This window comes from Falco punctatus (assembly GCF_963210335.1).
Source record: "Falco punctatus genome assembly, chromosome: 14".
NCBI classification, from domain to species: domain Eukaryota; kingdom Metazoa; phylum Chordata; class Aves; order Falconiformes; family Falconidae; genus Falco; species Falco punctatus.
The window spans coordinates 244,480-315,542 of record NC_137594.1 but is presented as its reverse complement, the minus strand read 5'-3'; the positions used below and the strand labels follow the sequence as shown (position 1 = coordinate 315,542).

The 71,063-nt window shown below is 46.4% G+C and overlaps 1 protein-coding gene across 1 annotated transcript; it reads left to right on the top strand.

Moving 5' to 3' along the window:
- Positions 1-31,803: 31,803 nt before the first annotated feature.
- On the top strand, positions 31,804-49,558 carry LOC308072976 (radial spoke head protein 9 homolog). The gene is given in 3 exon segments (XM_080410619.1): positions 31,804-32,199; positions 32,202-32,282; positions 48,987-49,558. Coding segments are annotated over 3 exon segments (375 nt in total). The 5' UTR covers positions 31,804-32,066; the 3' UTR covers positions 49,148-49,558.
- The last annotated feature ends 21,505 nt before the right edge of the window (positions 49,559-71,063 follow it).

Here is a 71,063-nt window from a genome sequence, read left to right as displayed (position 1 = left end):
GAAATTGGTCTTACAGTATATAAGTACAGCTGCACTTCAATGAATAGCATAATGCAGCTAAGACATGTGCAAAAACATGACTAAATTACAAAATGTGTGGGTGATAAAAAGAGAAACATGGAAAAAGTAAGCGCAGGATATAAGTTTAACCTGCAGATCACTTATCTAAAGTCTGGCTAACCTCACCTGGCTAAACTGGGTGGTGGTGGTGGATATTCCAACCTCAGGGCCTGGGTAAATTTTACAGTTTTCAAAGGTGGCTTCAAGGCAATAGCAGAAGAAAACCTCGTTGTTATTTAGTGCAGGTTCAGAGCCAGATGAAGCCCATCTTCAAGCAGATCTAATCTTATCACCACTGTGCAATGATCTTAATCTATAGAGGGTTACTAATAACATAGCCTCCACTACTGATCCTTCATTAAGCTGTTATGCACACTGTTGTCTTAATAGAGTAACCTCTTAAAGCCCCCCATTCTCTCTGTGCATTTCAGAGTGAGACCTGCTCAAGCCACAGAGACCCCCTCACCTTCAATGGTGGTTTGGAAATGGGGATATTTGTTCAGGATTTCCACTTGCTTGCGTCGGTCAAACTGGTTCCTCCAGTAGGCCACCACCTTCTGCAGGTAGCTGGAGGTGAAGCCGTAGCGGAAGGCAGCCCCTTCCAGCTGCGGTGTGTAGCGGGCCTGCTCCAGGCGGCGATGCAGGTCCTGCGGACAGGAGCTCTTGCAAGGCTGGCCAGATGCCTGCATGTGCCCTATGCTAAGGCAGGCATGAACAGGCTCTCCTGGCTCCACCGGCTTCTGTGTCTCTCTCTGGGACACCACAAGCCCTCCTGAAGCAGTGCCATACTCTGTATAACTTCCTGAATCATTTATATGGAGAATATATTTCTCTACAGGTTAGCAGTTCCCCTAGGGCACCCAGGAGTAGTGGGTTCTACGCTTGCCTTACTGCTAACTCGCTTTAGGGTTTTTGGCACTAGGAACTTGCCAGCACTGCCAGCTGAGAGAAGAATAAGCAGTGCTACCGACTGCTAGTTGGCCAGATAATTAGTAACAGGCTTGTAGGGACAGAAGGAAGGACCCCATCCTTCTTCACCCTTCCAACCCTGTCCTCTGCGGAAGCCCCTCAGTCCTGCCCTACTGGTGCCTTTGCTATCCCGGTGCCCTCCCACCCCATTCCACCACTGCAGACCTGCTGTCAAATTCTGCTGCTCAAAGCATGGCCTTTCTGCAGGAGCAGCCCCAGGTTGCATTGAGAGTCTGTGGTCTCAGAAAGCGTAAAGACATTGCAGTGAATCTGAGCTCAAATCCCATTCATAAAGGGCAGTGAGCCAGAGCATCATCTAACGGACCTGCGCTGGCTATTGCCCCCAAGGCATCACCTCAAAGCAGTAAGGTGGGTGATGAACTGGCTCCACCTCGCAGCTTTCTGCCCCTCCTTACCTCCCAGGCACGGGCACCTCAATTTCTTTGTCAGATGTTTCAGTCTTGAAGGGACAGATACTTTCATCTTCTTTCCCTTTTAGAGGTCTTTCATCTGAGCCCCACCGTCCATTGCCCATTTCAATAGTCTTGATCTTGTGTCTAGACCTCAGCCAGTAAACCAGCATCCCTCCAACGCCCAGAGCGGCCACAGGGACCAGGACTGCATTCCTCTGAGAACATTCAAATGACCTGGGGAGGCATAAAATTGTTTGCGCCCAACAGAAGTGTCAAGGGTAAAGGGACTATGCTGAGGCTTGTAGTCACATTGGTTGGACGTGAGTAACAAACCCCATGCAGTCAGCAGGGGCTGGGTGTTTCTGTTATTTTTGAAGATCGCAGGCAGGATTTGTGGCAGGGTTACATCTACCAGTGTTTCTTAGGGACCTTAAGCCTTTGCTGATCAGGACTTGTTAATCACAAGGCTTCTCTGTCCCTCTCCTTATGAACCAGGTGTGCCCTGGGAGACAAGGATCAGTAGGATCTGGATCTATCTGTTTTAAGGCAGGTACTGAAGTGAATGGGATAGTAGCACCTGGACAGCTTCAGGAATAAAAACTGCACAGAGTGGGCTGAGGAGCAGAGACAAGAGTTTTCAGCTGCTGGAGACAGCTGGATGTGCTAGACATGCCCCTTGACTGTGCTACATACATAGCTCCCCTACAGATTCAGTCATCTTTTAGGGCAACGCTAGCCCTCCACCATAGCTGTCCATAGGTAAAGGTCTCAACTTGTCTGTCTGGTGCCTCTTTTTCTTACCTAGACAGCAAAGTTTCAGACTTTCTTGAGGTGTGGGAGCTAAGGCGCCAGAGCTGGATTTAACAGACAGACAGCAATGTTTTAAAACCGTTCAAACCCTTCAGCAATCAGTCCTAAATGTAGTGTCCCTTCCCATCCCCCTGACCTGTGCCTCAAGCTCTCCAGCTTCCCTTGGGGATTAGCAGAGCTGTCTGGGGCTATTGCAGGGGGCTCAAAGAAGACTGAATGAAGATTTTTTGTCATACAGGGTATGGAAGGGACTATGCTGTGCCCCAACCCAGGTGCTAATAAAAAGTGAACTCCTCAGCACAGAGCAGCTATTTCACTTACCTGATCCAGGACAAGGTGCCATCCCTAGAAAATGGGGGTGGGGGTGGGGTGGGAAAGATTCTTGGTCTGATAGTGTTGTCTGAATGGTACCATCCCTTGGGGATGGTGTAAGGAACATCCCCTGCCAGCACCATTTACCGCGCAGCCATGGGATCACAAGCTGTTCAGCTGGCTGGCAACAGAGACAGTGTTTCTGGGCTGTGTTTTAGCTGGATAGTTTGTCACCATAATATTCCCGCCTTCAGCACAATTTAGATAAAAGGCACTGAACAACTGGGTAGGTGTCCTTGCGGTGTTTCATCCTACAGAGGGCTGTGTTACTTCAGCCAAGTAAATAGTTTATTTTGGCAGCTGTGTAGCGATAGGTGCCCAGCCTTGGCAGGGGACTTCCAAGCTCAAGGGTTACTCTGGTGCCAGCCACGTGGTACTCATCCTGCCCAGGGCTGGCATGAGGAGCAGCTTGTGGGACCCTTCCCTGTTCAGGTTCAGTGAGCTGCTGTACCTTTGCTACTTCCAACTACTCCTGACTGGATACCAAGCTTTTAGGTCTCATCTGCCCGCAAGAAAAAGAAAACATCCTCTTTGGTTCTCTTTTAGCCTGGTAGATTCTCTTGCAAGAAAAGCAGAATCTAAAATCTACCAAAAACTTAGAAGCAACAGAGAAAGTCTTGTTACTCTGCAGCTAGATGAGGGAACTGTTTGGTGTCATAATTACGATGCCTTGAGACAAAAAAAAATTAAAAAGGACAGGAAACTCCATGAAAAACCAAGTCCACTGGGTGTTTCCTGTTGCCTGGTACCCTTTCCCACTGCTACCTGTGATGCAGAACACAGTGCCTGTACTGGACACCCCAGCAGTAGTGAAGGCAATTGGGTAATTGATCTCTGAGACAGTCTATGTGATTTTTAAGGAAGTATCTCCTGAAACCACTCCCAGACAAAGAAGACCAAGAGCTCCTAAGAGTAAACAGTGTCAGCCTCCACCTCCCTGGAGGCTGAGTAGCTTATGCAACAAGTAGTAACAACCCCCTGCACTTACATCCTGGAGTTTAGTGAGTCAGAGGCACGAAACCAGTTATCACGGCAACAGCACAAACTCGGCACTGCTAACAAAGCAAGCATGTCCCAGAAACAGCTCTCTGAGTGGCACAGAACAAGGCTCAGTCTTATAAAACCTCCTCCCTACCCATGCTCAGGAAAGCTCAGCTGCATGCTCCCACCCACCGATGGCCTGGTGGACCCCACCGGGCCTTTCTCCTGCCCCAACCCTGGGGACCCCTGTTTAGAGTCCCTCCTCCCTGTGCCAAAGAGATCTCACCAGGCGTTTGGAAGCATCTCCTGCCACATGTCCGCTCCTCCTCGCCTAGCCACAGCTCCCAGCGAAACAACCCAGGTGTCTCCTCTGCTGGCTTTCTCTTCCGCAGCGACACTCTCCTGGTGACAATGCAAGCTACATCAACCGTCAGTGCCACCTATTGCCTAAACGTGCGCTTGCAAATCAAGTTCAGCAAGAGACAAATGCCAGGTCCTGCACGGGGAGGGAACAGCTCCGTGCATCAGCACAGGCTGGACGCCAGATGCATAGAAAGCAGCTCTGCAGAGCCTGGCCTGAGGTCCTCAGCTGAGCCTGAGTCAACAAGGTGCAGCAAAGGCCGGTGCGTACAGGGCTAGATAGCAAGCGTGTTAGCCAGCAGGCTGAGCGAGGTGATCCTTCGCTCTCTTCAGCACTTGTGGGGCCACATCTGGAGTGCCATGTCCAGTGCTGGCCTTGCTGGCAGAGGAAGGGCTGGAGTGAGGCTGCCCACCCTCGGTGGTCAGGGCCACCAGGCTGCTGGGGGGCTGGAGCCATGTGGTGTACCAGGAGAGACAGAGAGACCTGGGCTTGTTCAGCCTGGAGGAGAGAAGGCAAAGGGTGGGGTCTTACTGCTGTCTGCATCTACCTAGTGGAGAGTGTAGGAAAAATGGACCAAGAACAAAAGGCAATGGACGCAAATTGCAAGAAGGGAAATTCTGGTTAGATGTGAGGAAAAATTAGTTCACCATGGAGGTATTCAGACACTGGGACAGGGGCCCAGAGAGGATGTGGGATCTCCATCCTTAGAGGCAATCAAAATTTGACAGGAACAAGGCACTGAGCAACCTGATCTACCTGAACCTGCTCTGAGCAGAAGCTGCGATGAGCTGACCTCCATGTGCCCCTTCTGACCTGTGCATCGTGTGGCTCTATTCCATGTGCACCTGTGATCGGCAGCAGCCCAAACAAAAAAGGAAAAGTTGCTTTTCATTTTCCACAGAAATCAATGCTTTGTTTTAGCTCATTTTTAGACTTCATTTCCTTCATGGTTAGTAAAATCTTACTAGGTAAAGGCTTCTCTTTCCTAAATTGTGTCCTTGCTGTGCTTCAGTCCAGGAATAACTACATCTTACTGTGAGAGAAAATGATTCCTATCTCCATGCAACGCTCTAAGCGAAGTACCATCACCAGTGAGCTCTGTGATGGTTAGGTCTCATACCGTGACTTCATATGCAGCCACTGTGCCATCAACAAAGAGTCATCAGGAAGAAAAGCTTGTAAATCCTTCATTTGGTCAAAGTTCAGTTTATTGCTACACTACAGCTATTTCTGGTTACATCCGTCTGGGATTACTTAGCTTTAAGGTTCTATTTCCCAAACAAAACCAGCTCTTTTGAGGCCTCTTGGAAGATGATATCGCTGATTGCAGATAGTCAGAAGACAAGAGAATTATTAGCAACAAGGGGAAAGAACTACAACCCATGTGGAAGGTAGCTGAGGACCCTGTAAAGAGCCAGGTTGAGGTACTGCAGGCTGTGATGTCGTCAGTAGACAAAAGAGACCTCGAGGAAATTCTGTTTCTTACTTAGCACTGGGAAAAAGCATAAAGGCTGGTGGAGGAAGGACTGGCTTAAACAGCTGTGAGTGAATTCATCTATACCAGGAATGTGGGAGAAGAGCCAGCAGAGCTAGTTACAGCTACAAAGAAAAGACAGAAGTTGCTGCTTTCTGTATAAAAAGCTTGGGAAAGTCAGAATGGCTTTTACTTAAGATACAAGGTGACACACCAAGGCCACTAATACCCTGGGGCTAAAAGGCAACACCTCACCACCACCTTCACCCCCGATAAATCTGGAACAGCTGGGATGCCAGGATCCCATCTACTGAAATGCAGGGGATGTGCAGGAGTTTTGTGTGAGTGCTGGTGAGCAGAGATCAAAGGGTTCCCAGAGGAAATTCCGTCCTGGGATGCAGCAGCAGTGGAAAGCAAGGGTTTTTTCCCCTCCTCTCTTACAACCTCTCGAGGCCAAAATGCACAAATTCAGGCAGAAACTGCTTGCTGGAGACAGCAAGGCTGCCTCCCACGAGATTTTGATGCATGTCTCATAAATGGAAAGGGGAATCCCACAGGAAAGGACCTGCAAAAATGTCTCAGAGCATCTCCCTGCATTGGGGCAGGATCCCTTATTCTTAATGACAGACGTCTTAGCAAACCCATTTTTAAAAAGCCCCTTCGGAGCACTATTAGAAAAAAATCTGCCTCTGTCCCAGTGCTGTGCTTTTGCTGGTTCAGCTGCTACTCTGGCATGGGAAAAAAAAACAAAACAAACCAACCCAAAAGGAGAGAGAATAAAATTTGATACACTGAATCTCACTATTGCACCTCTGTCTAAACTTCCAAATGTCTAAAATTCCCACAGTCCCTGTGCGACAGGCATCATTTTATAAAGGGATTTCATATGTTCCCATTGCACAAATCGCATACTAACAGAAAGCTTGTTTCCTATGCTTTTCTCTTGCTCTTGTCACTGATCTGCAGGATCACCCCTGCAGCAATGATAGAAAATACAGACATGGAAATGTTACCGTAATGTATTTTTTCAGCTGGTTTAACAGCTGGATACGAGCAGGAGGAGCCAAACACAACACAACCTGCCAGCTCTCCCAGACCCGTTCGCTACTGCTGGTACAGTGTGACCTGCTGCTGGAGAAAGCACCCAAAGGCCAAGCAGTAGTTCTGCAAACACTGGGTGCCCTCTTGTGGGAAAGAGGAGCTCGCAGCACCAGTAATAACACTTTTTTTTGTGTATTTGGGCTTTTTTCTATTTTGGACTTTATGTGTTTCTCGTTGCCAGTTTCACGTAATCATAATCCAAGCCTCATCAATGCCATTAATACTGAAACCCGAAACACAGGGAGGAAAGCTGGTGACTTCTCATTATGAAATGGGCTATTGAACAGGGGTAAGAATGGAGCACAAAACCTTTGAATGCAGCTCTTTTATAGCTTGAGATGCTGTGGCAACTTGGAAATGATTATTCTGACCTTTAGAGCCGTTGCAAGGCCCTTGCTGGGATTTATGGCCCCAACTGTAATGCACTGCCCTTCACAGAATCATAGATTCATGGAATTGTTGAGGTTGGAAAAGACCTTTTAAGATCATCAAGCCATCATCTTACAGCATGAAGGCATTGCTGCGTAATTTTCCTTTTGCATGCACAAGATCAGGTTCAGTGTCTTAAGCATTACTAGAAAGCAAATGGTGCTCATTAACAGGGGATCTTTGTGAATATGATCTCCTGACTTATACCAGGGACCAGCTCTCTTCTTTTTTTCTGGTCGGTGGCCACTACCAGTGAGCTGCTGGCCAGTGATGTTGCAGGGCAGGACAACTGGAAGCTTCAGATCTCTCCTGTGCTCTTCCAGGTTCCCGAATTTGAACGTTATGTTCTTCCTTTGCTTTTAAGGAAGGTCCTAAGGCTAACAAGGATTTCATGTGTTATGCTGGATCTTTGCTCCTACAGGCCAAAGACACTGAACGCTGTATTTCCCTGCATGACTTCTGAAGGAAAATGGTCCCCGTGGTCCAACAGGTCCAAGCTGGGACTGTCCATGCACATGCAACTCTTTCCAACTGGTATTGTATGAAAAAAGCCATGCCCAGAGATGGGATTAGATGGGGAAAACTGGAGACCTTACCACGTGTGGCTGTGTCCTTGGGGTTAAGGGAAAGCCCCCAGCACATCACCCTACTTGCAATGGACAAGCAAAGTTTTCACCTTTCCAGTGAGGTCTCAGGACATTCAGCTGGTTGGTGGGAGATTTGTTTGGTACCAAAGTCGACTCTGGCACTGAATGGCAGGCTCTGTGCTCAGCCTCAGTGATCACGTCCCTGGAGGAAACACTGAGCTCCTAAGCACCTCCAAGCTGTTAATTCCTCAATCTTACTAACAAGAGCCAGCTCAAACATCTGAGAGCAGACGGCAGCAACACCTTGCTCCTGCCCTCACCGGTAGCCAGTCCATGAGGCCTCTGTGCTGCTCCATGGTATATTACATAAAAGTCGGATTGCAGGAGCAATGAACAGCTTGGGAGAGCCCAGGACAATCTCTCCAACCTCTTCCTCCCCCTCCACAAATGCTCCTTTCTTGCGCAGAAAGCCCATTCTCATTTCTGAATATACCTTCCCCCTAACATCTCTTTAGTCCTCTGCTCTGCACTGTATGCTGAAGAGAAGTTACTGTTTTCCCAGCTGGAAATGGCCCCTTCTCTGTCTCCCTTATTATCGGAAGACCTCACAAATGTTTCACTGCTACCTCCGGCAAGGACTGGCCCCTTCTGTTGCTAATTAGGGAGCTAAGAGGTTCCTCCAGGCACTTCCCAGTGAAACTGAGCCCATTAAATGAATGGCAGGCAACATCTCTGGGGGTGGGGAGCAAAATTACACAACCGCTGCTTGGAAATAGGCAGTTTGTTACGCGTGCTGGTTTTAGAGACTCAGCGACATTAAAAACAAAAACAACTTTCAAATCCAAACCAGTGTATTTAGGTCACTGGTACCCCAGGGATAATCTTGGGGATATTGGTGATGGGAGGCAGGCAGCAGGCTCTGGAAGCTTGTGCTCAGAGCCTGGATGCACAAAATGTGATAGCTCCTGCATGTGTGCCAGGCCATGGACTGAAAGTCGGGTGTACAAGACCTTTCTGTGCTCTAGGATATGGGTACTGCTGTGCTGCATGCTAGGAGTGTTAATCCTGGAACGTAATGTGAAGGATAGCCCTTTTGGGCTTGGACACACTGTGGAGTTTTGGTAGGTGAGTGTGGTGGAGGCTTGCAGGCTTGGCTTAGCTAACCCAGGTGCCCAGCAGACGTGAGGAATTTCTTATACAGAAGGGAACTGCATACAATCAGTACAGATAGAACTTTCAACTCTGCTCAGTTATCCCATTTTTGTTGTTTTACAATCTTAGGATTGCATTGCATATCTCCTGCAACCATTGCTCCAAGCCATGTAAAATTATCATCTTGCAAAGAAAGCAAGAATCATTTTTTTAAAAAAAGGATGCAGCTGACCAAAGGTACTTGAGAGAGGGACTAGTCTTAAGATTTGTAGGACAATATAGATATAAATGTCTTATGGAAAAGAATATGCTGGGTGATTTGTCATTAATGTAGTGAAGAAGCATTGGTGGCAGAAACAAAGGCCTTATCTTCAACAAAGGGCTGCATATAAATTAGTATGTGTAGAGGGTCTATACTCAATGATTTATTTAGTTTAACAAAAAATCTCTAAAAAAGCAGTTAACAGCAAGTATATGGCTGAGGCAGAAAGAAATGCTAGAGAACGATCTCCATCCTTCTCAATAACAATGATTGCTGCTGAGGATCCTGTAACAGCAGCTATTACGACAGGCCAGATCCCAAGCTGCTTTTCTCCATCCTTACCCTGGAAAACTCCTGTTCTTGCTTTCGGTGGGCATGAGTGCTCAGTGGCTGCGAGGGGTAGCTGTGTTGCAGAGTGGGGCGGGTTGTCTCTGTCCCACCGCTCTGCTGGAGCTCTGCACAGCCACCTTCCTGAAACTAGCTCTTACAACGAAGGGCTTCGGAGGGAAAGGGCGAAGCCCAAATCTAAGCATGGGTTTTGCAGTGCCATCAGCTGAGCATTAGGCGCTCACGGAGCTCCCACAGTCGGTATGGCAGGCAGCTGAAGGGCTGCTGGAGTGTGTGAGCTCCCCTTTGCAGGCCTGAAGAAACATGCAAGAAGAGATCTGTTTTTGAGACGTTGGTCTCATGATGTATTCAGTTCACTGGAAATTTTGGAGAGTTTTCTGCAATGATCCTGTGCGTTATTACCTCCCTTTTGGGGAACTGTGTTAGCTGTTTGGAAGTATTTGTGGCCTTCTTCCCAAATTATTTATTTCTCTATGGTTTTTCCTACTGTCCATAATTAGTTGTTATACCTACATTGTATAACAACAACAACAACAGTAATATGAGGAGACTCATCAGGTCCAGAGGCATTAAGAGAATGAAGACTGAATCAGCTGAACTTCTGACATAAGGATATGATTTTCATTTTTCATTAAAAACATCTAGTCTGGAAAACGAGGGACGTTTGAGTATAATGTAATAACAGCCCTGCAGATATCTCACCTAAAGAAAGCAGCACTATGGACCTTGAGCATTATATCAGGACCCACAAATACAATTGGGAAAATAATTAGGTATTGTATTTTAAGATATTGGTCTGAATATGGTAAACAAGATTCTATCAACAAATCTGTAAGTGTAATTTTTTTTTTCTCCTCCAGCTTTTCAGCATTCTTGGAAAGACTTCTCTAAGCAAAATCCCAGATACGTAACTGACTGGCCCTTCCCAAAGGTACAAGGATAAAGCCCTTTGCAAGTGGCTGTTAAGAAAGCTGGGCAGCAACAGCTGCAGGATTAATCCTTGCCTAAGATTAATAAGCAGTTCCACAAGCAGTGTAACTAATGAAGCCTTGTTTCCTACATGTATTTGCAAAATACAGCTACTATTTGCAAATACAAAGAATTTATATTTTGCAAGTACAAACACAAAAACTTTCTAACAATTGAATTGTTCTAAGATTTTGTTTCCTTTAGGTATGTTTATAAAATCACCCCTGCACTTCCAAAGAAATCACTTTTCATGAAATGTGTAGAAACACCTTTCAGAACTAATTTTGAAATGTCTGCTTGCCGAAGTTGGTGAAATCAGCAAACAGATCAAAAAGTTACTGAGAGGACACATCTATAGACATACCCAGTGATTGCACCAGCACTGGTTCTGCAGGAAGCAAGGAACAAAAATGAAGTTGTGAAAGAAAACATAGGAGAAAGCACCTATTTTTTAGCAGTGTTGCAGTGAGAGGAGTTGCAAGGCTCACAAAAGGAACATCCCCCATGATCAGTGCTGAGACATATGGTAGCCAAGAATGATCGAGTCCAGCTCATTTGGTTTTAATGGTGAAATCTTCAGCGCCATTGACGAGACCACCGCTTGCTTTTGCACCGCATCCAGAGGATGAAGTGTTTAGTGAGGCAGCCAAATCTATGTAAGATAGAGAACGACTGGGAAAAACTTCAAAAGGCCCTAGTAAAGGCTGCTGCTCTGAAATCTAATTCATGTTTTGGCATTTGCCTTCAGTGGGAGCAGGAATGAACCAAAAGTTGGGTAAGTGGCACAAAGTGATTGCAGATGGATCTCTCTTTGTGCCAATATAAGTTAAGGGAAGCTGGAAAAAATATTTCACTGACCTAATATTTAAATGAAATATTCTGAGTTAGAGCTGATTTCAGGGAAAAACTCCAGGCACCTCTGTTGGACAGCACAGTGCTGAGAGAGAAAACTCAGTGCAGAGCAAAGCAAAGCCAAAATAAGATGTCGTGTATTAAATAGGTCAGGAATGTATATATCACCGTAACAATTCCAAAATAAATCAGCTATGCATCCCCACTTTGAAATCAGTGTTAAGTAGGGTCACTTCCATAACAAAAGGGCAGAGAGGAATAGAAAAGGCAGAAAAAAACCTGGCACCATAATCACTGGGACAGTGGAGGCTGTAACAGGAGAAGGGAATGAGTGAGCAGGACAGTTTAGCTTTATGAAGAGTTGAGTCGGGAGAGACTAACATAATGAATATCTAATTTGACCTTTAATAAAGTCTCTTGTCACCTGCTGAACACCCTTCATGACTTGACATGGATTATAATCTGGGAGTTACACAACACCTGATGTAATAAAGAAGGGAAATGTAATTTTATGATGCATAGAATTCTGAGATAAAAAGAATTGCTGAAAAATGTCACCAAGGCAAGTAGCTGTAATCATAAAATTAGTATTAATAAAGTTGGTGATGGTGAAAATCCGTCAGTTCTTGTGCCTCTTGTTTTAGGATTTCCATTCAGGTTTGTGTGGCTCACTGAAGCTGAGATTATTCCTGCTGCTCTTTAAGCACAGCAGCATCCACATGGTGAAATACACTTTAAACACGGAGAGTTAGAGCTCAGGATGGAGAGCCAGAAAAAGCCAGTGTAATCCTGGTTTCTGGCACAAAGGCATCACTTAAAAGAGTGCAGAGTTATCCATTCCACAGCTCTCATGCGGTTGCAAATCTCTGTCCTGAAGACACTGGATGGTTTCTTTAAAGCTGCATCTTCTCTCTGGAGTAACCACCTGAGGGCAACATCACAGACGCAACGGGACACACAGGGTTCCTGTGCCTGGAATATTGCGCTCACTTTGAGTAACCCCATTACCAGAAAAATTGTGATGACTGGGAAACAGCTCAAAGAACAGCAACAAAGATGATTAGGAGGCTGGAGCTACTATGCAGAAAAAATGTTACAAAAGCAAAATCTAGTTTGCCTAAGGGATGACTGACTAGGAGCAGGATCCTGGGCTTCAAATGTTTGAAGAGTGAAGAGAAATTATTTAGTGTAATAAAGGGAGATAGAACTACCAGTAACTGGTGGAAATGAGGCAAGGAAAATGTGCCTGCTCTTCCTCTTACATTTTTCCTACCTGTGAGATACTGGGTTGTGAATTGGAAGTATTCATATTCTGACTCTCTAATGAAAGATCAGGGTGAGGACAGTGCGGGCCAGGAGCACAGACCCTTGGTCATGGAGATCAGCTCACAGCCTACGTGACAGTCAGGAGATGACTAGTGAGTAAAGCAGACCACTGTTGGGTGGGCAGGAAGATAGGGATACCACGAAGTAAGAAATGATTTACAAAAGAGAAGTCATTCCTTCAAGAAAGTCCCAAGAAATCCAAGCTGTTCTCCCCCATCCACAACTTTCAAAATACATATGGCCCCAAGAAGGATCTTTCTTCGTTGCCAGCCTGCGACGTATTTGTGGGGGTGCTCTAGAGCAATACTGATTTCAGGACAGGGATACTTCACCTTCTCATGCCTTTCCAAGGAGGCAGGTGTTGGGGCCCTTGATCAGGCATGACAGTGGTTGGAGGCAGCCAGTGGGACACATCACCATATGCTCTGATTCTGGACAATTATTTTTCTGGTGGAGAGGGTAGTGGAGGCATCCTGCCCTGTGCAAACGCTGAGCTGGTGCTTAGAACACGGAGTGGAAGGGAGCGCTGAATTTATAGTACCGATGTGAAATGCCACCTACGTGTGCAGAGAGGTCTAGAGAGGAGACAGAGAAGTCCTGCCTGCCCTGCAGTCCAGGTTTGGCTTCTTCACTGCATGGGTTTGTGTACCATAGCACAACACTGGCAGAGCCTCATGGCAGTGGCTGATGAGGTGTCCAGGTGAACCAGGAGCAAGCTGTGGGCTGGAAGGGCTTTGCTGGAGGGACCCAAGGGGACTGGGAACTGGGCACTGTGCAGCGTGCACACAGCTGAGCACCTCCAATGGTCCACAGGATGGCCATGACGGAAGTCGTCCAGCCTGGTCCCTCCTCGGGGCAAGCAGCCCTCCCCAGCTGCCTGACCAGGTGGGAGGGAGGCACAAGGAGTCACAGCAAGGGGCTGAGAGGGATAAGGCAGGGTGAGCTGGATGCACTGGGCAAGCTAGCAGAGCTGTGACACTGCAAGCCCTGGTGCTGCCTGAGCCTCTTCAAAGAGCGGATTTAGCAACCTGAGAACATACATGGTCGGCAGGATCATGCTGTGCCAGGGCTGAAGGCAGAGCTAAGCTGCAGAGCTAAAGCTGTGGCACTTGGGCATAGGTTAGTATCCGTTCTTTGCTCGGGAAGGGAAAAGCTTAACGCGGTGTTCAGGGGGAGGGGAGGCTCTGGGTGTTCCTGTAAGCACAACGCGAGGAAATGGTGCTAAGACAGAGGCATGACCCATCATTTGGTAGGAGGTGCCAGCCTGCCCAGGTTAGCAGTGCTCAGTAAAGCAAGTGTGACAAACCAGGGCAGTACAGGGGTGGCACCTCCTGTCTGCTCGTCCAAGCCCAGCCCGTACTTCTGCCATATCCTTCTCCCTTGTGGCACCAAGTGGGTGTTTTTGTGCAGGTTTTGCAGTTACTAACTCTTACCGCACCAGCTTTCCTGCTCTGTTCCCCTCTCAGTATCCCTTGCTGGTGAGGTCTGAGGGACACTGGTATAGCTGAGAGACATCTCTTCCCCTACTTTTCGCTCTGCCAGCTGTCAATCACCCACCTGGCACTCAAATTCAAACCTCCCCATATCAGGCTCTCCTTTTCTTCCCTTTCTGTCCCTCCATCTACCTCCTTTAGCCAGTGATGGGACCACACCAGGCCCTGGAACATGCCAGCATGAAAATGAGCTTTTTGTGCAGAGCTCCCTGCGTGGGTTTGGGTTTCATTTGCTCAAAAAGCACAGAGCCAAAAACTTCAGGGTGATCTGGGGCCACTGGAGAGCCCTGGAAAAGGAGCAGTTCTGGACCTGTCCAGCATGTGGAGTGCCCTGTTATACATCAGGACTTTGCAGAAGGATCCACAAGATGTTTCTTATTTAAAATGCAATTGGAGAAGGGAATGCTACACCAGCAGACTCATCTAGCTCCAAGTCATTGGGATGCCAGCTGCAGTGTGGTCTAACAAGCTTGCTCAAGCCCCTGACTAGACTTGACTGGCCTTCCTGAAGTCTGTCTTGCTGTTACTTCATCCTTGTTAAGAGTTTAAATACAGTTGCTACGCTGCAGTTAAACACTGATGCTGTGGTAGGCATGCCCTAAGTGTGATGGAGCCTGAAAATTTGGGAAGCAAACCAAGCTCAAGTAACTACTCCAAACGGAAAGCAATAAAAGACAGCAACTCCTCCTTCCCTTCACAGATCCCCTACTTAAGAAAGAAAATCCTAATTCTTCTAACAGTTCCATTATAGGACTGAACTGCACCAATGATGACAGGCCTTTAAAAAAAAAAAAAAAAAAGATTGGCAAATCTATTGTCTCCTCTTAGAAGGCTTATTTGTAAATATGGCTAGCCAGATCCTTTTCCTACAGTCTGCAGCAATATTTTTCCCTGAGATCGAGGAGTTAACACTCAAATACATCAGCCTATCTCAGACCCTGGAGGCAGACTAATGCACCATCTCTGCTAGAGCATTATCCCTACCATCCACTGTTTTCAGGTTCCTGTTAAAGATTAATGATCAAAGAGCAAACAGCTTTTGCTTTGACTAATTCTGATTCAAGCCTGGATCTCTGTTTAAGCAAAAGCAAACCAAGCGAGTGTTCATTTGTTTTGAGAACCACTGGTTCCCAGGAAAGAGGACAAATTTCTCTTTCTGTCTTCTGGGTAGTTGGTGCGGGCAGCTCTGTGCCTCAAAGGCTTTCCTGCCTCCATGGCACAGCAGCTGGGAGCCGGCGGAACCCGTAAGACAGGTCCCTATCCTGCAAAGTGAGAAGATGTTAGGAAAAAAAAAAAGTGATTTTCCAATAGAGGGCACTAACTCATGGCTTTTGTGGCAACATAAAGCCCTATCTGTTCTTTACCAGCACCCTCTGCAGGCTCCCAAACGGGGTATGTCTGAGTTGAGGGTGAGAAGGGGAAAGGAGACCAGTACTGAAGTGCTTATGGCGCCGTGTTGGTTTCTAGTATCTTCTACTCATAGGTTCCTGTTGCAAAGCAACATACAAAGGGTATCTGGCAATGCATTCAAGTACCTGACCTGTGCAGTGACATGAAGAGGGAGATACAAACTATTTTGTTATGGAAGGCATGGCAGAGGCTTCCCTAGCTGGAGGGGAAGTCACTGCTAGGAGACTTTTGTTTTTTCCTGGCAGTTCCTTCCTGGCTTTGTAGGGTCCTTGCCCATAGGCTGTTTTCCTGGGAGAAGCAGTCAGTGAGGTTTGTTTGATTTCATCATATCCTGTTTTCACTGGCTTCTGGAAAATAAAGCTGTTGTGAGGCTGAAAGAAAAAAAAGGATCGCGTCCTTGAACAATGACCTGTGGAACAGCAATAGCTTCCACACCTGTATGTGCTCCCCAGCCATAACAACCCCCCCGCTGCACAGACCCTGAGGGAGGAGGTGTGAGAAAGTCCAGAATCCTCCCTCTAGCACAGAGATGGGGACAGGAAAAGGTGTCCAAATATCCACTGGTGCATCACCAACAGGTCACGGCCATTGCTGGCTCCTGCCTCTTGGACGCATGAGCAGGTGCCGTGGTTTAACCTCTGCTGGCAGCTCAGCCCCACACAGCTGCTCGCTCACTCTCCCGGCATCAGGATGGGAGAGAGAACTGGAAGAGTAAAAGTGAGAAAACTCGTGGCCTGATATAAAGACAGCTTAACAGGTGAAGCAAAAGCCACACACGCAGGCAAAGCAAGCCAAGGAATTCATTCACCAGTTCCCACCGCAGGCAGGTGTTCGGCCATCCCCAGGAAAGCTGGGCTCCATCACCCGTAACGGCTACTTGGGAAGATAAATGCCATAACTCCAAACATCCCCCCTTCCTTCTTCTTCCCCCAGCTTTACATGCTGAGCATGATGTCACACGGTATGGAGTATCCCTTTGGCCAGTTGGGGTCAACTGTCCTGCCTGCGTCCCCCCCCAGCTTCTTGTGCACTCCCAGCCTGCTCGCTGGTGGAGCAGTGTGAGGAGCGGAACAGCCCCTGGCGCTGTGTACGCCCTGCTCAGCAGTAACGAACACACCTCTGTATTGTCAACACCGTTTTCAGCACAAATACAAAACATAGCCCATGCTAGCTACTATGAAGAAAATTAACCCTATCCCAGCCAGAATCAGCACAGGAGGGCAGCAGCACAGCTTTCCAGGTGTTTTTTCACTCTTTTACTTTAGCTGCAGAGTGCTGTTGTCCCACACTACCCCTTTTTGACTTCAAGAGGAGGAGAATGCGTCCACCAAAGCAAAGACACTTGCCAGTGTGAAATTATGTTGGTCTAGGAAATCTGAAAGAGCAGATTTCCTCTTAGGCTTGGAGGCCTCATGCTTCATTCATCCTCCCTTGCTCTGAGTTTTGGGAATATAGACCCAGACAGTTTGTCTTACAGCTGGACATGGAAAAGGGTCATTTCACAATCCTTTGGAGCTGCTCTGGGGTTGCTAGCCTCCATTATCTGTCCCATTGTGTATTCCTGACATCCCTTTTCCATCTGAACTGCTCTTCCATGCGCAATATTGCCATCATTACTGCTTCTGAGTGCGGCACGCTGTCGTGCAGAAGCTGGTGCCTCACTGCTTCAGCTAAGTTCAGTTCTGTGTGCGTTCCTCTGGCTGGTGATTTCCTGGATGACAGGCATTTGCATGGATCCTGGCCCTCATGTTTTGAAAGGCCCAGAGGTGGAAGACAGTTAATACTATCCTCCTATGCTTCCTGACCTGCAGGAGTTGCAGGACACCATCAACCACCAAGGCAGAAGGAAGTTATCTAGAGTTTCATACATTCTTTGCAGAGAAAAGCACCTCCCCTCCTGAAGTCTGTCTAAATCCTTTGTATCACAAGCCTTCACACTCCAGGCTGCTGCCCTGGATGCTGCTTTGTGAGTTCCTTCAGCGGGGGGTTAAATGGAGAAAGATGCCACAGAGTATCTGTGACTGCTTTTCTCAGCAGGAGAATGTCTTTGGCTCCCTTCCCAGGGTCACAGTGAACTTCAGGAGGCAGTGGTGGAAGCAAGACCTTTGTGGAAGACTGTTAGTATATTATTCCCCTCTTTCCATTTCTCCTAACACAACTGAGTATGTTCAGTTCAATGCATAAGCCTGAGGTTAAAAGTGTCAGTAGCTCCAGGCGAGCAGACCCTGCAGGCGCAGACACTAACTGCATAATGGGGTGTGAGTGAAAGGAAGCCCTGGAGGTTGTCCTGACACAACCCCCTTGTAATCAAAACAGCTGGAAGCCGTGACATGAAGGGGAGCTGACTTACACAGTTCGGCCTCTTCCTCATGGGGTCTGCTAAGCCCTGGGACTCCTGCTGGATCTGGTGGGGCAGGAGGAGCTGGGCCATCATGAACACACTTGAGTCTGTAGCCTGCGCTGTCTCCTGACGCATCCCGGCCTCCGAGAGCTCTTCACTCCCAGCAGCACTGCGTGCCGGAGGAACCACTGTCCAGGAGAGTGGCTGGGGATGTGCCAGAGCATGCAATTCATTTCATTACACACAAAAGTGCTACAGCAAAACGTAAAGGAACAAGAGATTAAAGGGGAACAGATGTTGGCTGATCTTGCCCACCCTACTGCTGGGAGGCAGCCCTGGGCAGCTGCTGTCTGACTCAGGCTCTGCTAGCTCAGGGTAGCAAGGCTGGGATCTTTGCAGTCTTGCATTGCTCTTCAGAGGACAGTACCAAGTATGGCACTGCGGGTACCCTTTTCTGCTGTGGCAGCTTGTTTCATGGGGTGCCCTTTCTGTAAAAATTCATTTAAATGAATCCTTGTCATCATAAGGCATGAGCATTTAACTGTGGAACGCTGGGCCCCGCTGAGGTGAACCATCCAATCCATAATGAGAAAGGAGATCTGAACCACTGGATCATTAGTCCCAAACCAGGTTAAACCTCCCGTGGTGCAAAGCTTGCCCATCAGAAAAGCCAGAATGGGTTACTGACACTGCCTGATTCTATACACAGTTCAGCTGCCAAAACTCATTTTTTTCACTTAGTGCATAAGCCACATTATTCCCCATTTTTGTATCTTTTTCCTGCCTTCCTTTCATTGTCCGTAGCCTTCCTTTCAATACTCTCTCTATCCCTGCCTCCCTTACTCTGCACTCTGCTGTATCAAGCCACCACTTACTCATATAATGGCTGGACTCCCTCTCCTCATATCCTCCTTGCCCAGCCTCTCTTTTTTTCTGAATCTGCACAGAAATGCTGCCACCCACACTGACATCTCTAATAGATGTTTAAAGGTGCGTCAGCCAACTTCTGAGGAACTTGTGCTCCTGTGTCACTTAGTACAAAAAGGCCCAGTCTTCAGTCATTTAAATTTTTTTTCCCTAGAGGGATGAAAAAAACCACTAGCCAAGAAGAAACAGCCCAAATTGAACAGTTTATTCTTTTTTTTAAATATTCTCCCTCAATATTTCTAAGCCCTTTTCACTGTTTAGTGATCCCTTACTTCGGCCAGTACCCACCACTGGGAGCTATTGTCCGCCTAATGCAGAGCAGAACATGCCAGCAAGCTCCAGCCAAATTCTAACAATTAATTGTAATGTGCCCACCACTACAGTATCTGCAAATAGCTGTGAAATCCCAGAGAATTAAGCTTGAAGACTTAATGGGTGAAACTGGCCTCTTGATTTTTATTTGCATGTAATGGCTCACTCATACATGTTTGGTAACTGAGGAACTGCAGCTGTAACCGTGCAGTGGAGCTCATTGCCTTCCAGCATTATTTTTTTTTTTTTCCTCAAATTGCCTTGCAGCTTTTCCTGCAAGTGTGTCCTGTGTCCTGCCTTCCCCATCTCCTATATAGTCAGAAACAGGAGAGGGGGTCAACCTTGCCGGTGCACCTCTTGGACTGTCTGTCCCCTCTCCTTGCTGCACGCTCCAGGCTTCTGCGCTCACAGGGCTATGCTGAAAGCCCAGTGACACGGCTACAGCTCTGAGAGTGCACCGTGCCTTCCCTGCAGGGCCACCTTAATAGCTCACTGCGTACCCCTGCTCACAGATGGGACTTCCCCAGCACCCAACACCACCAACAGCACCTTTCTGTGTCTCCCCTGATACAACAGCATATGCTACCTGATCCTTGCAAAAAAGAACACCTTTCTCAGCAGGTGTCCTGAGCCCCCCAGGAAGTGTTTGCTCTTCTCTGTTTGCAGATCTCTTCTCATTTGTCAGGCCAGCCTGGTCACTCATCACCTCCTGATGTTAATGCTGGGAGATAGGGCCACTGAGTGCAAGAGTGGCAAAGCTGTCATGCTCCAGCTGGGCAAAAGTGGAGCCTCACTCAGTAAATATTGACACGTCTGCAAGCAAACAGAAGGCAGCTTTCAGCAAGCAGCTCTCTGGCTCCCTGAGCTGATGCTGGACCAGAGACACTTGGTGCTCTGTGGTTATGAGCTGCTGTTTACAGAGGGCAGGATACAGGAATGGATCTCCAGCAGCTGTGATGACAGTGGCAAATTGATGGGCTCACAGGAGCCACCAGCTGCATGCCCGCTGCCCACCTGCAACACAAGAAGTGGCTGCAACCACTTCAGCCCGTGGAAAAACAAGCTGTCTTTTTCATTCCCCAGCAGCTTCCAGATGGGATTTCTTCAAGAGGATATTCAGGACAATCTCCATTGAAAATAGATAGGATAGCATAAACCAGATTTTTGTTCCAAGTCTTTAGTTCTCTGGTTTTCCTGTTCCAAAGCAATGTCCTTAGCATTTAGGTGGTTATTTCACCTCCTGTAAGTTGTTAGATTTAGGCAAGTCACAGATGCAAGTGAGTATAAACATAGAGATAATCTGATTGAGTCCTTCTTATGGGTCCATGGAATTGAGTAGCCAGTCATTAGCAGCATCAGTTCTTACAGAAATCCCAAAGTTTAGTTCTTATACCTTATTAAAACTAACTTGCATCCTAAAATGTGAGATCTATGCCCCTTTCAGACTACTGCCTGTTAGCTAAGTGACCACATTCCCTACACAGGTGGAGTAGAGTTCTTATGCAAAGAGATGGGATTGCAAGCGAGGGCTCATGACGGATTGGGTTCACTTCCTGGCTCACCCTTTCTATGACTTTGGGCAGGTTATTTGATCTCTTAATGCTCTAGTTCCTATCCATGAAAAGGAGGTGATAATGCTTTCCAGCTCTTTCTTTCATCTACTTAAACTGAAAGGGACTTTGCTTTTTCTCTGCTTCAGTGTTTTCTGTTTGTATTATTCCTAGAACAGTTAGATTCTGATCCGCTGCAGAAGTTCCCCGGTACTGCAGTAAATGCAAGTGATTATCTGTTCTCATTTAGAGCCTGTGGGCACCATCAACAGCCAATAAACAAGAGGATGACTCAGGTCCTTAACTGACACTGTGTGGGTCTTAGATAGAGAACTAAGGAGTGGGACAGTAATTTCAGCAGTAGATCCCACGAGTCACCATGCCGTTAGTCCCTAGTCCCTTTCGCTTCCTTTTCTGAATGTCCAAGCTGTTTCTTTACATTTGTTTTCCACTCTCTGGTTTGTTTCTACTACCTGCCTCTCACTTGCAGAGTGAAGACAACAGTTAATCTCCATTTCCTTTCCCCTGCATGAAATAAACACTAAGTAATGTGCGTGCTTTGGAGACAGGGCAGATCCCTGCCATGAAGGACATCTCTCTTCTTCCTTACTCTCTATTGCCATTTTTCATTTCTAAATCAGACTGACAGTTTCTTAGAGCAGGGACATTGTCTGTGTCAGGGAGTAAGCACAGCATGCCTAACGCACTGCAGTATGCTTGACAGGCCGTTGGTGTAGACCGTGCTAGGAAGGGTTTCTTATGTATTAATTTCCTAGAGTAAATCAGTCACTGGGAGTTTTCTGTCAGACAGCTCCTTTGCTGAACCAGGTGTTGGGTGATGACAGGTACCAGAAGTGTGAAAGAGGATGGTGGAACTGCAGCCTAGGGACAGTGGAAGAGCGACCAAGGATTTGGTTGGTGCAAGACCAAATGTCTCTGCTACAACTACAGCCCAAGCACCATGCAGGGCCGGAAAGCACCTAGGCACTGCTTCAACAGCACTGGTCATCTGATCCAAACCTCAGCTTGTACAAAGCAACGATCTGATAGTAAATCGTTTCAGCTGTTCCTCCCCTTCGGCCATCCCTGCCCTGTGGGGCCTCTGCAAAGCCCCATAAGGAAACCCACAGCTCCGGGATGGGGTCAGCTCTTTTGTCAAGATCACTGGAGATCATGCCAAAGCCAGTGCCAAAACTGCTGTGGGCCTCCAGCACTGGCAAGTCTACCAGTACAAATGAATTACAGGGAATGGGCGTAACAAGACACGTCGATGGAGATCCAGGGGAGGGACAGAGAGAAGGGAGGGAAACATGGCAAAGGATGAAAAGAAAAAGGGACATAGCAGACACAAAATGGACCTAAGGGTAAATGAGAAAGGCAAACTGGTGATACCTTTTGTTAAATATTCATTGAATAATGGTTTGCACAATTACAGCCAGAAGCAACATTAACAGCAGGCAGCAAAACTTACACTGTGCTGGCAAGCTGCATTCCTCTTCCAGAAGTCACTCATTCCGACCACTGCAACACTATCAGTGTAGGGCTGTCAGTACATGCGATGCCGGAAATTTTCTCAGGCAAGTTTTTCCTACAAACTCCTTCCAGTATAAGAACATACAGGTGGAGAAACTACACCGTATGTCACCTATGCATGGAAGACAAAATGAAGAATCCTGTTATTTGTGGCTGGTCTCCCCACTCAATGCTGGGAAAAGCTGGATTGGACTGCACCTCTGCCTTCCATGCTTAGAAGAGCATGAGCAGTAAATAATTTATCTGGAAGCTTTTTCTGGCACGGACAGATGTGTATAGACACAGAAAGGAAACACTGCTTGTTAGAAGGTCGGCATATATTGGTTATGAGCACAGGAATGTTCTCACAGGAAACACTGAAGGCTGTGCAGAAGTAAACATACCTCCAGTGTGGAGTGGCACGGTGACCCAGCTGAGACCCTCTCTGGGGACTAGATTCCCAGGGATGATGCACAAGGCCCTTGGGGTATTTACACAGCCTGTTCTCTAAAAACCAGCTGCCACTCAGAACAGTTTATCTTCTTTTCCTGATTATTCAGTCTGTGTTCTCTTTGCTCCTCCTGGCTGCTTTTCCTCCAGTTCCTGGAACTGTGAGGAGCACAGAGGAGCCTCTATAGCACCTGTGTGTGCATGCCAGGCACAGCAGCTGCCGCATCCCCCGATGCTCAGTGCAGCCTGTCCACCACACACATTTCCACACCACTGGGCAACAGGCTACTTCCAGATCCTTCCCATGCAGGTTTGTTCCTAAGACCAGAAACTTTGTATTTTCCTTGAGCATGAAAACTCTGTTCTTAGCCCTAGGCACCTCTGCATTTTGTGTTTCATTAGATCAAGAGGGCTACCCAAAAAGATCCACCTTCTTGCTGCCAAAATTAGGAGAGACAGTTCCAGCTTGTGACAAGCCTGGACGAACTCCAGTAGAGGCAGAGGGAATAAAAAGAGCGAGGGCCTCACTGGATTCCTGCATTTAGGTCCTGCAAAAGGCTCCAAATTCCAAGAGCCTTTCAGCAGAAACAGCATTTAAAGTGGACACAGTTCTAGTGCTTCTACAGAGGGTCAAAGCCCTTCTTTGTCTCTGCTGGCAAAGGCTTGTGTGTCCATATCTGCTAGATCTCCCTGCAGGGACACAAAAGATGCTCAGATACTTGTTGTGGTCTCCACTTGGGCTGGAGGAGCCCTGACTTCCACAGGATTTCCAAACACACAAAGATTAAGCAGGCCAGGCTAAACGGCTGGCATCTCTTCAAATTTTGCTTACTTCTTGCAACAGCAAGGCTCAGAGGGGTGCATTATTCTTTGTGGAACAAAGAGGGTACTATCTACCAAGCTTTTGCTGTATAAAATCAGTTCAGTTCAGTGAAATTCACGTTTGCTGCTTGCATGCTCCCTACTTCCACAGGCTTGCTGTCTCAACTGCCTTCATTAGTCCCATTATTTTTTGACCCAACTGCTGTAACAATAAAAAAATCAACATGAATTGGCCACAGAACACAATTCACATCTGTTTCTGGAACCCAGCACCTAAAAGGGAGATAGATTTCTTTATCCACCCAGGCCTTCTCTAGAGTCATAAGAAAAATGCACAGAAAGAATCCTTATAAAATATGATCTTCAAAAAGAGAAGTACTTATTAAATGTGCAAACAAAAGCTTCCCTTGCTACTTTCAAGTTCTATTAGCATCGAAGATCTCCATTTAAGAACAGTGGAGGAGAGGAGAAATGATAATGTTACGATTCACGAGTTGTTCATAGCACCCAAGGATGTGCTGTTTAAACAGAAAAAAGATTTCTTGCGTGCTGCCTTCTGCCGAACCAGTTCTTACAGGGTAGGAATGTGTGCCTTGATGTTCTTACTACTGAGGGACCAGGGGGGCTGCCTTGGTGGGTATGAAGTCTACGGATGTTTACAAGGTAGGATTTCTACAGCATACAAGGGAGCTAGTCATCAGCCAAGGTTACTTCTGGCTTAAGCAATCAGTTCAATGGACTTTAGCACTGTTATAGAATTGTAACCTGAAGTCCTCTGGGAGTTTGTTGTGCTCTCACAACAAGTAATTTGTGAGGCATCTCTCCCCTTAGGAGTCCATATTAGTCAGTAACGTGAAGCAGCTGTGAGCTCTCTGTGGGAGAGAGGTAGTCCCAATGGCCAGAACCTAGGTCATACTCTCGTCAACTCCCATGATGTTATCTCACAGCTTTTCAACAAAGCATGTAGCCACCTCTTGACCACTTTAACTTTCTCATCAAGTTCATATTGTAGATTTATAATTTTGTTTCTCCACACAAAACATCCAGCATCATACCCAACTTTACCACAACTCTTTTACTGCCATTTCTGCTACTGCCGTCCCATTGGCTCCTCATTTGCACTCCACAGATGAAATCCTGTTCCAGCAAAATCAATGAAAGCTTTGCTACTGACTTCTGCCAGACCTAGCTTTCAACTGGTAGCCTCTGGCTGTCACAAAACCTGTATCTTAACCCAGATACTGTTTCTGATTTCAGATATTTTCACAGCACAATTCTTCTAACCATTCAGCAATACACACATCTAACAGCCCACTTGAGCTCCTATTTCTGCTTACATCAAGTAGATAATGTTTTGAAATAGGCTGCAGCTTTCACCTACCCTCAGCCAAGTTCATACAGCTGTGGCCCATCAGTTCAAAGATAAATGAACTCAAGCTGCCAAGATGTGATTCTGGGTTAACAGGGGCAAAAATAAAGCTATGGCCAAATGAGAAGGAAACATTAAGTTGTTTCGTATTTTGAAACTGATTAGGCATTTGTACAGAGAGACCCACTTAAGTCCTAGAACTAGGCATCCAGATCAGTCAGTACTGGCCCAAACAGCTCTCTCTCTCTCCCAAAATAATTACACCTTAACTCATCCCTGCTGGTAGTGTAAAAGTAGCTGTAAAACAAATGGTGCTTGAAGTTGCCTCGTGGTGGTTCTCTGGGAAAGGAAATTTGGTTCACAAGCACCACCGTAGCCCAAGTCTGCATGTCCCAGGTGCTCAGAAGTTGGCAACAGCCCATCCCACAGCGATTCTACTGTGCCAGGCCAAGCTTTGCAATGTGTTGTTATTAGTCTGAGGTGAACTGTAAGACACACTATGGCTGTCTAAACCAGTAGTCCACCACAACACCCACTCCCCTGCCCTCAGTCCCAGTTTTCTTTTGAATGGAAAGCTGGAAGCATGGCAGGGAAGAGAAGGCAGACCATTACACATCCAGGCTGCATCCTGTCAAGCAACCAGGATGTGACTGCAGTGCGCATCTGGGCCTCTGAGCTGGAAAACGGTCCCACGACTCACAGTTCCGGTGTGCCTCTGTGCCTCAAAGGTTGCTGTGAGCGTGAAATTGCCCTGTGGCTGGCTATAAAGCCCGAACAGCTGACTGTGTGAGACCCACCCCATTTTCCATTGGCATAGTGCTGTGCTGCTGCATTGACAAACTCACGGTGGGGGCTTGGGCATGTGATTTCTCCTATTGTTGTTGAGGAAACTTCCCTAGTTCAGACCTACAATGACCTCCAGCCCTTGCTGGCCAAGCTCAAGGTTACTGTGTTGCAGGAAATTCAGAGGTAGAGGCCAGCAGAACTAAAGGCACATCTAACAGCAGGAAAGCAAGCTGGTAGTCATTATGATGTGTGACACCACTTGTATTCTCATACAGACTAAAGGCCACAAGTGAGACTGGGGGGAGGATTAATTCTCCTAGGTGCTGAACAAACCCGGAGTGACCCTCCACCCTTGCAGTTTACAGGTGTAAACCAGGCTTACGTAAAGGGAAATTTCTAAAGTTGCAGCATTTACTTGCTCGCTTTTTTTGCTCTGAATACTTTCACTTACTTAAAGACCAGAAAACTTGAAAAGAGATCAAACCAAGAAAGGCTGGAGTCTGCAAGGAGCTGTGTGGCTCAAGCCTACAAATTATGATTTTATAGAGTTAATCTGGTTTTGGGAGCGATGCAGACAATTATAAACAAATCAAGGCAAGAAGGAGAGAGGTAGGAAATAAATGTCAAAAGATCGTAACTTATTAAGAGAAGTCTTCATGCATGCCCATGAAACCACAGACTGCATTCTCTCTTTAGATCAAGTAGGAGTCTCTAAGCAGACAAGAAAGAAAAATTTCTCCTACCGGAGCTCTGTCAATAAAGAAATGTCAATAAAGGTTCAGCTGATTAAAACAATTGCCCAACACAGAGGATAAAATAAATTTGACAGGGTGGTCTATTACTTCTTTCAGTGACAACCCTTCTCCTCTCAGTTACAAATAATTACTTAGCTTTTCATTAGCTATGTTGGAGGCACGCATCCATTTAGTATTTGGAATTTTTCACATATAATTCCCTTCTGAATGATCAGTGTGTGTTTAAGATTTTACTAAAGGAATAGGGACAAATTCTGCTCTTTGAAAATTTGATGTAAATCTGAAGTATCTGCCCTAATATAGACTTACACTTGTTGTTAAATCAGAGTAAATGAGAGGACACTTTGGCCTCGTGATACCTAGCACAGGGCCAGGAATATAATACAAGAAAGGGTTACTTTCTAACTGCTTGTAAGATTTAAGTCAGACAAATACATGATAATAGTAAGTCTTTGTTTCTGAAAGGAGATATTCAGTCTACCCAAAGCACCATCCGAGTCATTAAAGGATTCCCAGGTGCGAGTATTTGGAAAGGGTATTAGCTATTCAAACAGTTTAGGCAGAGGTCTCTGCTGTTCTCTCTCCTGGGTCATCTCAGATGTCCTCAATCTCTGCCCAGAACTGAGTACAGGCAGCAAAGAAAGGCTGGAAATTTCAGAGGAGTAACATTTTCTCCAGAACTAGACAGAACATATTTTTCAGTCTTGCGGTAAAAAGGAGGAAACCCCTCCTTTATTAGCGCTAAGCAACTCCAAGGCTGGCAGGGTGAGGGCCATACAGTGCATGTGGAGGGACAGACTCTGCAGCAGATGCTGTGCAGGGAGCCCTCTTTTCCTCCCCTTTTCAGATATAATTTACCTGGTTCCACTCCATTACTGGGAAAAGAAACCACATGAAAGTATCAGCATGATGCAGCTGGGTTGCTCAAACAAAGCAATTCAGCAGCAGATTGGAGGAGTGAATCCACACAAAGGCAAAAGGCTTGCTGAGGAGATGAGTGAGCTCCGCTGACAAAAGTCAGTGCCTCAGAGACAGGGATGCAAACACAGCAGAGAGGTCTCTGCGTGTTTGATGCTTGGAGGGTGCAGACAGTCATCTGAAGCCACCCACCCCACCTCAGCTGGTGTCTGGCTCCTGCACATTTTTAAAGATTAATAGTTCTAAGCAGGTGCCTGAGACTGAGCAGAAATTTCAGACTGGGAACTATTTTCCTGAGGAGGAAAAAAAAAAAAAAGGTGTTGGAAATGGCAATCGCTATAGAAAGTGACATGAAAAAAGGCCAGTGGTCTCTGACTATCTGGCAAAGGGAGGGATGCAGATATCTCCAACGGGAATAACCTCTGCCTAGATAAAAGCAAAGCTAACTAGAAGGAGCATGTTTTCTGAAAACGTCATCTTTAATTAATGAGATCTGCCTTGTTGATTACTCTGATCCCAGAGCTCCCCTGGATTCGCTTCCTTACTTCTGCTCTGGGCTCTCAGGCAGTAGGCCAGAAACACTTATCCCATCATCAGCTTGCTGCATGCTTTTCTCACACATCACCCAGGTCTTTGTTGCCCCTGTGCTTAAATGGTTTACAGAGGTTCTGCCTGGAGCCATCTGCAAGCTGCAAACTTGTTGGGCTTTCTTCCAAGGACAAGTTGACTCAACCTTGTTATACCAAGACTGTGCTTACTGATGGCTGCCGATTCATTCCTCTCTGTCATATGTAATCTTGGTCATGGCTCTGAAAAACCTAAATCGTTCAGGTCCCTGCCACTATAAGACATGCTCTTCCACCACTTTGCCGTAGCAACTGCAGCTTGTAGAGACAAGATGAGTGTCAGTCATAAAAACTGAACTTGCAAAGACCAGGGATCATTGTCAGCAAGCTGCTTCCAGGGAATCACTAAAACAATTTGGCAGTATTTCATGCAGTGCCTGTCCTTGCTTAGGCTGTCTAAGAACCCCTTTATTATATTGGAGTATATATTTGTGTATATATTAACTGCTAGTGCCAAGACACTAGGATGATGGGCAGCCTGAAATGCGGCTAATACCTATACCAATGCATTAAATCCTCCTGAAGCCTAATCACAGCCAGGACTACACTTACGTAGCAGTTTCTCACCGTCCTGTTTTGTCTTTCCCAGGGTTCCTCAACAGCATCCTCCTACTCAGACTGCTGGCAGTTTGACTGGCAGTATGGTGGCTGCAAGGTCAGAGGGCTGCATCTCACCCCTCTGGGTACCTGAAAAACACAAAGAGACGTGTGTGTTCAGCTGCCAGCTAGAAGAATCACAGCTGCTCATGTGATGCCTGGGCAAGATGATATAATCAGCACATTAGTACTTCTTACCCCAGTAAACTCTACCTGTCCCCTGTGCCAAGAGCAGTCAGGAAGACAGAGGCTATTAGGGGAGGGATGAAAAATACGAAATGAACCTTAAAGACATAGAAAACTTCATGTCACAAAATGACAAAGCTCTTTGGCTCTTGTGCCTTCTTCCTGAGTAGGGCAGTATAACACATAATGTCTGCCCCGGATTACGCCAAAGAGAATCTCCAGGGAAGACTTGTCACAGTCATCCCACAGATTCCTCTTTTATCTCAGCACAGCTGTTCCCATCCTGACCTACTAGCCTGATTTCTTGCTGCCTTCTTACTGAGAATGCTACTGCAGGGATTCGATTCCAGATGTGGAGGAACCCAGCCCACAGCACACATTGTACCTTCACCTCTTCCTTTCCGAGTCTCCCAGTGACTGCACACAGCTAGCTCCGGTCTCAGTAATGGAGACACTGGCACTGGTCCCAGACAAGCCAAAAGACCCACATTCTTTGGACAGCTTGCAGTCAAAGTATTCCCAGAGTTTTGCTGTATTCAGTACGATCTCCAAACCAGAGGAAAGTGTCTATATTATACCAGGCAGGGACACCCCTGGTCCCTTCCATTCCTGTTAAACTGTTACTTGGCTGCAGTTCCTTACTTCATGCTCAGCACAGCTCAAGGCTTCATTTTGCAGCTCTTGAAGTTTGTCCAACTGTTCGTCACCCACAACCTCCTCCCCTTCTGTCAAGCAGCCACCTATCATGCCTTCCTTATTGAGAAAAACTGTACTTTTCTTTCTTGTTTCCTATCTTTTACTATCCTTACACAGTAATGACTTACACGCAGGAAAATGATTCAAAACCACACTGTTTCTGAAGCCAGACAGTCCGAACTTTTGAGATAACTGGAAGGAAAACCAGACCTTATATTCAACACACCTGGGAGGAATAACCCCAATCTATTTCTTGGTGCATCAGAACCAATTGCAGCCTGTCCCCACCACACTGAAGTGACCTGGATGATGGATACCAGTATAACTCGTGAGCAGTGTCAGTCTAATGGGTGCCCAGGACAGTGAAACAGTTTGTCCTACAAGAGTATTTTGAGGGTAGCCTTCTTAATCTGTACCAGCAGAAATGCTGACATGGATTAATAACTATTTTTCTTTCTCTTGAGATCAGTATACTACAGAATGCAAAGGAAGGTGAGCTAGCTTCCTCCTAAATCACTGAAAGTTTTTTCAAATGTTTTATAAAGCTGTGCAAGCATACAGGAGTCACTGTGCACTCAGCATTAACTTACAGGTACTTCAGGATTTTTAACTCTGATGCTGTAAACAGTTCTGTGAGCTTCATTCAGTACCTTGCTCAAGATGAGCAGAAGGGAACCCGAGTTTGATTTCTCACCCAAAATGATGCCAGCTCTAAATGAGTGGAGCTGGGAGGAGCTAAAGCTGTTTGGCACACAGGTACACACACGTTCTGTGCAAAGGCAGGAGAGCTCAGTCCTCTGACTGGAGCTGCTGGGCACTGCTGGAGCGTGGCACCTTCCCTCCCTGAAGCAGGTGTCCACGCAAAGCCGCCTAGCCAGCAGCCGGCTGAATGATGCCTGGTGCCTCTCTCCCCTCCTGGCTGCCCGAGTGCTGCTCCAGCCTGGGATGGCAACGGGTGGGAGAAACTGCTTTCAAACTGTTTAATAGCAGTGATGGTAACCTCTGACCTTAGTGAACAGCAGCGCTTTTGACCTTTCATTTGTTAAATAATGCAACCACTTACTTCCCGATCCTTATCAGTGTTCAGTAATTGGGGTCAAGACAAAGCAAAGCAGAGTACAGTTACCCACCAGACTTCACTGAACCAGGAAGAATTTCCTTAAGCTATAGATTTCCTTTTTGATAATCTTCAATCAGGACTGGCAAAAACTAGACACTGGGTGGCTTAGAAGATCCATAACAGGCTAAAGAGCCTCTCAGCTGTTAGCATCTGGTTTGAATCCAGCTGTGGTTGACAGTGGCAGAAATTCACTTCAGATCTCAGGTTGACTCTGACTGGTTTGCAGTTCTGTTTACTAGCCAGATAGCCATAGCATATTAACATGTGATTCTAGAGACATCAGTGATTAAATGAGCTCACAAAGCCTGAAAATGCCTATTCCCATAGAGAAAATCAGACTATGGCACAGTGGTAGGTGACAGCATGGACAGAAAGTTTGCAGTCACTCCTACATGTTCTGCCTGATTCGTGTCTAGGAGAGGTGGTTAATCTTCAGGAATCTGAGTCGCTTTTTGTGTGGCGTACATAAAACTAATGGGTCAGATTGTGTGCTGCACAGCTCCTTAAAGATTTCACGTGACAGATCAGCAGGTGACGATTGTTACAGGCAGCAGTTCCAGGATCACTGTTTTCCTTAGAAATGAACAGGAAACATATGAAAAAGAAACCCAAGAATTTATGATGTGACAAAGGATTTAAATGTAAGTGCATACACATATATTTATTTATATAATGCACACATATAAAAGCTTCAACTTCCTGAAGATGTCAAACAAATTCTGTTTGTTTAAACAGCCACACAATCTCATTATTTATTGCATTTTGTACTAAGTCAGGTTGCAAGGGCAGGGACTGTTTCATGGCTGTCTGTATGGGATTCAGCAAAATGAGCTCCCAAAGAGTGACTTGCACAAAGAGTGAAAGCACAAAGAGTGCTGTCGTTTATAAACGAGCCAATTGATTATAGATGTACACGAGCTAGGTAAGAACTGTAAAAAAGACACTGCAAGTAATGAGATTCAGAGGTTTGGATTTTTTAAATTTTTTTTTTTTTTTTGCTGCCGTTCATGTAACAAATGAGGAAGGTGGAGCCCTTTGTGGTATCCTTTGTGGTGTAATTGTATGCCCTCCTGCTTTTGGACGTACATTTGGATTTGGGCCTCTTGAAATGGAGGCCATTGACCTAGGCAGGGCAGCCACCCCTAACCGCATTCCGAGCGGGCTGCTGCCCCTCAGGGCCGAGGCTGGCTCCCCACAGGCCCGGCACAGCCTGCCCTGCCTGCCCAGGCTCTCCAGGGCCCTGCTTTCTCCGCCGTTGCCCCGAAGCCCGCGGTGCCCCAGGCCTGCGCACGGCCTCCGGGCCGCGGCCACCCCGCTCCCCTCAGCCCCGCACCGCGCGGGAACGGCCGCCGCCTCGCGCCAGGCACTGAGGTACACCGGCCCCGCGCGGCTCCCGGCACGCCCGGGCCCTCAGCCCCGGCACACCGGCCGCCTGCGCCCGCCGGTGCCACCGGGAAGGTGGGACCCGCCATTGCCATGCATAGTTTATGTCAGCGGTTAGCACTTATAGCTGCAGTGAGTTCTCTAGATATAGGGTGTAACCAAACGGGCACAGAGGGTTGGTCTCAACTCAGTGCCCATTGCTCATCTAGGACTGCAGTTAGCATGGCGTGCAATGCACATCATTGATGACTGATGTCACCCATTTCCGGCAAGTCTTCGGTCTTCTGTGGAGTCCACTGAAGAAAGATTGTGATTCTTTCCTATGTTGTGGGCATTAGAGAAACGATATGATACTCTATGGTGTGACGAACGTTAGCCTAGCTCACTCTGTTAATGGTCATCAGTGGCTGTTTGCAGGTCTTTCTTTGATGGAGGCAAAAAAGTTAAGTTCCTATTTCCATTTCACTGAGCCTGTTAACCTGAGAATAAAACCCTGCTGGAAAAGGCTGACCTCGACCCATCCACTGACTTTCTAGACTCTCTGGAGCATGATATCCCACAAGGTAAAGGTAGAAGAATCGACAGATGCAATGAAAGGGAAGGCAGCCTTGAGTAGTCTGGGAAATGCTGAGGTGACAGGATGCAGGTTACTATGGAGTTTGGTATGCTTGTGAGGAGCTCCTGCAAATCTGTAAAGGAATTGTATCCTTTACTAACTGTTGTACTTAATTCCCTTCTTAAGCAAATCTAAATGCTTACAGTGGTAGATGTAAGTGTACCAGAGCTGTTACATCCTCACAACAGATCTGACCACATCAGCAGTTAATAACCCCTCTGCCTGAGTGGCATATTGTCTCTTGGCTTGGGTAAAGCCTGTGACAGCTGGTGTCCCTGTGGGGAGAGATAACTCCGCCAGTGACAGAGGGAATTTATGTGGTTTGAAGTATTGAAGAGACCTCTTGTCTCACCCGGTATTGCTGCTCTTTATCTAAATGGGCTCTCATTAACACTAAGCTGGTATCTCTGAGAGGCTGAATTCAAATGTTCCTTTGATAAACTGTGTTAGATGCTGCAGTGTGGAATAATCTGTATTCTAGTGGGATTACACTGGAAGCAGAAAGGAAGATGTGCCTACTGGAACGTATTTTCAGTTCACATCTCTATTGTTCTGCTGGACAACTGTTAAGTATATTTAAAGCTTCTTCCCCTGGCAGGCTATTTCTCTAAAGAGATGGGCATGATTTTTATTTGCTTCTAACTACCTTTTGCTGATTTGTTGCATTTTTTTGGATTGGGCCAAGTGTTTTCATGGCCTGCTGTCTAGAAAGAACAGAAAGAAAGATTCTTGGGTCATAGTCAGAACTTAAGTTTGCTATTTTATTCCTATCCTGGAGTAGCAGGATAGGATAGTAGGTGACCTGTGCCTGATGGATTTGGCTGGAAGGACAGTGAATTACCAGTGCTCTGACTTTCAGACTTTATGTGTGTGTGATTAGACAAGATATATATATATATATCTTGTCCAATCTTTCCTTTGACTGAGAAGGAACCTAGTGAGCTCCTGCCTGAATTCTGAACATTTCTGACTGTTCAGAGCATAAACAGTGCTAAAATGTAAACCATTGTTCAACTTACTGGGAGTGTCCTTGCTGCAGTCGTTTTACAAAGGTGTAGTCTGGAGGGACTGCACATTTTTATGTATGCTGGCCCATTGAGCTGGCCCTTTGGACTCAAAAAGGAGTATTGCAAGGGAGATTAGGTCCTAGATACCTCCTAAGAAAATTTTAGCTGCAGTTTTGTATGGTAGTTCAGGCATTGCTACTGTTTGCATTCCCTGCCCACCCTTTTTTTCCTAGGGTTTGTGGTAGGGAGACTTTTTAATTTTGTGAGGCCTGAAACCATAGAGCCACTGCAACAGGCGATAAATCTGGGGTGCTTTCTATGTTTCCTCTAGAAAACAGGCACCAAGGGCTAAGAGCCTGGAGACTAATTTGCATCACAGAGCTGGTTTTAGCCCCCTTCAGCTGTGGTGAAGAATGGCACCTTTGAAAGATTACAGATACAATTCTGCAGTGTTTCACATCTAGTTCAAGGGACCAGGCAACTGGCAGGTCATGCTGTGTGTTAGACATGAAGATGGCGGTTTTATTGAAGTCTTTAAATCAAATTTGACTTGTAGTCAAATTTTACACAGTGGCAGATAGAAAGTGAGGCTCAGCTGTGCCACTGTCGTGTTTGTCTTCCTGTCGCAACCTGCGGTCTGAGTAAGTGTGAACCTTTGCCCCGTTCCTGGGAGGTTGTTGCTGTTAGTGCAGATCTCTGTCTCCTCAAAAAAGTTAATTCTCAAAGACTACCTGAGCTCAAGTGCAGCTGAGCGCTTCTTAATGGAAGAAAAGAAGATTCATCATGGTGCCTGTGCAGCTCTGGCTGCTCTGTTCTGCTCCTTTTTGGACTGAACCTGAGGATTGATGGAATGAGCTTGTCAGGCGAAGGAAGTAAGACAGGAACTGGTTACAGGATCAGCAAGGCATGTAGCCTCTCTAATTGCACTCTATCACATGCAGATAGGAGCTCTGACATTAAAGAAAGATCAATCCACCCCCCTTTAACAAGCATTCAGGTTGCCTGAAGTACTGGTTGCTTGTGAAAATGTAGGGGGAAAAAAAAGAACAGGAGGTAGACAGAGGCTTTCTGCTGACTTTATCTGCACGGCTCTGCCGAAGTCCCTCACTCCAGGTTGCAAGGTACTCAAACTCTGGGTCTTGAACTACCCTCTTTCAATTCTGCCAGTTCATGTTGGTCCTGACCCAGCGCAGACAGTGCTTTTTCTATTTCCTGACATGTTGTTCATAGCTCTGGCAAATCCCCTCATTTTGACCCGAAGCTTTTCTTGTCTTTCTTGGCTAGATCCACTCTTGAACAGTTATTGTCAGAGCAGAAGTAGGAATTCCCAAATCTATTGACTCTAGAATTGTGACCGAAGCCAAAATCATCTCTGCCCTCAATAAATACACAAAAAGTTGACCGGGTTGAGTAACATGTGAGTGATGCTCCCAGCGTGCATTAGGATTCTCCCTTAAAAGACCTAAAGAACAGGACTGAGAGATTAAGGGCTGATTTTAACCTGTCTAAAAGTAACAACTCTTTTGGAATAGTTTTCTTTATTAATTGGAAACTGAACATCTGTGGTGGCTGTCAAGGGTGCAACTGTCATCAAATGTATGGGGTGTCATAATAGGAGAGCAGAGGTGTCTTACAGAATGGAAAATTGGAGGCAGAGACAACATTTTATATGACAGCTGAGAGGTGGGAAGAAAGGAAGTTAAACCAGATTGAATAAAGGAAACAACAGTAAAAGAGAGTTTAGTGCAAGATTTGGGGAACCTGGAGTTTTGTAACAAAACTGTCTGCCACCCTCATCTTTATCAGTGATATCTGTGGTGATTGCAGGTTCCAGATTCTGTCCGCGTGTCTGTCTATTGGGTTATCTGTGCACTTCAAGAGTTCAGACTATGTTGCTGCTCCTCCCCTAATCATACTGTGAGTCTGTCTGTTTTTTCTTGGTGTCTCAGCTCCCAGAGACAAGTGACTGCGTAACTTAGATTTTACTTTAAAAATACATTTTTGTAAATGATTGTAGAGAAAAGTGGGAGAATGCAAGCCCTGTCTCAAAAGCAAATTCAATTGGCTTATCCCCTCTAAAGTCGCCAGCTCTCTGAGCCAAACTCATGAATTTGAGTGGCCCGACTCATGATTTTTGAACATGGAGGGGTTGTGATACTGATCTTCTGTCACCACAGTATCAGATCATGTAATGCTTCTTTCTGATCCAAGTGGCCAGCTGGCCATCATGTTGCATGCTGGGATCTGTAGGTTTTGCTGGCCATATGTCTGCCTTAAAGATAAGCTTGTTTGCTCTAGTCTAAGCAGACAATCTGCTCAACTTTATGCACAATTAGATATAGCCTTTCAGCTGCTGGCAGATTGCCAGCGTGGTCCTTTCTGTTGCATGGAGTTTGGCACCCTGGGTGATAGCATCTCGGGATCTAGAGTTGTGGCAGTTTTACATGTGCTTGTAGGTAATGGAATGGTGAAAAAAATAGCAGAAATTCCTAGCATGCCTACAGCATTTTCACTTGACGACCTAATGTTGCATAGGTATGAAATAATGGTCACCTGTCAAGCATTGACATGATGGGAAAAGTGAAAATGGAGGGGGAAGGATGATTTTACTGTCACCATAGTATCAGATCAGGCTATGCTACATTCTGCAAGGACGAATGAAAGGGAATGGGAGAAAGCCTAAGGTACTAGCATGGACTGGAAAGCTTGGGAGGAAGTAAAACAGGGGATGCAGAATTCAGGTCTTTGGTGCTTTCAAAGTACAGTTCAGAAAAGCAATAAATTGACTCTGAGTTTTGTTACAGATTGCTGACTCAGATCACTTTGATATGGAGATAAGGAACACCAACAGGTTAAAAAACTGATGCAGTTAAAAACTGATGCGGGAGGGGAGGTATGTTGGAGGCAAAGGAAAAGAAAAATGTGGATAGGAAAAGATATGAGTGGAAATAGGATTTATAAAAGAAGACTTTATTCACAAGTCATGACTCCCAGTCAATGAAGAGCTGCTTCTGGCTGAAAGCCTACCACAGTTCACTGGTGGAATAAGGGTAGGAATTAGAATTTAAAAAGCAATATAAAAGAAATACAGAAAGTTGGGAACAATTAATGATTGATATAATTTGGAATTTATATTGAGTAGACAAGGAAGCCAGAATAACCTGCAGTAGTCCCTGACAACTATAGGGAGGACTTTTTCAACTATATTGATAGGAGAAGAAAGCATAGTAATGGTACTGGAAACTGTCACTAAATGGTGAAGGTAAAAAGGCTGATAAGAAATGTGGAAGAGCAGAAATGCTCAATTTTTTTTTCTGGTTTGTTTTGGGGAAGAATATGGACTTACATGAAATGAAGACAATAAAATACTCTTTCAGACAGTTTTCAGACTGTTTGCTATGGGAGAGTAGTTAGACAACCTTCACTGTGTGTCAAAAAATGAAAATGGCTGAGCCAGATAAGTTACTGCTGAAATCATTATCTCAGGAGACTTGTGGCATACTTACGATGTTAACCTTTAATAAATCCCAGCATTGCAGAAATATTCCCCTACACTTATCTTAATTGGTAGTTGTGATTTAGAAATCACTGAATGGGCATATTTCTGGAGAGGGTCAGAATGGGATTCAGCTGGGACTAGTGCCAGTACTGGTATTTTTGAACTTACTCATAAATGATCTAGGAGTAAAGAATTGGTGGAGAGGCAAATAATGACAAGGGCAGGACAGCTACAGAGATCTGGTAAACTGGCCTTGCTTAAAGAAAGTACATTTTGATGTAGCTACTTGCAAAGTCACAGACCTAAGAGCAGGGACTGGAAGCCAGACTGTGAGCTGTATTCTGGAAGCTGTGGCTCTGAAAGGAAATCCAGGCACAACCCACTGAACATCAGCTCCCAGTCTGATCCTGAAACTTAAAAGGCTAATTTGATCTGTAGATTTATAAACAAGGGGGTAGCAAATAGGAACAGGGAGGTGATTTTTTTTCTGCGCATGCTGTTAGTGGAATCAGGACTGGATTACTGCACATTGCAAAACTGGAGAGTTACAGAAAAGAGCCACAAAAGGATTCAAGGGCTGGTGAGAGACATAAACAGTTCAATCTCTTTATCTTGCAGGAAAGAACATGAGAATGACTGTATTACACTGTGTAAATACTCCATGGAGTTTAAGTATTGATTACTGAAGATCTATTTAGTATAGCAGAGACAGGCGTATCAGGAATCAGCAGCTGAATATTATAGCCAGAAAAATGAAAATGAGAAACTAGGTACAAATTTTAACAGTAAAATTACTACCGGCTAACAAGGATAATGGAGGAATTTGTGTCTCTTGGTATCTTAGCATCATTCTGGATGTCTTCCTGGGAATTGTGTTTTAGCCAAAGGCAAATCTAAGTTGCTAGTCCCAGACATGAGTAACTGAGTTAAGTTTAATGTAGGAGTACAGAACAGGTGATTTCCTGATATGCCTGGCTGTAAACTTGATGACAGCCATGGAGGGTGATTTTTAGTTTGGGCTTCTTCATTGTCAGTGACATTAACGCAAAGGTGGCAATGTGCTCCTGAGACAGCGACTCTAAGCACAGGACTCTCCGTACAGCTGGCTTTACGCTCTGAACTATGACGCATGAGGGCTCAAAAGAGGACTGAGGAGATTCCTGACTTATTGCCATGCATTGTGTAGGGTAGACCGGGGAGCTGAGACCTCTCAGATGTGATTGCTCTGGCTCTGTAATGCTGGGATTTCGTAGCGTCATTCTAAACGGGTATACAGTGGCAGGGTGGATCATAGTGAGTCTCGTCTAGTTGCTGTTTCATGATTCAGCCAGAGAAGTGCCTAGAGAGAAGATCGTTTCAGCTCCTTTACCATTTTGACTGTGGAAGAAGTGACAGCCACTCAGTCTGTAGCTCCGTTTGTTCACCTGAAAGTGCAGTGATTTTGAGGCATTCCTTACACAGCATTGCAGACAATGGGATTTGTGGCTGTTTCCTTGGCTGAATACTTTGGGCACTAGCCTTTCTGCAGACTTGCTGAACAGTAGCCTGGGTTAGACCACTCATAACCTCCTGTTCTCTGAGCTTCATTGGCACGCTTTTTACCGGTTTAGCAACAGCTGGTGCTTAATGGGCCCTTGAAGACAGAGAGGCTGCGTTTCTAAGTGGGAGATAATTTCCTTTGGCCCATTTCGGTAGCTCCATCTTGGTTGCCCCAAAAGTCCAGGTGCTGGAAGTAAGGCGGCCAGGAGGCATGAACCTGCTTTATCTCCATGCATTAACACAGCTAATTAACTCCCTTTCGACCCACCCTCCAGGCGATTAATCCTCTATCAGCCTAGTCTCCAGCCATTTGAAGAGTCTGTGTCTGCAGAGGTATTTACAACCCCCAGCTAGCGAGCAGAGAGCAAGCCTGCCCGTTATCAGGGCTCTAAGACAAATGGCTACCTCCCCAGTGGCCTTGCAAAATCCAGCAGTGCTATGCTGTGCTGGCCACCTACTTTCACCCAGCCTCCCTTCTCCGCTAACATTTCACTGATGTGACCTGAGCCCTCCCCTTTCATTGCTTAACAAGAAGCAGCACCTCCCCAGCTCTGTGAAAACTGAGAGCAAAAGCACTTTACCTCTTAGCCTGCCAAGAGCCACACGGGGACAAGGCTTTTCAAGCTGTCTTGCTGAAATTCAAACTAAAAGACCCATAATGAATGAGAGGGCAGTGCTTCATATTAGCAAGGATAAAAAGAGGTAGCCAAAACATAGAACAAAACTCCTAGTGTGCCTCACAGCTATCCTCATTCCTGGTTCGGAGAGGTGATCTGTAGGTCTGGCAAATGTGTGAAACTGAGCTACAGCATCCCATGGAGTTACCTGACATTTATAGAAGTGTTTTTGACAAACTTCATAACACAGTAGTACAGAAGGAGTAAAACAGATTAGCATGCATCAGAACAGTCGGCTTTCGGATGTAAGAATCGAACCAAACAGTTAGCTCAGTGGGCTATTACTTAAAGCGTTGGTACCTGAAGTTCTCTGTTAAAACTGAAGTCATCCATCCCTAGAAATAGTTCCAGGCTGGCCGTAGCTGCTGCTTTCCAGCAGGGCGCACTGTGGTCCAGGCGTTGTCAGTGCTGCGCACAGAAAAGGAGACTAGAAAAGCAAAACGAGAAAGAAAAGCACCGAGAGCAGCATCAAATTGAGGAGAAGGTATGGCCTGAGTTTCCAGGCTGTGTGTGGTATATTGACCTTCTGAATTGTAGGTATGGAGAAGCTACTCTGTCCCTTCCAAGCTTAGGCAATTTCTGGAATGGTCCTGGGGCTTTTCAATAGCTTTCTTCGCACCCTTAGTGATTACAGGCATGCAATGGATGTACGCAAATACATAAGCATGTCTCCTACATCCTTCAAAAGTAGAGACACTCTTCATGTTTTTGGACTGAGGAGCCTTTAAAGGCTGTTAAGGCTATGCCTGCAGCGACCCAAGAGCATTGCCTGGGAGCAATACAAGATGTTGTCCTCTTACAAGCTGGGGTGCTGCCAGCTCAGGAGTTCAAGATCAGACTGGAACCTCTCCTGCTATGTTGCCACGTGAGGACTCCAGAGCCAGCTAGTATTAGAGCTTTTGACTGGCCGTCTGTGGTCTGCTTTGATTTCTGGAAAGGAGTCTGCTTTCCTTGGGCTTTGTGTCTATAGGTAATAAAGCAGTGCATTCACTGCTTTTGGGTCCTCGGTCTGTATCACCTCAGGGGTCTTGTTTAGTCAGAGACCTTGGATGAGTTTATACTGGAGCAGGGCTGCCCATCAACCGAGAGCTGTGGTGGAATCCTTCACTCTCCTGACTGCTGCAGTGAAAGGAGGAGGACAGAAGCAGAGTCTTCCGCAGCAACTTTCCAGGGATTATATTTGAAGTTTTTTCCTTCTCAGTAAAAGAAATCATGGCCCACCCTGTCTCCGTTTCAGCTCCTGGTTCATTGGACATGAAAAGGAGATGAACTTCTTGATGAACTGATGGGAAATGCGGGTGAAGCCTCTTAGAACCAGAAGTTATAGTTTTATCACCACATCGGTCAGCCTTGGCCTAGCCCTTTCTCTAGGGAATGATGAAAAATCACTTGCAGGGGAAAGCCCAGGGCAGTCTGTATGTCACTGAAGTCACAACAAGGTCAGCTTTTGCTAGGAGTGATCTATTTCTGAGTGGCAGCTCCTGCCTGTGCAGCAGCTGGCATTGGTGCCAGCCCTGTTTATAGCTTTGCTTTGCTGTTTGCTGCCCCTTTGGCCATAGAACATTTGCAGGGAGGAAGTAATGGGCGTTGTCTTGCTTTACTGTATGCAAATGTCATATAGATTGAAATTCTGCAGGCGGAATTGGTGCGTGGCTGTGTGTAGAGGGAAAAGGATGAGACAGTTCATCTATGGGTATATTTGTATGGCAGTTGTGCTGTGCAGGTTGTGCTGTGCAGAGACAGCTAAGATATCCCAGGCATTAGAAGATGCTTAGCCATCTTTAGTGTTCAGAATTAGCTTGAATATCAACACAACTGCACCGTGCTGTGTGGATACGCTCAGTGTGACAGTCTTCTCAGAAACTGGTAAGCTCTTCAGGTAATTCGGGCTAGATTTCAGTATCTAGTTTAGTATGAGAACATCAACAGTTAATAACCCATGCCATCTGTTCCTCACCCTAAGCCCTTTTAACTAGTCCTGCTAATTTGATGATGAGGTAAGAAGTACAACTGGGGGACTGACAGGGCTTGTAGCCTTGCCCCTCCTGCAGGAGAGCGAATTGGATGTCCTCTAAGCATTCGATGGGTTTTGAATCCCAGCATCGACTGCTTTGTGTTCTCTCAGAATTCGGAGATCGATGTGAGGTTCTTTGCCCCTAATCCAGCCCCTGTTCATCATTATCACCTCCTCAAAGTGGCCAGTGCTTTGTTATCAGGAGAGGCAAAATCTTACAGGGTGGCCATAATCTCCTCTGAGAGTCAGACAGATATTCTCGGTGGGTAAGAAAGTGACAGTGACCGAAAGCTCTAGGGGGAAGCAGGCTAGAACAAAGCTGTCCATTGCATCCTTTCATCAAACTGTTAATCTTTCTTTCAAAGACATCACATTTGTTTGGTGACAAAAGCCCCAAAGAAGCTGAATTGAGCCTGAAATCCTGTAGCAAGATTTAGAGGAAGCGTCTTTCATTCAGAGCAGGGAGGGGCGAGAGACTCCTTCTTTTTCTTCCTACCAACCAATGGGCTCACAGAAGCCCACGAAGGTGATGGATTAATGCAGGGGCTCCCCAGGTAGATGCTACGTGGTTTCTGGCACGCTCCACACAGCGACCAGCTGAACAAGAAATATGGAGTGTGACAAGATCCAGCATAAACTTGTGCTTTGGAAGGAGGGTGCTTTGCCTCTCTGAGAGATTTGTAAATTTACTACAGAAGACCCAAGATACAATGATCAGTATTACAGTTGTCAGAATCCAAATAGCACAGATTTTAACCAGTTTTTCTACTCCTAAATTTTGATTGTATATTGTCTTGCTGTTTCCTCTAGTGCACAGCCCTGTTCCAAATCTCTGTTCTGGATGCTTTCTGTGCAAAGTCTGCATCTTTTTCTCAAGAACAACAACAAAAGTTAAAAGGATTCTAGCTCTATTCTAATTATCAGGCGGATTTAGGACTTAAGGGCAAACTAACTGGGCTATAAGGAGGCTGCAATTTGATGTGTGTTACTTCTGTGCTAGCTTTTTCAGTCTTTCCCATCCTTTGCTGCTCATTTATGTCTGTGTATTGTCCCTTCTTTTGTGTTGGCATTGCTGGCTGTGCAGCCAGATTTCAGCTGGAAAAATAATTTTATTTTTGGCTAAACTATTTTTCAGCCAGATTGTTTCCCTGACCTGGTTCACTGAGCAGTAAATAAACACTTTTGCGGTCTCTGTGATGGAAGAGTGATGAGGAGGGGAATAAGGGTTTGGGGGCAGAGCCTGCTTCAACTGGATTAAGCCGCACTGTTGTCAGATGTCTAAGTACGGCCTCATTTCAGCCAGTACTTGGAGGCACCTGAATACTGTGCTCCTGGGACAACATTGCAATGCCTGGGTCTTCCTTGTCAGCAGGAAACAGGTACTTTGTGTGTAAATGGAAGGCCCAGGGCTGTCTTAATCATTTGTGCTGCAGAGGCATCCCCAGTGGGAGAGGATAATGGAGAGAAAAACCCTCTGAAGCAAGACCATTTTACTTTGAGGTTTGGGCATGGTTGTATTTGTGTGTCAAAGATGTGGCAGGCATTAGGACCACGCAAGAGCCACTTGGAAGCATCTGACTGTTTGTAAACTGTGCTTTCCTGGCTCTGGAGGCTTTTAAAAATAGTACCGAACCTGCAACCAGTCTGTGTTTTTATTTAATTATTATTAAATAGTTATATGGGGAATTGGAAATATTGACAGCAGTGTTAACGTATGGGGTGCAGGTGGTGTGTCAAGCAAATGAAAGAGATTTAGTTTGTAGCCAGTAAATGGCATGAAGGAGTCTGAGCCCCACATATAAGAGCGTTTGGATGTGTGTCCTTATGGCTGGTAGGCTGTGCCTCAAATGTCCGTGCAGCAAAATTTCCTTACAGCTGCTCTGCTGTGCAATTTGTCTTTGTTTCCTATCGACAGCAAATTAGAAGTAGGAAGCTCTTTGCAGTGCTAGATTTTCTGTTGGAGGGAAATGGAAGCTAAATCCCATGGGTGCAGTGTAGCTTTGTCAGAACTAAGTGCCTGGGGTCACGCAGCCAAGCAGTGGCTGCTTTTGCAAAGGGAAGCGGTTATGTTACCCCTCTGTGGGTTAATATTTGTGCTATAACTCCATACTTCACCCTCACTCAGAACTGAACTGCAGCAAGGTAGGTTATAACCTGCTCATGTGGCAGCATATTGTGTTAATGGTAAGAGCAACCATGCTGACGCTGCTTTTCCCTTGAGACATTTCCTCCTTTGAAGAGGAATTGATAATGTCACTTTTATGACCCTCTGTGAGCTTTTGCAACATGGAGCCTCTCTATCAGCCTGTCTAGCTCTTAAAGCTGTTTCTTCTCAAGCTTGTACTGAAACGAGGCATTGCTGAATCACCTCCGAAGCAGCAATGTTATGAGAGGTCATACTGAAAGTGGACCAGTTCCCACAGGAAGGTTCTGCAAACAGCCTTCTTAAAAGGCTTTTGTTTAAAAGCTAATGTCTCACACACCCTATTGCCTCTGTGAATTAGAAGATTCAGTCCATAGCTGAGACAGACATGGGGGATGAGACGGATTTCTATTGGCAACTGGAAAGGAAGAAGCTGAGAAGTAGGTTGACTTTTGAAATTCAGCTCTGGTGTCCTGGCAGCTGTTGAAGTGCCATTAAAAAAGGCAGTGTTTTAACACTGGGTGAGCATCAGAATCTTCAAAGCACTTTCCTGTTTGGGAAAGATGTAAGGAACTCCTCAGAATTCCTGTCTGCGTTTGGAGGGGTGGAGGCTGCAGCCTGCTCTAAAGAGGGAATAGGAAGCTCCAGATCTTCATCCAGCGGATATTTTTCCCATGCTCTTTCCGCCCACACAGCAGCTCCCTCCCTTCCCTTCTGGAGCAGCAACAGGCAATAGTTTCAACACAGACAGTGCTTGGCTTCCTTAGGTTTGCTGGGTGCAGCTTCAGAATTAATTTGCTCTTTTAAAAAAATGGATTTTGAAGAATGGAAATCTTACCAGAGTGGTGTTACTGTTAGAAATCTCTGGCGTGAGAGCAATGACCTCTGGTTCCCTGTACCTCAGCAAGCATGATGAGTGAAGTTAACTCTGCTGCCTGATTTAGGGATAACATAGGCTACAGCTCACACGTAGATGCAAGTAAAAATCAGTATTTAACTCTAGGAAAGCCAGCTTTTACTTGCTGTCTCTTAGTTCTGTTTGTATTCCCTCCAATGCAAATAATAGTTCGTAAATTTTTTTTCCTGACAACTTTTATCTAGGAGTCTTGGTGTACCTTACAGACTGATGCTCTGAGTTTCTCAGCCTCCCAGCAAGCGACATGTTGTCTGACACAGGGGCAATGAACAGTACGGGGACTGCCCTGGGATATTCTGAGCCAATATTAGAAAGGATTTGAACCCAGCATCCCACTCCTGCATTTTTATAGTAATAGAGACCTACAGCTACCTATGCAATGATTTTACTCCAAGAACCATTTGTAATAGCAGGGAGGTTTAAAAGAAAAGAAAAAGGATAAAAGAAGAAAAAAAGGATAAAAGCAGCATTTCATTTTTGCAGTTCTCAGCCCTTTTTATATTTTATTATGAAATGCATTTCTAAGGCATTTTCTTGAAGGAGGAAAGAAGGCATATTCATTTTAAGCTATTATTTCATGCTGTTCATTAGCTTCTGATTAAAGTACATTTAGAGTGGTTTATGACATCATTATTTCAAACTCCTACAAGAAAGGTGGGCCTGAAAAAGCATTTTTTATTAATATAGTGAGGTTTGAGCTGTGATGGAAGAGAACACAATTGTCTTGAAGCTTTCAAGGAGAATAACTTGCTCCGTGTCTCATGAGTTCAAATAATTTTGTCTTCTGGACCATCTCCTCAAATGCTGCTAATGTGGTGAGGTATGGGAAAAAACAGACTGAGATAATGGGCTCTAAAAGGACCAAAATAAGTGGTTAGGTTTCACAACTTTAATGTGCTGCCTCCTTAGAAGGCAAACACCAGCACTGTGTATCAGTGCGGTTTCTGAATTGATTTTGTGTGTTGCAAAGGTCCAGCCTGGAAAAGTATACTGAATAGATCACCTTTGATTGCTGTGTTAGAAATATGTCCCCAGTGATCTGGTTAGTAAAAGGTAGAGGGTGGCACGGCTGCTGCTGTTTTGGCTCTGCAGAATAAAGAGCAGCTCTATGACTAATTCTTGCTGAAAACAGGATCTGAGTGAAAATGACATTACAGTTTCAGACAGTTTCATGTAATTTTTTTCCTGTCTTCAACGAGTGTTGTGTCAGTCCAGGTGGGATTGCCCTGAAGTAACCTGCTTGTTTTGTTCAGGTCCTTATTTCACAGGAAGACTTATGCAGCATCAGCAAAACTTTATTGTCCTTATTTGCATAGAATTAGATGCAGAACCAAGCATCAGAGAAGAGCTAGAAAGCTGTAACAATTTAATATTCCCCAAAGGTCTCACATTTGTGAAATGACAAATCTGAGCCCTTTGGGAGTTTGCAGCTTGGACAGACAGTAGGGAAATGAAACAGCTGCACATCACAGCCTTTAGAGATCAAGCATAAAAGTGAATGGAGCTGTCTTCAATTACATCTGTCCATTTCTGCCAGGTGTGAAGGTACATGGGAAGTTCCTTTGATCAGCAGAGTTAACTGCTGATGAATCCTCTGCAGAGATAGATAAGCACACTGGGTAAATGTTGTGAGGAGATCATGGATCCATGTACTGTATTGCCCCAGGGCATAGATAAGGGGATTAAATCAAGTTGAACTCTATTTACTCTGCCTTCTCTGTGAATTTGTCCAGCAAAAAGAAGTCTGAATCCAGATATAGTTCATGAGAGCATTAATATACCTGTTTTCCTTCTCAACTTTCCCATTTGTCATGCTCCAGGCATTTCTTTTTGTTCTTTGTAAATAGTTTTGGGCAGAGGATTCATCTGTGTACATGAACAAAAATATACACACACACAAGCTATCACATGTACCCAGGCTGCTGGATGCTTCCAGTATGTTGGGAGACATTTAGCAAACCAGATAATCCCTAGAGGCTCTCACCACCCAGCAAGGCAAGGCACAGTCCTATTCTTGACAGACTTGCTTCTCAGAGGACTGGTCCTAAATCAAAGACAATGAGAGTTCCTCATTCCATTAGCTTTTTGTCAGAGAAACTCTTTCAAAAGTTTACAGTCACCCCCCTGCAAACCAATGTGTAAAGCCACAGCAAGAACCACCAGTACGTGATAAAGGGCTTGCAGATCATTTCTGCAAGCGCAAGCTGCAAGAACCCTGCACTGAAAGCAGAGTCGATGTTCAAAGGAGAAATGGAAAAAGTTATTTGTCAGATATTCAGACCTATTTGCTTGCCACTTGTTGCTCAACTCTCCTATGCATAGTCTAGCTACCGCCACGAGCAAATGGTGAAAATTTTTAGAGGCAAAGTTCAATAAACTGTTTGAAAGCTTGTCCTTTGACAGCAGATGGCTGTAGTGCTTCAGCCACTGGGTGATCTGCCTCGTCATGAAATGTTCTTCACCTGGGATTCCATGCTATCCAAGTAGTGAAGTTTCTTAAGAACATGCAGATTTTGTCAGAGACCCAGTCAGTTAGAATTTGTAATCCCAGTGGCTGAACCATTAATATGTGGTTTTACTCCAGCTATGACCAAGGTCCAGTTCAGTTTGTGTCCATATGAGTAGCACTGGAGAGACTGCATGGGAGACTGGGGTTGCCTGGTCTGTGAAACCACTGTGTGTGAAGACACTAGCTCATGCTTTAACTAGGACGTGTGCAAGGAATGTTACAGTGCAAGGAAGATGGCACACACCTGTACTGATCCTGCTCTGTATTAAGTAGCGCTTTGCTTTACTGAGATTCCAGCTGTTTCTCTTTAGTGGCAACATGGAGCTGAGTGAGTCAGAAGTAAGCTCTCCGGTATGGAAATCTCCCGAGTCCTTAAAAGATTGTGAATGTCTCTTTTGTACTTCTATCCTGCAGCCAGAGTCACTTTGTTAGAAAGCTCAGTGACTGCCATGGAAGGCAGGTGTTGCTGTCCATTTAGTTCCATGTTTGCATGTAACTGAAGAGGGTGCTTTGGAAGGTAACAGATCAAAGACGACACGGTGCATATTATGATATAACCAACCTGTGGAACTTGCTACTGAAGGAGACAGGGGAAACAGTGGTGCCCAAGAAACTTCTGAAAAGTACAGAAATACAAAGAGAAGAGGGAGGTAACAGGTGAGCAGCAGAACTCATGACACCTGGTTTTACAGGGCTTTGAATTGTGGTGTTCCTTTCTGATTCTGCAGCCACCATATATACTGTTTCCTCTCAACTTCCCCCCCCCCCCCCCCCATCGAGCCCTCAACTACTGCAGTTTGCCATGAACTGCTTCAGAGACTACATGTACTGCAAGTGAGTGTGCAAGAGCCCAAAGCTACAAGCACTGATTGCCCAGATAGCTGCTGCCGGGCAAGCCAAACAGCCTGTGCTGCCCCACAGCTGCTGGCAGATAAACAAATAGCTTCAGGAGCTGCAGTCAACCCTTGGGCCGTGTCCTGTGGAGACCTGTTGTAGGAACCTGTGGTGTTAAAACACTTCAACCCTTTGTCGGATGCCACTAAAATTGGCCAAGAGTCAGAAGTGAGTGGGAAGGGGAGGACTGGCAGCTGACAGCAATCACAGAAGCCCTTCCCCAGGCTAACCGTGACGTAAGTAAGCATGAGTCACAGCATAAACTGATGAGCCTAAAATTATCTACAAGGATGAATACCGTCTAACTGTCCCAACACATTATGGGCTTTCTGCTTACTCTGGAATTGGCACATTTTGACTTTGGGTGCAGACAGCCTGACCGCTTGACTCCAGGCCCGTAGTAGTATGACAGCTCCAACTGCACTTTTTTATTTGGGCCTGCTGCTTTTGCTTTTAGATGAAGATTCAGCAGGAACCTTCTTCCTTACATTGTAGCCTCTAGGCATTACTGATTTGGTGCTGAAGCTGGTATTTTCTTCTTTTGGCAGCTCCTTGCCCTCTGGCATTGAATCCAGGCTGATGCTCCAGCCCCTTCCCCTCCTGTGTTGTTCCCAGGCTGTCGTGTCAGATGCAAAACAAACAGTGGCTCAGAGCTCCTTGCATCCAGGAGAAATTGCATTTTCACACTGGCTCTGAACCTCCTCCACAGAGCCAAAGCAAAATGAATGCGGAAACTAATCCCTTTGCCCCTACCACGCACATCCTCTTCAGTGATGGAGCCAGGAAAGACTGAAGAGAATTAACCTTTTCTGCAAAATTCTCTGAGCTAAGAAATACCCTGCTTTTCATGCTCTCTTCCTCTTTTCCAGTTGCTGCATCAGGGAAACCAGTCTTCTCTGGAGCTGAAATGTCTTCTTCCTCTTCTCACTACTAAAGCTACAAGTTTATTTTAAAAATAAATTCCATACTATGCAGGATTGCTATAGCTAGTCTTGGCTCTCTATAGCTAGTAGCTAGACCAAGTAGGTGGCAGCTTGGTAGAGTAACTGCTGCCCGCTCAGAAGCATCCAAGAATAGCTCTAGCCTCTCCTAGGGATCAAGTATACAAGTCTGGAGCTCCAGGGGTCCCTTCCTGTGACGCATATGGCGTTACTATCATAGCCATGGAATATGCTACCGTGTGAAGCTAGACACAGACATCTGGAATTGAGGGCAGCCTGTAACACTGAACTGACAAAAGAAAAAAAGGTATCAAGGTTTCTGGTCTCCCTCACTTCCCTTTTCTCAGGCATCACAAACTCCAGTGCAGCCTTGTGCACTGTTAACTGGTCAGGCAGAACGCGCTGCAGTCCCCCTCTCAGCTTAGGGACAGCTTGCTCCAGGAACGCTGCCTCTTTCTCCTTTCCAGGGACTGCACTTGTGACATACTGACAAATGGCATTTTCTTGCACAGGCTCCTGGACTGTCCAGCTAGAGAAGGGAGGCACTGTGGTGGTGCTGCGGAGCCTGCTGCGGCTGGGACTGATGTTCTACCATGTCCCAATGACCGAGCAATACGGCTATATCTGCTTCGGCACTGGCGAGAAGAACTTGGATCTGCCCTTCATGCTGTGACTCGCCTGTCTGGGATGAGGGCTCGAGAACATTTAGATTTTATACTTAGGAGACTTTTGTTTACTGCTTGTTCTAATAAATGTGTGAAACCTCTGCACTTTGAGCAAGATTCTTTTGTGCCTGGATTCTGGCCCCAGTTCTTTTCTTAGGACTTTGCTGTGTGCGATCCTCCTTCAGCTCCAGGTTGAATTCCCTGTTATGTGTCACTGAAGATCCTTTAGATACTGACAGATGGCATTTTCTTCCACAATGGGTGAAGCCCCAGGTTAGAAATCAAACCTAGGCCATCTAGTTACACATGCTTACACAACCATGACACTTCCTTGACACCATGCTTACACAAAAACTAATTTGGAGACAGCATGAATGAATGCCTACTATCACCCATGAACGACAAACAGAACAGGGCTGCACTCAAGAGTAGAAAGCTCATGCATACTGTAAGGGATCTGTACTAAACCCTGAACTCGAGAAAGGCATATTGAAGAAATGATTTTGTTTTTCAAATGTTAGGTTTCATGAAAATTAGAGAGGTCCTTCCAGCTCATGGCATTAAACTGTAGAAAACATTAACTGTGGGCATCACCTGGTCTTTTGCAAAATGTGCTCATTCAGGTTCATCTCAAGGCAGTGGTTTAATCCAGTGACTTTTCCATTAGTAAAGCTCACTGAGCAGAGCTACCTAGGCTAGAAGACATAGTAACTTCTGTACGCAGGAGAAGAAAGAAAAATCTTTTCCCTTCTGAAGGGCTGTAGGTTTCAAAGCTTCATAAAATAGACGGTCAGCCAGAGATTTTATCTCAGTATAGTTAATGAAGTCTTAGCTCTGCCTCCCAAAGCAAAAAGATCTTGGCCAGCTCAAGGGGCTGAATGTAGGGCTTCCATTTCACAAAGTAAGGCTAAGAAGAACGATTATAACTTGGTTTCCTGGGTAAAACATGTTTATCCTTACTCTCTGTTCCTGTCCATGCTGATAGTTATTAGTAGATGATTCTGATGAAAGCAGTACAAGGTTAAGTGGCATAGTAGTATATAAATAAGCTGTGTTGATCTGTAGCCCCCAGACAAATATCAAAGAAACGGAGCCAAAGCCATAATGACCCTGATAAATGTAATGACCTTTTCATACCAGGCCCATAAGTAGCACGTCTCAAGTAGCAGTGGTCAGTAGGTGCAAGGTACATGCACGTACTACTATACAAGGAGAGAAATGGTGCCACCTTTTAGTTAGAGCGTGGAAAATTATGCGCATCCATCAGGCCCAAACTATCCCAGGAAGCAGCCGTACCACCGATACGGACGACTTAAGGCAAATGTATTTCCATGGGGAAAAAATCACAGGCCAAGTCATCAAGGATGTCAACATTCTGTATTTCCTAGATCCAGGAGTGAAGCACAAGCCAGAAATCCTTAAGGGGACGTGTAAGATACACACGTCTGTTTACCACTGCCATAGGTGTTCTGCTGCAAATTATGGATAGTACAGATAATTAAAAAAAATAATTTCGGTAGTCATAACAATTTCTGTTACTGCCAAGGAAATACAGTTCTGCAGGAGACTTTTTCTTCCATTAGTGTCACAGGTATAAAAGCCCAAATGAGGCAGATCTGAGTTGAAACACAGGTTAATGGGGAATCACCATTCATTGTTGGAAAAAGCGGGAAACATGCTTTTCCAAACCCAGTCGTGAGCCACGATGAAACAAAAGCCTTCAGATCCTTTCCAGCTTTGAGGTAAAAGTCTTTGCCCCTCCTTTCTCCAAATCATTCTGCACACTGGACTTTGCTTTGCTAAATCTTGTATTCTGCTAGAGGAGCAGGTTGCAGCTCATTCACTGGAGACAGTATAGAGTACTAATGACAGTTTTGGCATAAGAAAATCGGGGATACTGACAACCTTGCAAAAAAAGCAGAGCAGTGGAAAACAGCTGTGCTTACTGACTATGCCAGTTCTGTCCATTAGTGGTTTAAACAGAGAGGCTCGTGTGTATGTTTGACATTATCCTTCAGCAAAGGATGTCCCACTGGCAGAGGTTTTTTGCACCACTTAGGGCCCCTCTTCCAGATAAGCTTTGCAGATCTGACGGACCAGCGGGTCAGATACCTGTCAAAAAAACACAAATGCATTTCAGCTTGAGAGTGATCACAGAGAAGAGGTTCCAACTGAAGCAGGAGCAGGCACTGTAGCCTTTGCCTCCACACATGCCTCTTTATAAAAGGAATAACCATGAGCAGAGCCCCCTCAATTCAGAAGGGGCCACTGGAAAGGAATCTTTCTTTGTTTTGGAACTTCTGAGCTGCACCTCTGCACTGAACCCCTTGGCACCTGCTTGACTTCCAGTCTTACAAACCAGGCGTAGTCTCCAGGCTGCTGGCAAGTTGTCCACCTGTAGTGAAACTGGAGTGCCAAACCCCTTCATTGCAACCAAGTCCAAGACTGAATGCATCCAGCCTCTATGGGAGGTGTTATTTCAACAGCTGGCCTCAATAAGGTAAACGAACTACAAAGGCTAAACTCTGTGAGAAATAAAGTCTCTAAAAAGGGGTTAGTTTACTTCTGGTGGATAATCGGTTATTTCTTCTGCATGTGATGGGTTTCTGGCCTAGTCTTGTATTTTCATACATTCAGCTTTGCTTTAGTGTTCTCTGTACAATACTACTGCAGCTTGGTGGTGCGGGAAGTCAGAACCTACAGTGTAAGAGGTACTAGAATGGAATTATCATCACAAAACTACAAATCTCTGTGAAGAGCAATGTCTGGCAAATATCCTCTGTTTTTTACCATTTGAAGTTTTAGGCTTGGCTTTGCAAACAGGCAGGGGATTTCAGATCCAGAATCAGTTACTGGAAATCTTACCCTGTGGCTGGGTGGCCTAGAGTTTTGTTAGACTTTAAATCTTTTGCTACCAGTAGAGAGGGGAATAGAGGTCCTCAGAGAAAGAGGAGTCTTTTCGGACAATAAAGATCCAAAGTAAAACCCTAGCATAATCTGCAAAAATAATGTTCTAACAAATTAGAATTTGGAACAGACTGATAAACTTTGTTCAGTGATGTTTGCATGCCTCTGGTTGAGTAATCCCATGGTCTTAATGTAACCTCAATCAGTCATCCTCTCCCCAAACAGCTTTGTTACCTTCTATTTTGCATCGTGCAAATTTGAGATATTAGGAACTTTGGACAGAGACCATGTAGTGCATTTGTTTGAAGGCATTTGGCACATTCCTGAGAACTACAAAGCAAGCTTGCTATGCCAGGCAGCCACAGACTGTAACAGCAAGCCCATTTTCCTAGCACTTTTCTTCCTCAGCAATCCTGAACAGCACAAATTGAAAAAAGAATCGTATTTGGAAGTACCTGCTACTGAAACAAAGCCACTTTCAAAAGGCTTTGCTTTTGCTTTGAGAAGTTTATGTTGGTTAACTAAACACCTAGAAGCAACAGCAGGAGGGATCTGGGAAAAGGTATCGAGCAAGATACAGCCACTTCTTCTCCTATGCATGCATTATATTAGTCTCTTTTGACCTTCAGAGTTATGCTAGTGCATTAGTGGAATCCCTTACATAACAACATCAGGACAGGACTCTTAATTTCTCTTGCCTTTAATTTCACATGCAAGGGGAGTTCAGCGAGACCAAACACAGGTCCCCAGTTTGGAATCTGGCAAAGAACCATGGCAAGGCAGCTCCTTTGGGAGAAGCTGCAGGGGTATTAGATGGGCACATGGGGCTTGGCCCTTCTTTTCATGTTCCCCTTGCTGCAGGGGGAGGTCTGTAGCACAAGTTTTGGTATCGCAAGATGGCACTTAGAGTGAAAGTGGAAAAAAAAATCCCCGATTGTTTTAATGCATCAGCGTGCCAAGTGCAGTTCTGGTCACGTGTCCACATGCTTATGGGAAAGTGCTCCCGTGATAATAAATGATCTCAGTGGGAGAGAAGTGAATGTGTGAATGTGAGATAGATACACATCAATGCTGTGTGCAGGTTTAGACAGACAGTGGCTTTTTAAGAAACCCCTCTGTTTCTGTGTGGGGCTGGAAGTGCACACCCCAATTCTGCATAGGAAGGAGGATTTAGTACTGGCCTGATTTTAAAGCTTTTGTTATTTCTCTTTTGAGCAGGTCTAATGATTCAAGATTTGGCAGTTTCTCTTGCTGAACCCGATGTCACGTCCTAGTGCCAGGAGAAACTGTAGGCTGTAGGAAGTGCTATCTTCCGGCAGAGATAACAGACCTGTCATCTTCCTCTTCATCAATGAAGAGTCCAGTGGTATTTTTCGTGAGAAAGTAAACCCCTGTTTATAGTATCCTGACCAAGACTGTGTGTGGAAGTCGTGTGTGTGTGTGTGTGTGTGTGTAAGAAACCATCTCAGTTTCCAAACTGCAGTGGAATCTCTCCTCATTTCAGACACATCTTGCTTTGTGCACATACATTGATTTGTTAGTGTATCTGAGGAGCTAGTTCTCTTGCTCACTAGGACAAGATATGTTTATTCTTTTTGTTATAATTCTTATAGCCTTTTTTTTCCTCTCTTTGAAGTGCTGAGGTGCAGTCACTCTTATTGGCTGTTTGTGGACAGCGCCGTGGTTTGGTTTGTGCATTTTGCTCCAGATGAAGTCAATTTCCTTTTGGAGAAAAATATTACTAGGAGGAAGCTTCTTGTGACACTTTATGGATGCTGTGGACCTCAGCTGTTGGGATGTAAAGATGTTAAATAATAACAGCAACCATTATTCTTCCTCTGCTGATCATTTTTGGAGCAGTGCTCTGCTATTGTGCTTCTCCAGCTGTCCCTCCTCCTCTCCCGTTCCCCTCTGCCCATCCCTTGGCTTGCACCTGTACGTCCCACTTGCCCACTGTCCAGGTACCTTTGGGGAAGCACAGATATGTCTGTAGTCCAAAATCCTACTGTGACTTGTTGGAAGTGTTCCAGCAGTGGTGAAAATGCTACATTTCATAGCCAACTCAACAAAAAGAAAGGGCTTTGCATGGATGACTCAGTTAATTTCCCTTTGCCTACAGCAGAAGCAGCTGAAGGATTTCCAGTTGGTTGCGCCATTAGCCAGGGTGTCTCACTGCGGGTCTATTGAAATTGCCATGGCTGCTGCACCGGTGAGCTAAAGAGGGCACTTGAGGCTTTCGAGCAGCAAAGACAGAGTCCTGAGAATAACATATGGAAACCATGCAAACCATCCCTGGCCTGCTGGTCTTAAGTCTTAAGGTTAAGTCTTAGGGTTAAGTCTTAAGGTTAATTCTTAAGGTTAAGTCTTAGGGTTAGGTCTTAAGGATGAGTCTTAGAGTTAAGTCTCTAGGCTCATCCTTAGGGTTAAGTCTTAAGGCTGAGTCTTAAGGTTGAGTCTTAGGGTTGAGTCTTAGGATTAGGTTATTTGGTTAAGACTTAGGGTTACGTCTCAAGGTTAAGACTTAGGGTTAAATCTCCCCCAGCCGGAGAGCCTCCCCCAGCCCTCAGCAGCACAGGGGTGTGGGGGCAGGAGAGGAGAGGAGGGTCTCCCTGAAACCCCCATCTCAGCTGCTTGCCTCACCCTGGCCTTCAGGACAGCAGGCACTGGCCCCTTTGGGGATCTGCTGGCAAGAGTCCCAGGGCACTCCCCCTTCCCCTTCTGGGGATGCATCCCATCCCCGCAGCGATGAGCAAAGCAGCAGAGAAGAAGCCAGTAGTGGCCCCTCTCCCCCAGTTCCGACACACACATTCCTCCCTCCCTCCCAGTTCTTGAGCCATATGCCAGCCTCTTCCCCAGTTCCCAGGGCCATACCCCTCTCACTCCCCGACTTGTGCAGCGATGAGCAACCAGACACAGAAGAAACCAGGTGTGGCCCCTCTCAGCATCCCCAGTGTTTTTATTTCAGGGGGGCCCTGGGGGGCCCGGCCGCCTCACTCGGTAGCGGGGCAAGGGGAGGCGGCGCGCATGGTCCCCTGAGCCTGGCTCATCCTCCAAGAACCTGTGCAGCCACTGCAGACCTTCGCTGATGTCCGGCAAGCGGCGGAGGGGGCTGCGGTCTCTGTCCTGCGGGCTGGACATGCTGCGGACGCGCTGGCGGGGCACGGGGGGCCTGCACTCCCTACGGTCGTCAGAGAGCCTCCGGCGCCTGGGACCTCCGGGGCCCCGCTGCTGCCGCTGCTGCCACCACCCCTGCCACCGCCACAGCTCTACCTGAGGATGGAGCCGGCCGTGATGATGGCGAGCTGCCCCATTGTGGTCCACCTGTCCCTGCAGGCGGCGGATGGCCACGATGCGCCCCCGGCAGATGGGGCAGGTGGCAGCGACGGTGGTGTCAGCCCAGTGCTGGATGCAAGCGTGGCAGAACGCATGCCAGCACGGATCCACAGCAGCGGGGCCCTCAAGGGGACCCAAGCAGATGGGGCAGGTGTCCTCCCGCCGGGAGATCCTGGCGGCTCCCAGTGCTGCTGGCTCATGCCTGGACGCCTCCATCGCTGGTGCTGGAAGTTGGTGCCCTGTCAGCTGCTGGCGGCACTTGCTATCTCACCTGCCACTGGCAGGGCTGGATGGGTGCCGCCAGCAGTACTCGAAGGCTCGGGTGCTGCTGGTGGGTCGTGAAGGCTCGGGTTCCACAGGCAGGACTCTGGCTCCTCAGCTGCTGGCAGCTCTCAACGTCCGGCGTGCTGTGGCAGGACTCGATGGCTTGGGTGCTGCCCACAGGACACTCTGACGCTGGCAGTACCTGATGCTGGCAGTGTTGCTGTGCAGCCCAAGTGAAGTCAAGGGGTGACTGTGACCCTCTGGTGACATCACAGTGGTCTCAGGGGTGCACCTGCAGGCGCACCCAGGCGCTCGCCCAGCCTCAGAGACAGACCCTGTGATGCAAAGCCCCTCCGGCAGCGTTGCTTCACACCTCCATGTCTGCTCAGGCCCCTTTCAGGCGGTCCCTGCTGCTGCTGGTAGTTGTGCCAGCATCACACGCTGGTGCAGCGGTTGGGGCTGGCAGAGCCCTCCGGGGGCCACCTGGTGCCAGCCCCTGTTGAAGGAGGGCCACCCTGAGCCACATGGATGCTGGGCACCACTGGAAACAGCCAGGCTCCAGCTTCTTTGCACCCTGCCTTCAGATAGTGACCTACATGGAGAAGGTGCCCTGGGCCTTCTCTTCTGCAGGCTGAAGAGTCCCATCTCTCTCAGCCCCTTCTCACCAAAGAGATGCGTTGTCCAGATGGTTGGCATCAGAAAGTTTGTGAAAAAGAAATATCACGGCCCAGGCCTTCCCTAGAGCCACACACCCACCACAGAAAGCCTTTGGAGACAATTGATGGAGAGACACGTCCAGAACTCTCCCCTACCTCTGCCGTGGGCCAAAGGCAGTGCTAGACCTCCGCCTCCCTCACTGGGGAGGGACTCCAGGACACATTTCACAAAGGTCAGAGGCTGCATCATCACTCCCATGCTAGAAAAAAAAGAGCTGCCGAGATCAATCCCACTGTTGGCAGTTTCTCTTCTGTCTGTTGGCTCGCAGTTCTCACCCAAACTCTCGTGTTGCTCTGCACTGAAGCTAGGCAAGGTCTGGTCCTGACTTTCAGGACTGCCCCAAGTCCTCTCAAGTCAGCTGGACGGCACCATCAGAACTGGGTCCTGTGACAGGTCTCCCGGTCCCACAGCAAGATGTAGGTGCTCCCTCCAAACATTTGAGCCGAGTTTCATTAGGCAGGAGCTGCAGTTTTCAGGGTATGTCCCTGCCACGCAAATCCATTCCTGACCCTGCTGCTTCTTGCAGCGTTATTCAGGTGGCGGAGAAGGGTCCAGGAGCTTGGATTGCAACCCAGGCATTCATTGGCCTGACCAAAAAGTGAATGAGATAAACCATGTAAAAATGTCTGAGTGGCAACGTAGCCAAGGTGGCCAGCCTCTGCCATTACGAGGGAGGAAACATTATCATCGTATCTTAACATTAAGACCTGCAATACTTTCCAATATTAAAATAGGGTGGTCTTAATGTTCATGCCCCTGGAAGCTGGCTGACCTTGGGATATGCTAAAAACCTGTATTTAGGCAAGGCACCAAACCGCCCCTCTCTAACCACTGCCAGAGCAGAGGGGTGCACAGACCACTCTGCAATCACACCCAAGGACACAGCCAGAAAAAGAAAAGCTTTTTATTTCCTTTTTTTGGGTTGGGTTTTTTTTTCTGTAAATATACAATCACAGAAGCCTCTGCATAACATTCTCAACAGGACAGGCAGGTCCGTGGCCCTGGGGGCAAGCACAGGCTGCCAGTTCCTGGCTCTGCCGTGCTGTGCTCCGGAGCTGCCCCTGCTCTCGGTGCACGATGCCCCGCTCCTCGCCCTCCGCAGGGAAATCTGGCCCTCCTGGCGTCAGGGTGTTGCCTTTTTGTAGGTGATGTGGAGGTGCTGAGCCACGGGCTGCATACCATTACAGAAACAGCAGGGAATAACTGCTGCATCTGTCATCGCATCTTTACAAATGGGACATAACAACTCCTCTGGAATGGGATCGTCTGAGGAGGAGGAGGAAGGCTCCTCTGGTAAAAAGGGAGGCTTTCCTTCTTCCCTCTAGCATAAGCTTCCCTGGAGGAGGGGGTGAGGGGAGGAAAAAGACAAAATTGAAAGATGGGTAAAGGAAAACTGTTACAAGCTTTGGATTTTATCAAACTAAGGTAATAGATGGAAGCCTTCTCACGCCACTTTGGCCTTCTACAATGTAGGCATTTAGGTTAAATGACTTTCCTAGAGCCACAATATCAAAAGAAGGAGGGAGGAACAGTTTTCCTTCTGCAGAGCTCTCCTATCCATTGGATCAACTACAAAGCAATCTCAGACTGGAAAAATGATTGCTCTGCAGCTAGAGAGCAGGGGAAAGGAATCCACCCGCTCCTTTGCCAGAGGGTAAATGTAAATTGCTGGATCAGGGTAAAGTTCGTCCCCAGGTAATTTCATTTTGTAAATTAAAGAAGTCTGTGCTACAGCTTCTACAACAGGAGATCCACGATAGAAAAAGGGAAGTGCTACCGAGTGCATTTTCCAACAGCCACTCTTGAGAGCACACAGTAGGAATTTCTTAGTTTATAGCAACAGGAAAACTTCACTAAAAGTTAGAGGGGGGGGGAAATCTCAGTCCAACGGCTATTTATTAAATTTTGCAAGAAGCCTTTGAAACATAAACCAGAAGCAAAACGAGTTTTCAAAGAGAATGATGCCAACTGTAAATGCTACTGAAATGCCTTGCCTAAATACAGTTTTTTAGCATATCCCAAGGTCAGCCAGCTTCCAGGGGCATGAACATTAAGACCACCCTATTTTAATATTGGAAAGTACTGCAGGTCTTAATGTTAAGATACGATGATAATGTTTCCTCCCTCGTAATGGCAGAGGCTGGCCACCTTGGCTACGTTGCCACTCAGACATTTTTACATGGTTTATCTCATTCACTTTTTGGTCAGGCCAATGAATTCCACACTTACACATTAATAGTTGGTATTGCATTTTTCCTAGCCTTTGTCAGCATGGCACCCTTTGTGTTGGGATCTTCCACCTCCATCATGAAACTTGTTGGAATTCCTGTGCTTCTTTTAATCCTGGGAAGAGACTCAACATTTTTGTCCTGTTAAGAATGGAAATGCAGACATCTCTCATCTTAAGACCCACACTTAATATGACATTGCAGTGATTATTTTAAGCACTGAAAGCCTTTAATCCTTCCCTTTTACCTAGCATAAGGGCTGCTCGACTGAAATATCTACTTTCTTCAGTGAATATAGCCACGATATACCAGAGCTTTGAGCAGTGTTTTGGACTCAGTCATTCTTTGGCTTAACTTCAGGACCCTTCAGGGTGAAACAGCCCTTTGCTCACCATCTGTTTGGAGCAGAGACACAAACCCGCTGCCCCTCCAAAATGCTTTGCAGAGTGAGAGCTTCATTCAGGGCTCTGAATCAGTCCCTGTGGCTTATTGATGCACGGGCTCTGAGAGCAGATTGAAGACTCGAAGACAATCAAAGACACTTTACTAAAATCAAGCAAGCCTTTTTACCTTTACAGCAGGCTGATGTATCAGCCTGTGATTGTGCTCAGTAATTTTCCACTGTAGCTCTTTTTTCTGTTGCAGACACAGCAACTTAGCAACTGCCTTTACCTACAAGGCCATGAGCTCTGCAGACAACTCCGTATCTTAAAGTTTCTCTTCTTGCTCCCATGACTTCCTTCCAACAAGCATAACTGTGTCTCTCTCCCAAGGTCAGTTTTTGCTCACTGATGCTGTCAAGCTAGCTCGAGAAATATCCACAAGTCCCTGGGCAAACTTATATTCACCATCTATGTTCAAGGTTAATCGTAGGTTAATAGCAGTATTGTCTAGGTTAAACTAGCAAGATTAGTTGTTAGCAGCAGTGAAAACACAGGTGCAGCAATAACAATATAACCACGTCCGTTGTACAATTCTTTCTGTGATTGATTTAGCCTTCAACTGAGTTAATCAGTAGATAAAAATAAATGGGTATGTTAAACAGTAAGTAATAATCAAATAAGCCTGTCAGATGATTATGATTAGATATAAATGACTTTTATGATTTTGAGTCAAGAAGACAACAGCATGACCTACACCGTCAATAACTGGATTGAATGACGAGGATCAGCTGATGGATGAGAATTCAAAGTACTTTCCGGCTGACCAAGAAGAACAGAACAATCAAAAAGATGATGAAACTTTAAGTGGACTGGACTTCAGGGATTATGTAATTGCTTTAAGAAATCTATGTAAGATGCAAAATGAAAAATTTCAAGTTGCCACTCACTGAGGTGATGCCCAACTCTGTATTGTGATTAAAAGCAAACCTAGAGAAACCCATTCAGCTTGTGGAAATTCTTTAATAATCCATCTATGAAAGCTGAATTCATACCTCTTGCATATACATTCAGTGGCTGATGTTAAACGGCATGAATACTCAGCCAGAGGCTTCTGGTAGTTAAAACTCACAGATATTCAATAGATGGGGTCAACAGAAACATCTTGTTTTTATAGGAAATACTAAAAACTTTGAATGGTCATTGAACAGAGTTAGAAGCAGAAAAATTTCCAGCCCTACTGAAACAGACAAAAATAGGTGTGAAAGTTCACTGAGAAAGATCTATGGACATCTTTAATGACTGTGACCTAGAGAAAAGAAAATTTCACATTCAGAATTCCAGGCTTCCCTTGGATATGGAAGGGCTTTGCAACATTGCCATGTAACCTCTGTATTTCACCCCAAGAGAAACAATTCTTACTAGGAGCGTTCATGTCTTTGTCACATAAATGCCAAGGTAAAAACCCTAAAAGGTTCAGTAACACCAGAAGCACCCCACAACCTTACCCACTTTGTTGGGCAGTTCTTTCTATCGTGGCCAGGTTTTCCACAACGCAAGCAAATGTTCGATGGTGGAGGTGGATCCCAGGGGTCTTTCAGGTAACTAGAAGTTTTTTGAAAAAGAAAAAAAAAAGGAAAACGTATGCATGTATCTTTCTTCTTAAAACAAACATCTCTACAATGTTCCCATAACCTTCAAAGAACATACCTGACACTCACTTGACTGGGCTGTATTCACAGCAAGACTGTACCATCATAGCCTGTACCTTATCCTCTGGTAGCATTGGCTTCAGCCAGGTTGGCAGTCTGTTTAACAGGTAATGATTATTTGACATTCACGTTAGGCTACAAATAGGCTCTCTTTGTACCTTACGTAAAGACTTGTGTAACCAATCCAATTTTCTTCCAAGTGGACTGAAGCTATGTTTAGAAAAAAGCCCACCAGCCAGCATTTTGAAGCTGGCCTTTAAGCTCCAGACTGGTTGAAGAAGCGAGCCACGGTACATTTAACCGAGATGCATGCAAGTAGCATTATTTATGTCTTGCAGCATTAAAAGGACACACAACTTAAGAGTTGTTGCAGATGCTTTTGCTTGCTGAAATTCAGCTTCAGACCCAGAAGCACTAAAAGGAATCAAGCTTTTGATAATCCCTTAGCAAGGGATTTAAGAATTTTCTGTTGGTACTGGATTTTCTGTTGGTTTTTGTCTGCCCACAAGCTCTGCTTCTGGCCAGGAAAAGGAGTCCTTAACAGCAGCTATTGCCAAGTGCAGTGGAACTGCAGGTCCAACACGTACTCAGAAGCTGCTCTTTGTTGATCTTCAATGATTCCAAAACCATCCTCAGCACTCCTTTTCAAAACAATCGCCCTTTGACACCCAAAAGGAAACCTTTGGGATCAATGTGTCCCCAGGGAGGGCTCGACACAAAACCTCTGCGCAGACCTGCTGTCCCGTGATGCCTGCCAGCAGAGCTGGTGACGTGAGTGCTCCTTCCCTGTCTCCGTTGAGGATACTAGGGTTAGCAAAGCCCTCCTGTTTGTCTTGTTGACAGGCGTGCTCAGCCTGAAACGCGGTGAGGGAGCGCTAACAGGCAGCCCTGCCAGCCAGCCTGAAGGGCAGGGGGGATGTGAAAAGCAGCTTGGGGCCACCTGAGAACTAGCACAGGCATTTACGGAGGGAACGCGCGGGAGCAGGGTGTTCTCTTGCCTTCACTCGCTGGGAATGTGCAATCCATTCCTTCCCCCGGAATCTCTCACCTCTAAGTGAGAGACAGTCAACGTTTTAACTAATGTTTTACAAAATGCCTCTTTGTAAATACCTACACATACATACACGTACATGTTCTGTTAAAGTAGCAAAGAGTATGTTTCCCAGAAAAGAAGTACCTGAATTTTGAGAAATTTTGAAGACTCTTTGATGGCCATCTGAATTGTGGACCGCATCATCTGATTTGTGGACCCCATTTTAAACTCTATTTAAGGAAAAGGAGGTATGGGAATGATACCACTATGGAAATAGACAGTTAGGCATTTCACAGGAGTCAGAAAATGGTGCGTCAGCCACAGCTGGTGACTACCAGCTCCAATATTTTGAATATTAGGAAACTATTTCAAAAACTTGTTGACAAGTCTTCCCTAGAATTGTAATGCTCTTTCTAAGAAATCATTCGCGCAGTGCATTGCAAGAGTTGAAAAGCCCCTCATTCTTCTTCCTTGCAAAAAAAAAGAAAAAAACTGTTTACAGTTCTCTTCCTCTTCATTGTACTCCTCATTGTCATCTTCACCACTGTAGATGACAGTGGTGAAGACGTTAATCAGTGCAGAGCGTGTTGGTCTTAAAATATTCTCTTGAATTCTGCGTGATTATTTATGATGGGCTGGATGCAGAATCCCTTCCTGGAGACCCCGTTGCAATGGGGCATCTACAGCAAAGAACATTCTATTTATTTTGTTAGGAGGGAACTAGAACATGAAATCCAAGTTCAGACCAGCAGGCACAGTTTTTAAATCATTATCAGGCTGAAGGAACACTTAAATGGACAGATTATGCCTTTTAGGAAAACTTGTCTGTGGTGGCTGGCAAAAACACTTCTTCCAGCTACAGGAAATCTGAAAAAAGATGGACATGACCTCCTCTGAACGGACAGGGGAGGAACTGCTGATTAAAGCCTTTAGATAGCATAGAAAGCATGACTAACCCCTGATTTCTCATTTTTATAAAAAAAGGAGTAATCTAAGGAGGTCTATAAAAAAGAAAGAAATGTTGTGGTTTATCTGTTTTTAAGCTTTTTGTGAGCTTTCCCAATCTTAATGGCTGTCCATTGCACGTTTAGTTAGAGCTCACAAAACAGAAGCCACTCTGTGCAGCTGTACCCTCAGCCCTCTGCACTACTGGCTTCTGCAGAAGCAGCAAAGGTACAAAGAAAAAAACCAAAACTCCATTGGTGAGGGGTGTATGTATTTACTTGACACAATGTTATTATTGTCCAAGGAATTGCATTTTAAAGACTGATCTTCAGTTTTTGAAAATCACAGGCGGTCTTTACACTGCAGCACAGTGAAAATGCCACAGAGGTACCTTGGTGCCAAGAACGCAGCTCATCAGAGTGGTGGGCTTCTCCTCTGCCTCATTTAACCTGCTACCTAATAGACCTTGTGCTGGCCAAGTTCCGTGGTTCCCAGTGATGATCCCAGATTGACCGGAGCCAGATCAGGAGCTTCTACCATTTAGGTCTTAGGGTTGAGTCTTAGGGTTAAGTCTTAAGGTTAAGACTTATGGTTATGTCTCAAGGTTAAGTCTTAAAGGTAAGTCTTAGAGACACGCTGAAACTCGCCGGTATACTTTATTAATTGAGAACTAACATTAGAAAGACACGGCAAAACCACAAGTCAGTAATATCTACTCATGGTGGAGGAGAGGTCTGTCTTGAAGAAGGCTGGAAAACATGACCATTCAAACCATGCTGATGCAGCTGATACAGAACTGGACTGTACGAATACATCGATGACAGCAATAATGCTGTAGTCAGGCTTACATTCAAATATCTGCAATTGTAATCAGATTCTCTGTCCTCCATAAATCTGAGGAATACAGCAGTAATACCTGGAGCACAGAGAGCAGCTTAGGGTGAAATCAAACTTAGAAAGGTAACTACCAACATTTGGGAATGTGCTCAACTGCTTTCTGAGCTTCAGGTTTGGAAAAGATCAACTGTTCCTTCACCGTCCTGGCACAAAAGGCAATACGCTTTAGGACGTTGCTCTTTTTCTCTTGCCCGACATAGACATTGTCTTTAGGAAACTAATAGGAATCACTTAAGAATGAAACTTCTTGTTTGCACGGTTTGCCAGCTGGCCACTCTCAGTCTTTCCTCTGGAGACAGTATGCAGCCCACACACACACCCCCCTTTGGGGTGTAAGAATACCCTGCCCCCCCGCCCCCAAACAAAGGAAGCAGTCAAACACGGAGACTCGGACTGCTGGCAGATGGGAACAAATCACCAGTTCACACTGCAATGTGTCTCTCCGTTTACTCTAAAAGCAATACAAGCAAAAGCATAAAATAAGGAATCTCTCTGCATAGAGGAAACAGGATGGAGAACTTGACTCTCGGAAAAAACAACCCCAAGAACAAACCCAATTCAAACATCTGAACAGTTACCACTGTTGGAGCTTGAATGCCACGTCCCAGCGGGCTGAAAAATCTAAGTCTGCTTTGGGACAGATACATTCAAATCTGCCCTGTCACAACAAAAGTTAACAGCAGCTTTAACAAGAAAGATACAACCTGAATGCCTCCGTAAACTAACAGCCTCAAAGAAGGTGAACACACTGAAACCCCTCCCACAGGACACAACGCGTTATGGCTACTTACCCAAGGTCTGTCTTGCCGGTAGCTTTAACTCCTCTAACAGGGACTCTCCTAACAGTTACCGATGAGTTCCTTGGAATCAGGGCATTGTCATCTGTGTATTCTGGAAACAACATCAATACAGAGAAAGCATCAGTCAGTTTGTAAGAGTGATATTAATATGTCATGACATAGCACCTCAGGGAATCCCTTTACAGATAGAAAAGCAACATTTTACACACAGCGTCATGCTTTTATCATGTCCACACACTCACGGCACCTTTCCAGAAATCTTCAGGTCTGATAGTCAAACACAAGCAGCAAAATCTTTTCCATTTGTTTTGAATCGTTTCAATGCCAACAGCAAAATGGTCTCTAAAGTCACTAAAGCAGAGTCTGCTACAACATGAGGCTCTTTCCTGATCTAACTTTCATTGCTTTTGCTCCTGTTAGCTTACAAAACCCTAGAACATGTCTCTAGAATAGCGAGCACGGAAGAGGACACCCCCACCCCGCCTCCCACCTTTTCAAACACATCCCAACCATCCATTTTGCCTTCCCACCATCTTCAAAAAGAGTCCACCATCTCTTTTTTTTTTTCCCCAGTGATGTGTAAAATCCTGTTTACTTTTAGCTTCTATTAGCATTGCTTCTATTACGAGATTTCCATGATCACGGGGCTTGGAAAAATCTGAACAATTGGCCATCTTCACTCAGGGTTCACTGAAGGGTCTTTCCAAGATCATGTCAACATTTAGTCAGGACTCCTGCACAAGGTTATAAAACCCACGACCGTATCTCCACAGGGAAGATCTCCAAGAACCCCCTTTAGGCAGGACATCCAGGCCTAGTTCTTTCCTTCATCTTCTGAAGGTGACTTTAAGCACGTAGATGCTGTTCAATAAAAACGGAAATTCACGGTTATGTATAAAACCCCAAAATCTGGCATACACATAAATGACACCGAAATGTATTCCTTAGCTTTGCTCTGACAACAGCTGGGCGATTTTTGCATTTTCACAGGGAAAACACCCTTACAGAAGTTCCAGTAAGCATCTGTGTCACAACCTGTACCTCTACCTGCATGTCTGTCTCTACCGCTGTATATGACACGCGACCCCGTAACACCCCCAAGACCCCTAACACCGTGCTGTTAAGTCTGCTCACAGATACTCTCCTGAACATACTTTACCTATCTGTAGGTAAACAGCGTGTTTTAGGTACAACCACTGGAAAGGCTGGGGCCAAAGTTACAGTTACCACAGCAGGCATGTCATTTTGTTTCAGTTTTAATACATCAAACAGGGAGAGGAAAAAATCCTATGAGTACACATTGTAAAGACAAGACTGTTGTGGGAATGTCACAGAACCACAGGAAAAAAGAAAAAAAACCCCAACCTATAAAATTTGAATGTTTAAGGAATGGAGACGGTTTCCAAGTCTTTGTATTTCTGACAGGTCATATTCCAAAGTCTTTAATCACATGCAAGCTTTGCCAGACGGTAGATTACCAAACTGAAACAGCACGCTAAGTAATACGAAACCATTACCGTCTCTGAGAATCAAGCACCATTTCTCAGATTCAAAAGAACTTAGGGCTTCTCTAAGAACATTTTTAGGTATATTCACCATAACTGATCTGCCATAAAACTTCAGTACTGCCCTGACACCGTCTAACACGCCGTACCACGACAAAAATACACCGTTTGAAAGAAATGAAGAAATGATGCTCAATAGCATCTGAATGAAAATGTCTTTGGTGTAGCAAAGAAGCTGTATTGGCAAGAAATGCCAAGTATACTTTAGACGGAACACTCGTGTACAAGATGGCTTTCCAGGGTCTGCATAGATTCTCACTCACAGATACACTCTTGATCCCAAACGTTGCTACTGAGCAGTTTCTGCAGCAGCCAAGCACCACTTTTCCAATGCGGTGGAGTAAAAGTAGCTGAAGACAACTTTCAGTCACCAAACCCACTTTTTTCCCCTTCAAATTAGCCATCCACTCCTTTTCTATCACGTTCAGCCTTCTCTGCCGGCTTTCAAAGAAATCTGGCAGGTTTGTGATGACAAGGCATTGTCCCACATTCCCTTCTCGTTTTACCTAGAAGGGCTCCCAGAAACCAAACCTCTTCCACGCGCGGTGTCGCACATCGACCCCGTACGCTGCTGTGCCTGGCTGCGCACACAGCCCTGACGCCAGCTGCCAGCGCACAACCACGGAAGAGCAGCTCTGAGGCCCCAGCACAAGTCACCGCTGCCGGCCGCGGCCCAACCGCCTCACTGGCCGCCTGCGCCGCCGCCAGCCGGCCGGTCCCCGGTCCCCGCGCCCGCCGCCCCCACGCACCTTCCATGGTCTGGGCGTTGGTGACCTGCAGGTCGCAGTGAGTTGCCTTCAGCCTCTCGCGGCCCATGATCTGGCGCCTGAGGTCGCGCAGGGAGATGTGGGGGCCGTGAAAGGTGACCACATCAGAGCTCAGCCTGGAGGAGAACTTGTAGTGGACACACGACATGGCCGGGGCCAGGCGGTGCCCGCTCCGCGATGGCACCTCACGCAGCAGCTGGCCTCGCGGCCCCCACAGCAGGTCAGGGCCCACCGAGGGGCTGGGGCCAGCAGCGCGGGCTGAGCCCGCCGGCTCCTCCTCGCAGCCCCGGTGGGAGGACGATGGCGACAGGCCCTGGCTCGGCCTCCGCTCCCTCCTCGCACCAGCGCTGCCAGGCCAAGCTGCTCGCTATGGCAACCCGGGCGGCTCCACATTGTGACAGAGGGGCTCAGGGGGCCACTCAGCGCCCCTGCGGGAGGGGCCTTCATCAGCCCCGCCTGGGCCGCCGGTGTCCCTGCTGTCCCCCAGCCTGTCACCGCCCCGTGCCCTGTCACACTCCAGGGCTGCGGTGTCCCTCCTGTCACCCCCTGGGGCCTTCACCACCCAGCGTCACCTGTCAGCCCCTGCGCCTCTGGTGGCTCTCCCAACGGCCCTGGGCACATCACCGCCCCGTGCCCTGTCACCCCCCAGGCTGTCACTGCCTGCTGTCCCCTCCTGTCACCCCCCAGGCTGTCCCTGCCTGCTGTCCCCTCCTGTTACCCACCAGGCTGTCACAGCCTGCTGTCCCCTCCTGTCACCCCCCAGGCTGTCACGGCTTGCTGTCCCCTCCTGTCACCCCCCAGGCTGTCCCTGCCTGCTGTCCCCTCCTGTCACCCCCAGGCTTTCCCCAGCCGCTGACCCTTCCCGTCACCCCCAGGCTGTCCCCAACAGTTGTCCCCTCCTGTCACCCATCAGGCTGTCCCCACTAGCTGTCTGTCCTGTCACCCCCCAGGCTGTCATGGCCTGCTGTCCCCTCCTGTCACCCCCGGGCTGTCCCCACCTGCTGTCCCCTCCTGTCCCAAGGCAGCCTGGGGGAGATGCTGGGGCTCTGCTGAGTGGCACTTGGCTGCCCGCACCGCAGGGACAGCGCAGGGAGGGGACATCTCAGGGTGTCGCAGTGTTGTCCTTGTTGTACTCCTCCATGGTATTAACGATGGTTCCTTTTGTAACTGGCTTTTATTCACTCTGTCTGACGGGGCTTCCTCTGGTAGAACCAGTGCCAAGAGGAAAAAAGGGCGCAGTCCAGTCCTAACAGGCGAGGTGCACACTGTCATCTTTTGTAATGCTTCATAAAATAGCTTTTATTTAAATTCTGTATCCGCAGTATTTATTCCAAAAATGTTCAGTTAAGGGAAGACGAGAGAAAGGGTGAGTCCACTAGCATGAGCGGGGAGAGCCATGCGACCTTGACCTCGAGCGGGGATAACCACGTGACCTTGATCTAGAATGACAGCCCCGACTCTTCTCTCTGCCTCTTCTTGGATATGGTGGTGATCGTGGGTAGGAATGAGAGGGGGCACGACTAGATGATTGAGAGCAGCAGCGAGGGTGGGAAGGACCTGATCTTGACTTGCAGTAGGTATGCGCACTTCTAGAGCGAGAGGAAGTGGCACAGGGAGACCTGGACCTTAAAAAACAAAACGCAACACAAAGGAAATGAATGAAGTTAATTCAAAACAATCACTCACACCATATTTTTTTTTCTCCCAAATGTGTTTGGGTTGGGGTTTTTTTCCTCTCCATACGCTTATGTCAAAGTTCCTTTCAGCTGCTGATATACTGCTCCTGCAAACCGAAGAGCACGGCGGCATGTAAAGGTTTCTGCTTACGAGCCAGAACAGCTGCTGCTGTGGTAGTGTAAAAACACGCAGGAAGGGTAAGTCTGTTCCCACTCACTTCTATCGCATGGACTACCCTAGCTATGGATGGATTTCAGGGGTGTCTACTGGTCTCTGCTGGTACATGGACATGCAGATGTCTCACTACCCAGCATCCACCTGCAGCGCAAATCACTCTTGTTGCCGTAAGATGCAAAACAAGTGAGTCCTAATGGCTACGGCGCAGTATCAACTGTCAGGAAAGCAGGGTTTAGCCTGGAGGCAGTAAAGCTCCATTTGAAAATGCCAGCTTAGTCTATTTAACTTCGCTACGTATTTGGCAATTTGTACAGGATGCAAAATGCCCCACTTCTAGCCAGTGGTAGCCAAATTCTGCACATACCTCTAGCTCCAACCAAGGCCAGTGACTGCATTTCAAGAAAAATCCTAGCTAAAAGCTTCTAAACTCAGTCTCCAGTAAGCTGACGGAATGCCACCACTCTGGGAAAGATACTGACAGCATTACTACAGAGAGCTCTTCAGATTCCTGCCCAAGGGCTTTTTGAGGACAGAAGACATCAGCTATCTTTAGATTTTTCTTCACATGTTATTCCACGTACGTTCATTCCTCCTCCAACTTAAGATTTCCTTACGCAAGTCTGATCTTTTTTAAGGATGTCAGCAGAATCTGAGCAAAAGGCGCCAGTTTGCAGTCCAGGTTGCAATCCGTCTGTGCGAGATTAGATGACAGAGGCAACAAAGGAAATTCCTCTCATGTATCTCCTCCAAAGTGCTTTGAGGTAACAGTTACAGTCAGAGCACGGAGGCGCAGGAATCCACACCTGTCCAGTTTCTAGCCTCCTCAGGGCTGTCAGGAGGCGAAGGATGTCACTGCAGAGAAGCTCTGGCAAAGAGACACCCGTTCCTTCTCAACTGCTGCCCAGTTATAACTATCAGTCGCCTGTAATCCCTGCCATCTTTGAGCTAGGGACCTACATGTGGACCTCCCATCACTGCTCGTCCCTTGAACCATCCAACCCACTTCAGGATAGAGAGGTGGACTGGAACTCCTCCTGATTCTTCTAGACAATCTGCTTCTCCGTCAGGGACATGCAACGCAATTCCCTGGGAAATGAATGCCTGCGCTCCTCCTGAAACTCCTCACGTGCCACCAATTCCATAGAAGAAGTGTTTGTGAACACTTCGGGTCTGGGCTTTTTCTTTTCCCTGTTAAAATCAGTTTGACCATTATTACAATTATAGATGGGTATTTATTCCAAACAGACACCAAAATACAAAACACGGCCAAGATGAGAAAATGTCTACTGCATGTAATGCCAAACATGAACATCCTAGTCAAGCAAAACGAGTTTAGAATTCCCCCAGGATTTAGGGAAAGTTCTACAATTCCATTTGTCTTGCTTGAGTTTTGCACATTTACCAACTGCAATGAAAAGGTCTGCTGGATAAAACACGATGCCATTTTTGCTTCTGCCAGATGCGCTTTAGTGTAACTGCAGTCCAAGGTGCTAACGAAATACCAAAGCGCAAACCCGTGCAACTTCCTGGAGCCAAACACTTACTCCTTTTGAAGTCTCCATTGTTCCCGTAAAACTCCTCCCTAGACAAGGGAGGCCAACGGCATCCTGGCTTCTGCCTGAAAGACGGTGGCCAGCAGGACCAGGGGAGGGATTGTCCCTCTGTACTCAGCCCTGGTGAGGCTGCACCTCCAACACTGGGCTCGGTTTTGGGCCCCTCACTACAAGAAAGACACCGAGGTGCTGCAGCGTGTCCAGAGAAGAGCAACAAAGCTGCTGAAGGCTCTGGAGCACAAGTCCTGTGAGGAGCAGCTGAGGGAACTGGGGTTGGTTAACCTGGGGAAAAGGAGGCTGAGGGGAGACCTCACTGCTCCCTGCAACTACCTGAGAGGCAGCTGTAGTGAGGTGGGGGTCGGTCTCTTTTTTTCCCAGGTAACAATTGATAGGAGGAAAGGAAGTGGCCTCAAGTCGCACCACAGGAGCTTGAGATGGGATATTTGGGAAAATTCCTTCACCAAAAGGTTTGTCAAGCGTTGGAACAGGCTGCCCAAGGAAGCGGTTGGGTCACCATCCCTGGGTGTATTAAAAGAAATGTAGAGGTGGCGCTTAGGGACCTGCTGTAATGGCGGACTGTGTAGGTTTAGGTTAACTGCTGGACTCAACGATCTTAAAGGTCTTTTCCAACTAAACCTAAATGACCCTGTGATCCTATAAAGAAAGTGCTGGTGTCGCTGGGAGGGTATTTGAATGAGTCGCTGGCAGTGCTGTTGGCTGATGACATGTTTGCAGGAGCTGGGGGATATTCTGGAGCGGGGCGGGGGTATACCCAGCAGATGGAGGCTGACCAGGTGGAAACTGAGGAGGTAGTGGTGGTGGTGGTACCGCCAGCGGGAAAGGAAGCGCCTGGGGTGGGGGAGGATGCAAGGGAGGTGGAGGCACAGGTACAGAGGCTGCTGTTGATGATGGCAGTGTCGGGGCCCAAGTCCTCTGGGTACGTGTGCTACGTAGATGTCCTCCATTTGA